At 43.6% G+C, this 72,089-nt stretch overlaps 1 protein-coding gene across 1 annotated transcript; it reads right to left on the minus strand.

Annotated features, from left to right (window-relative positions):
* Positions 1-21,809: 21,809 nt before the first annotated feature.
* Positions 21,810-58,976, minus strand: ERCC6 (ERCC excision repair 6, chromatin remodeling factor). Its single transcript, XM_088459777.1, has 21 exons — positions 58,884-58,976; positions 56,523-56,879; positions 55,672-55,792; positions 54,858-54,969; positions 53,961-54,648; positions 53,749-53,874; positions 53,165-53,323; positions 50,954-51,089; positions 45,165-45,335; positions 42,575-42,751; positions 40,688-40,804; positions 33,222-33,317; positions 32,511-32,729; positions 31,672-31,782; positions 31,377-31,496; positions 31,113-31,207; positions 28,666-28,811; positions 27,752-28,207; positions 27,201-27,399; positions 24,973-25,051; positions 21,810-23,950 (listed from the first exon to the last, which is right to left on the minus strand). Exons 2-21 carry the CDS (start codon positions 56,876-56,878, stop codon positions 23,531-23,533), a joined length of 4,104 nt encoding a protein of 1,367 aa, XP_088315903.1. The 5' UTR covers position 56,879; positions 58,884-58,976; the 3' UTR covers positions 21,810-23,530.
* Positions 58,977-72,089: the final 13,113 nt, after the last annotated feature.

Below are 72,089 nucleotides of genomic sequence, written 5' to 3' on the forward strand. Positions count from 1 at the left end.
CTGCTGAAGTGGTACTCCGGAGAGGTCAATATTGACGAACATGGGTGCAAGGTGTGTGGTGTGTACTGCACCAGTTATAGATATGCCACTGAGTCCCAAATATTGTGAGTCATTAGTACGGAATCGGTATGAAATACCAAAGGACGGGATGCCGGCTGTCAGTACACTGACAGCGGTATCCCGAAGGTTCAAATCCCGACAGGGGAACAGTGAGTACTGTTTCCTTGCCCTATTTACCCCCTGACCCTCCTTTCATGTACCCTAATACTAACCCTCCCTACCCTGCACCCTATCCCCCCCGGTAAGTGCCTAAACCTAACCCCCCCTCCCGCAGCCTAACGCTAACACCCCCCCCCCGGGGCACCTAAACCTATGCCCCCCCGCAGCTGATACCTTTCCATGGTGTCCTTACGATCGGGATGCCATCTGCCAGGCGCTGAAATCCCGAGTCATCTCGGGATATCAGCGCCGGTGTTGTCTCGGCATTCCAGATTCCGATGCAGGGGTTCCGGCACTTGTCGGGATGCTCACCGCATCCCATTAGTATTAGCTAGCATTATATATACAGTGTTTACAGTTATCATTGCATTCATTTGAATGCAGGATCATTCGAGGCCTGATGCTGAGGTGGGAGTAAAGGAAAATAGAGCAGGTATCTGTGCACTTGGACAAACCATGTTGCAATATAAGGGCTGTAAATACCTTTATTATGCATGCAGGGTAAATATTGGCAGCTTTTGCATAAAGCCCACAAATGCTGGACAGCTTTATCTTTACACTGAAATTTAGATCTCAGTTTGGACACCTCTCTCATATTGTCTGCCCCACCTGCAGTACAGCATGTGATGTCAGCATATAATGCCAGCTGTCGGGATGCCTCCTGTCAGACTACCGACAGCGGCATCCCAATGGTTGGTATCCTGACGGGTCAGGTAAGTATACTTACCCTCCCCCCCTTCTCCCTAACCTTCCCTTCTTGTAGCCTAACCCTCCCCATCAGTGCCTAAACCTAACCCTCCATCCTTAGTGCCTAACTCTTACCCCCTCCATCAGTGGTGCCTAACCCTAACCTAACCAAATCAGCCTCAATTCTATGAGTTGCAACAAGTAATTGACAAAATGGTTACAAGTACAGAAAGTCAGTCATGCTTTTCAGTTTCTGTGCAAGTGATCCGAGTTAAGAGTCTTTTGAGCCAGAGCAGCTAGTTGTGGGTGGTGGTGAAAGCAATTGCTGTTGAAAGCCTTAAGGTTGGTGATCCAGTCTGAAGCAATGGAAAAGGTGATATCTTATATATAAAATTCATTGATCTGTTTGTTTGTTTGTTTGTCTGTCTGGTTATGCATTCGTTCACTCCTGCACCATTCGGGATGAAACCAATGCGAGGTTGTCCGGGTGGATCCTGGCCAGGTTTTAGAAGGGTTCGGCTCCCTATTGGACCTCCTGTTGATATACACTTTGCAGAACTTTGATCCAGGGAGCCTGTTCTGTGCCCTTCACTGGATGGATTTGGACAACAACTTCACAGAGTGGTAACATTGGATCCCTGAAGACATACTAGGGGGTTGAGGTCCTAGTCGGACCTCCCGTTGGTGTACGAACTTTGACCCTGGGCAGAACTTTGACCTGGGGAACCTGTTCTGGGCCTTCCACTGGATGGATTTGGATGAAAACTTCCCAGAGGGGTGGCAATTGGTCTGGGATGCCTAATGGAGTGGTTGGGGTCCCAGTCGAACCTCATAACGAAGTGCGCTGGGCAGAACTTTGATGCAGGGAGCCTGTTCTGGGCCTTCCACTGGATGGATTTAGATGACATCACATAATAAAACTTAATAACTTGAAGATTTAAACGTGGACGATGTCAGGTACTTCAACTAGTGTGAAATATATGATTAATTCCTCAGCAAATTCATAGTTGGCCTATCGAAATGATCTGGATAAGGAGGTCGTACCAGCTTATTATGTTGTTATTTGAAACATCAATAAAAAAAGAGATTACACATAAAAATAAAATTATTTAAGGCCTGGGGGGAGTTTCGTACATAGAATTTGTGAGGAAAAAACAACAGCAAAAGTTTTTATTAAGTATACAGAACAAAATGAGTAATTAATAGTTTTTACTCGCAGGTTTTGTTAAACAATTGGGAAGATTTGCTTGTTCTGTGAATATAACTTAGGTACTGTGTTTTTATGTGTTTTTTATGTATGTGCGTTTTTCTGATGTGCAGTAACCGGAGCTAAATTCCGGGTATGCATTTTTGTATACTTGGCCAATAAAATACAATTCAATTCAATTATTGTCCATATAACCTGCAGCCTCTATTAGGAAGAAGATTAATGAATTTTAAATAAAATGCTATAATTTTCCATCTCAGGGTCTTCACTTGTCCCTCAATCAAACTTCCTCTTCTGAAGAACTTCCTGACTTTCATGACAATACAGACTGTGCCCAGTTTTGCAGATGATACCTTTTTATGTGGTATTTGAGAAGACTACAGTTGAAACAAGACTGTGTAGACATTACCCTATTCTACCGTACTTGCCTCTGACTTTTCTACTACAGTTCCAACATCCAGAAAGGGGAAGGGTTATGAGATCCTAGTTTTCCAGACTTGTTCTGAACCTCATCTGGCTTTCCATTAAAACAGAGGAGCCACTTTATTCCTAGAGAGAACACACATATTCATATTTTGCATGACAATTAGAAATATATCCTACTGGTCTTTATTTACCTTCTCATGAAATAGGGAAATTTCCTTTCACTAGTAAATTTGTTTCCACGGTCTGTTAAAAAATAACGTGGCAAGTATAATTTTTCCGTTTTTAATTGCATACAGGGAATAATAAGCATCAAGAAAAATACAAATTACATTAACCTCAGAAATTAACCCATTGATTTGGCCAGCTACCCTGAGTATAAGCATACTAAATGTTAGCACTTTAATGAGACAGACAAAAAAGTGTAATATATAAAATGCAAACATGCAAAGCAAATTTCCCCTGCTCACATGCCCATGTTTGTGTAGATGCATCTGTTCTTATAGAGGGCACGGGCTAAGGTGGCAGCATCTGCAGGGGAACAACATGTTGATGGAAGAAGCTGGCCGAATCAGAGATCAATTGTTAATATTGCTAGATGAGGGATGGGAGCATGAATAAATAATGATAATAATGGAACTGGTACCAAAAAGTATGGGATGGCTTCATCATATGGGTGTCCCAGTTTTCTGTTTCAGCATTATGACATCCCCAAGCATGCAGCAGGCATCAGTGTCATGCAGGATAGGAGATACATGCTGCAAATTGTAGTCTGCCATAAGTTTAGCATCATAAGATATTAGTACAGTACCAGTACAGGAAGTGGCCAGGTTTCAAAACATCTCTGCGTGATCAAGTGCCAAGATTAATCAAATCCATAGAATACTGTTAGCCAAGTGCACTAATGTAGCTCATTGTCACATATTACAGCCAATAACTGCAATAATAGCTTTTATTTTCCTTGTTTACCTACTCTCTCCACTCATCTGTCTCACCTCCCTACTATCCCTAAAGACACCCTTTATTTTGCCAATTTTAGATGCTCATGAAGTGAACAATCCAAATCAATTATCTCGGCACACACCAAGATCTAGCACAATTATCCATAGATAATTCATAGTTAGTAATTGGGCTACCTAGCAACTTACACTGCATCACATTTGCCTTGCCTTTGCCTCAGGAGGATTACTCCTTAGCAAAGGTCAGACTAGATTGGCCAAGAGGTTCTTATCTGCCATAACATTTTCTGTTTCTATGTAACCACACATGCAGCAAACTGAGAAATGCGGTCAAACCCCCAAAATGCGGGTTTGACCACATTTCTCATATGCGCCAAGCCCCAGAATGCGATGCACTGCGGTGGGTAATGCCATCTTCCTCATGGCATTACCCTATAGAAGTCTATGGGTTTCTATCGGAAGAGTGCTGAGGGAGGTATCCGATTGGCTCCCTCGCAGCACCCCCCGAAGGATGCCAGAGGGGCTTCTGTGTCACAGACCTGGAAGTCCCTCCATTGCAAAGGGCCACTCTTACCGAGAGAGTGGTCCTTTACAGTGTTCGTCATGCATACCAGTGCTACCAATCCCGAATGCAATGCATCCCATCCCTTGTTCATTGCTTTTAAAAAAAATGTGGTCCGGTGAGCTAGACACAGATTGAAAAAATTATAATAAAATAATAGCTGTGAAAAAATAATAAAGAAACAAATATATAGTGATAGTGCTGAAAAACCTAGTACTTCACACAACTCTTAACATCTGCAAGTAATTGTGCATATTATTATCCAATTGTTAGGTGCAATATATGGTAATGCTGGCTACACACTAGGTCCCGTGACCTTTTCTGACGATTGGTAAGTGCGTAAACATTTACCAATCGTCCACCCTATGTGTCGGGCCTGATGTCACAACTGGGCGGGCATTTAATTTTGCCCTTCCAGTTGAGCTGTGACTCACTGCTGGCTCCCTGCAGCATGTGTACAGGTGATCAGCTACACACCAGCAGATGCACCGATATAGCTTCAGATATATCAGCCATCTATTGTGCTACACAGCCCAAGCAATATGTCTGAGAACGACGTCATTCACTTACATATCGGGGGTACACACCCGCTGACGTGCTCTCAATATATTGCCCGTTCAATTGAACGCCGATATATCACTCAGTATGTACCCAGCTTAAGTTCAGCCTCCCCCACATGCCCTTGGTATATATGCAGTTTGTTGTCTATCATAAACGTGAGAAATAGGAGGTCAGTGATCTATGTGAAAGTGCAAGATTGAGGTCTCTGCAAAACTATCAGCTTTGCCTGAATACAATAAGATCATATCTCTCTGCACCAGGAATAGGATGTTAAGTCCAAGTGGGATAACTGATTATTAAGTGAATTAGCAGGATAAGTGATTATTAAGTGACAGAGGAGTATGCACTATAGAGCAAACAAGTAGTGATTTAATCCTATTGTTCCCAGAGTGATTTGAATGTTAGCAGATTTTAAGGTCATGGCGAGGAACAACTCCACCTTCAAAATGAGCTCAGTGGAAGCCTCAGAGCTCTTGCCCAGCTTCTGGTGGTAATAAAGCAACAAGTAATTGTTTAACAAGTCAACAAGTCATTACCATTTGTGCTGGGATGCAATGTGACCAGTGCATGGGCCAATTTGTATTTCCCCCTCTTAGCTGTGCTTGTTGTGAATGAAGTGAACTCCTCTTATCCTTATCATGTACTAATGTTTTATGATATATGTGCTGCAATATTATAAACTGCTGAGTGCATGCTATTTCAGTTATAGCACATTATAACCTGTACTAGATGTCCACAACAAACACTGTTAAATATCTTTCTTTATAATGTCATGATACAGTAATTGAGATATTTCCCTGTGTGTAGGATAAGTTGCATTTACATTTTAAAATCACTTCCACATACATAACAGTAGCCATTTAATCAGAGCAGGGACATAATTAGATATGTCTGGGACACATAGGAAAATGATCATGGGGCTCTCTATGCATCACCCCCACCTGATGTCTGCTCCATCTCCAATCAATATTTAATAGGGCAGAGTACTAATTACATTAGTAGCAGCCTGGCACATTAGTCTGAATTATAAATATACTGCCATTCTATCCTTATTATTTTCCAGATCATATAAATGCCTGGATACAGTACATGTGTTATGCCATATTAAGTTTTCACTCTAGGGCACACTCTTCTGGTTTAGGGCCCCTGTGATGCCAGGCCACATGCACTACCATGGCTTTAGTTGATTGAGAGGGATGTACATAATTGGTAATGCATACTTGCAGACAATTAATACTTGTCCTCTGTGAGATTTCGGATGGGAAGGCCCATATGGGAAGAGCGTGAATTGTGGTACCGCGATTCATGTAATCGCACCCCACCGCCTGCTGCTCAGTGCCACTTTGAGCAGCTGGTGGAAGGCAAGGCCATGATGATGCGCTTCACAGTCAAATGCATCATCGAGCCCCGGGACCAGCCATTTCACTGGGATGTGAGCGGGATCAAGGAAACTGGTCTACTTTCCCTTGATTCCAGGAGAACTGGCCAAAATTCATGTGCCTCCTGGACATTCCAAGTGTAGGCAAGTATGAGGTAATGCCAGACATATGCGATGCTTCACGGTTTTTTATAATAAACATTATTATGTTGGCTAGTGTTATTATACTATAATTCATCAAATATCCCATAACTATGTAAAGACACACAGAACAGTGGAACATCACGACTGCAACATCGCTAATTTTACCCATAGTGGTGCAGAGTATAATAAACAATATTGCTCATGTTGAGGTACCATAAGTATCGGTGATGTGACAGCTGCGCATTGTGTCCCAACATCTCATTTAATTAAATTGCCCCCATAGATTTAAGATGTATTTTTTTACATTGTGAGGATTTTGAAGACCGTTCTAATGTTCTGGTTAATTATAATGTTGATGTACCGTAATCACAAGCATACATTCTAATATTCCTTACTTCTTAAAAGCAGTTCAATAGTAATTGACATCTTATTATTCTTCTAAGAGGAGAAGACTAAAAAGCGTAGATACTGAAAATGTAAATTGAGGATGAACCCCTTTATACCAGAGAAGTTCACAATGCTAATGGATGGACGAGGCCTTCAGGGGATTACATACTGATAGAATGTTGCTTACATATATACATCAATGTTAATTGATTACCTGTCAGATAAACACTGTTGAAAGCTAGTGTCACTCCCAACACTGTTGTGGCCATATCTGTTTATCTTACTTGGGGGTAAAAACAAATATATATACAAATAGTACAAGTAACACCATGAACCCCATGCTCATATTGAGTAATACAGTAAATAAAATAAAAAAGCAATTAGGTAGAAGCACCAAGGAGGAAGTTACCCTCAGCATTCATACAACAATAAAGTTTACAGTTAGGGACAAAATTTACTGAAAACCGGTAAATCTTATCAAATAAGTACTTTATAAACATTTTAAAACTTTAAGCAAACCTTATTTTTGTTTGTAAACTATTGTTTTGCAAAAGTTGTTGCATTTCAGTTATTTATGTTGTGGAGAACCCTTTTTCCTGTACTATACAAAGAACCATGCATTATTTTTTTGTTCCATTGTAAGAGGTGGGAGAAAGTGTGGAGCCAGGCAAACTATGTATAGAATTGGGCAATGTATAACAGCTAAAAAAAAACAACCAATTCATTATGCAAGTGTAAAATTTTACAGCTTCTTATATTCATCCCTCATTAAATGCATTGTTCATTATATGGTGTTAGTTTATAGTCCGTAATAGGTGTCAAGCACATACTGACACTAATTCTAAAGCCAAGTGTTAAGGTGTGCCAACTCTTTTCACTAAGAAAAGAAAGTCAGTGTAAAACACAATGAAGCTGCCACAAAGGAAATCCTTAGTAATTACAGTCAGAAAAAGAGAGGTAACAAATGAATGTGGCTTATTTGTCTAAGATATTTACTAAAATGGTAACAATATGTAAAATTAACAACTTTAAGCTTTCAAATAGGTTATTCAAGAAAAATGAATAATGGCTGCACAGGAAAATAATGAGAAAATAGTACAGGGATTAGTTGTTTCTGGTGCAACATACACAATATAACCATTTATGCGCTTTGCGACTTTCATACAGATCCAACCACTTTAATGTTATGCTACATAGCTGAAATTATTCTATCATTAACTGTACTAGGTTATGATGAATGAAAATACGAGACTGTATAGTAATGAAAATATGGAGGATAGAGCACAGATTTCCATTCTTTCCTCCTTATTTGCCTCTTTTTGGGGTGGATCTAGTGCGCACATGGTAACAAGATTAGCCATTAACATCGCAGCGTATGTGCCACTCTTTACCCTCCTTCCTTTACCAAAATCCACCACCACCTCTATGGCACTAGGAGGCAGTCTAGGAATGATGAAGGTAGGTTTACTGCTCAAAACAATACATTTGTTTAATCAAAGTCACACACAGGCCCCAATGTGAATGGGTGAACAGTCTTTATGAACGTGTGTGTGTGTGTAACATTTTTATGTTTAACCAGTGCTTGTAGTTATTGCTGTCATAATACATGTATTCATATATTTATAGTCATAGTTATTTCAGTCTACGGGGGCGATTCAATTCAGCGGGAATTGAATAGCACCTGGAGGGAGATCCCAGAGCTATTCAATTCAACGTGCTGTTTAGTCCAACTAATGATTTCTCCTCAAACCCTCCTGAGGGTGCTAGGAGAAATCCGACTAAAGTGCCAGCCGTGAGGCTGTTTTCCAGTTTAGTGCGCTGCTAACAGCCTCACGACCGACACTTCACTCGCGAGAACCATCATTCTCCGACTTGACACCCAGGTTAAGTCATGAAAACCAGCGTTTCCCCGACTTAACTGCTTCCCGTTGGAGTAAATATCGCAGTGAATTTAATACCTCCGGAAACTCCCACCCAGTGATATTCAACTCCCGGTGAATTAAATTGCCCCCTTTGACTCTTACTTAGTCACTGACTCTTCAGCTAGAATAAACTAAGAAACAGAAACAGTGGAATAACACTGAAGACAATAAAAACTAAGCTAAATATTGAAAGTGATTAAAGATGGTAAATTTGCTTTAACTGGTTGAACAATGGCTTAAACCCTACATTCTGAGGATGAGTGTCAGGCACTTCATTACAAGCTTCTAAAAGGAAAGGAAAGGAAAAGACTGAAGAGTATAATATAATTTTAATCACAAATTGGAGTTTGAAGTTTTATAAAAGGAAATCACAGCCTTATACCGGCCCCGGGCCTGAGGTTCCCCATCCCCGCCTTACGCAGTGTGAGTGAATATTTATTATCAGTCATTTATATAGCACATACATATTAACGCTTTGCAGAGAATAATGGCTATTCACAACAATCCCTGCCCCAGTGGAGCTTACAATCTATATTCCCTACCACATGCGCACACACATACACACTAGGGTTCATTTTTGGTGGCAGACAATTGACCTACCAGTATATTTTTGGAGTGTGGGAAGAAACGGGAGCACCCTGAGGAACCCCACACAGCACAGGGAGAATATACAAACTCTGCACAGTTAAGGCGGGTATCCACTACCCCACTAAAGAGCGATTTAACGATAACAACATCGATAATGTTCAATCGGGCACATAAATCGGGCAGCTTAATGTCAAAAACGACCAGCGATGCGCACTCCCGGCTGGTCATTTTTGACATCATCGCCTGAACATGCTGGTCAATCTGCCGATAACGACAGATTGGCCATGTTCGGGATGAGGGAGGGTGCCTGCACTGAACGACTAATCAATCGGTGTAGGCACAGCACAGACTGTCAAACGACTGCACGATTACAATGTCGTAATCGTTCAATCGTTTCGCAGTCTGCTAGTAGATACGCACCTTTAGGGCAGTTGGGAATTTAACTAAATACAAGTCAAGTCATCGCTCCACCTTTAGTTTGAGCTTTAGCAATGAGGATAATTAATAGACATTGCTCAAAGGTAAAAAGGGAAACCAATCCTTTTCTTTTTTTTATCTGATTAGGACAGATCCAGGGGTATTTAACGTGGCCCTCCAACCACTGTGGAACTACACGTCCCAGCATGCCCTCACAGAGTTTTGCTATTAAGGTATACCTAAACTGTGGCAGGGCATGCTGGGATGTGTACAGTAAATTCACAGCAGCTGCAGGGCTTCTTGAATACCCTTATACTGAAAGCAATAATCTGATTAATGGTTTGGCTTTAGTGCAGAGTTTTAAATTAAGTTACATTTTTCCAAATACAATCAATTAGCAAGAAAAACAACAAAAATGACAAATAATCTATAATTGTCTATATATCATAGGTCATCATGATCAATAAGGTGAAGGAGTGAAATGTAACTCCAGTGAAAATAAACGGCTACACATAAAAGGGGCTTATTCTGACTTGGGTGCAGGATGGCTGTATGTGCGGGTAGCTGCAGAAGACTTATTTACTACTTTATGCTAATGTAAGATTTTGTGCATCTGCCGGAGAAACCTGTGTCGCCCAACCGCCGCAAATGTTAGGATTAGTAATGGCACTAGCACCAGCCCAGTGCTAGGTGCAAGAAATCCATCAGAAACAGGCTTCGCTTACCCATATGCATGACTCAGGATAGCACGGAGCTTCAGATACATGCCCACAACACTCCCACAACTAAGGGCTGTTTCCTGCGTCGCATTGTCGCCGCCCAGTTCCAGACCCAAAAATCCCAATTTCAAGGAAAGACAGATCCATCCAACTCAGAACAGGATGTCAATAGGCAAAAATGTGTAAATTCACATCTGTGCATGCGCTGTTTGCGAAAACTCGCCATGATCAGACTGCGGCACAGTCTCACATTACTATCCTCAGCGTCCAAGATCTCAAGGAAAGCACCTATGGCAAAGGGAAATTCCAGCCATTTAGACCATAGATGGTCAAATAGGTCTATAGATTTTTTGGGATTTCATCCAGTATAAACTATTTTTCATAGCTAAAAGTGGAATTAGCAAGATATATCCAGTCAGCAAAGTATGGATCCATACCCTGGGAAATGCAGACCTTGGCCAGCATCAGAGCATTAAACACGTATAGTATTGTGTACTTGTCTCTTCATCAAGAATACCTTCTAGGCATACTCTAGGAGCTGAAGGTGAAAAAGACACATCTGTAAAATATATGGACTCCAGCAACTCTGCCAAAATACTTTTTTAGGACACAACCAAAGGTGATAGAAGGTCATAACTAGAGTTAAACATTTGGTACATTCAGATCCATTCCTCCCTCCATATTAACAAAATCTTACAGGGGTAAGATATGTTCTGTGAAGTATAAAATAATAATTCATAGAGCCCAAGGAGTTCAGAAACTTTGTTAGGGGAGTCCTGTAATATAGGGGAACCCTTGGAAAACTGAGCATGTAGGGAATGTACTATAAAAAGAGGGAATGGGGAATTTTTGGGGAAGATTCCGCACAGGAATTAGAAAAAGAACTGTAATAACCAACTGTATGAAAATTATTGGGAATTTAATTACCGTGCAGTATATGTTGTTGGTAGTGGTAACCAAGAGTCAGAAATATGGACAGATTTATACTCGGCTTCTAGTGAGGGCAAGAGTAGAATACTCTTAGTTGGGGCACACTTTATATATAAAAAGAGTGCCCCAACTAAGAGTCTTCTTCTCATGCAGGGCATGTCTAAGTTACATATAAAGAAAAAAGTGTTGCCTTGGGATAGCAAACTCAGAACATAATAAAGAATTTAAAAACACCCATCTCATAACTGATGTCGCCCCCATTTTCTGGGTGTGCTGAAGCAAGTGGCTGTGGACGCAGCTTCACTGGCTTCAGCAGCGTGAAATCCCCGGTCATCCTGAGTAATTTGAGTTACTTAGATGACCGATGTTCACGCAGATTATTCGTTTATGCATCTTCAGACGCAGTGGCGGATGAGAAGCCAGCAGGAGTCATCTCTTTACACAAGATGCCTTCTGTGGCATTAGCATATTATTGCACAGCAGTTTAGTACAGAAACACAGTGGCTGTATGATTAGGGTACATCTCTGAATTAGGCAGATAGTTTACAGGCGGGCCAGCTCTGCTGCTAAAATAATACAATATAATGTTCGGCAATGCCAAACCCCTTGAAGCCCTAGACCTAGTAAGCATGGCGAAATAATTAAAGGGGCAACAATTCATCCAGACTAGAGAGAACACATAACTGTAAATTTTCCAAAAAACATGAAAGGGAAGCCCGGTATTGTGGGAAAACCTGCAGTAAAGTAGTATGGTTGAACCACAATTTTAACCATATTAATCCTCCCCGTCATCAATAGAGGTAGCTTACACCAAATATGCATTTTGGATTTACTGTATTCCATTTGTGGGGAGATATTTAAGCAAAGAAACTCAGATGTTTTACTAATAATCTAAATGCCCAAATATTTAAAGCTATTAACCCAGCATAAAGGAATTTCAGGAGACAAGACTGTAGGACAGCCACCTCTCAGAGGAAGTGGGATGCAGTCAGGAAGCCGATGGTCCGAGGAAGTATATGAGACTTGTCCCAATTAATTTGAAGACTTGCGAGAAGACCAAAGAAATCCTTTATCTGAAGTAATGTTGTCGGAGAGGTTTCTGAATTGGCCAGCAGAAGCAGTAAGTTATCAGCAAACAAAGTGACTTAATCTACCCTAGAACACAAACGAATCGCTTTAATATCCAGATGGGTTCATAATCTATCCCAATAGCAAAAAGAGAAAGGGACAAGCGACATCCCTGCCGAATGACCCAGAATAAATTAAAGTGAGCAGAATACAAAAGCTTAACCCAATTAAGAACAATAGGACCTATACCAGTCTGGTACATGGTATCCCACTATACAGAATGCAACGCTTTGGAGCATCTTAGGAAACCAGAACCACAGTGACCTCTTCCACATGCAACATGTGGGAGGGGGGAATATAGCCTCCTAAGGCTAATTAATACACATTAACTGGCCAGGCATGAAGCTCTTATGGTTTGGATTGATTATAGATGTAATGACCTGATTAAGGCATGTCGCTAGAATCCTTTACCATAATGTCAGTGGGCAGCAAAGATATAGGATCCTTCCCAGGCTTTGACAACAATATAAATCAGTGCTTTCGACAATGACTGAGTCAGAGTGACTAACTCCCGCAAAACATTAAACAACGCAGCAGCTAGACTAGTTTTGCATAGCGGAAGTGTCGCCATGAAGTTTTGATCTATAAAGTACCATTCTCAGTACTGGAGATACTATCCTGTTTATATTGACAGCTGACATGTATTCTGAGTTATGGGGAAGTCTGGTTTATTGTTTAATGCAGTGCATCCTAATGGAGACCAAAACACTGTACATTTATGGATAGGAAAAAGTGGGGTACTTTAAAATGGCCATGTGATACCCAATACAGCCAAAGATAACACCCTGGTCCTAGCTGAAAAATTTCATTTTGGTTCTTACCCGTAAAATCCTATTCTCAGAATCCATGGGGGGGAACACTGGAAAATGCTGGGTATAGGGTGGTGCTGGAGGATTCTGGGCACCAAAAGGTTAAAGTCTAGACCAGCACAGGCTCCTCCTCCCCTATACCCCACCCCCTGCCTTCAGCCTTCAATCATTACTAAAAAAGCGGACAGAGTAGGAGAAGAGGAGAACCAGGATCACAGAACACACACCCACTGAAGGGAGTGCAGTGGTCTGGACCGCCAACGCCCTGGTAACAACCTCAAGCAAAGCCAGGAGCATATTGGCGGGCATCCAGTGTCCCCCATGGACTCAGAGAAAAGGAGTTTACAGGTAAGAACCAAAATCCTGTTTTCTCATTCATCCATGGGGGACACTGGAATACACTTGGATGGCCCAAAGCTGTAGTAGGACCCCTCGTCTGAACTAGCGGAATCAGAGGCAAAGATGTCACTTGCTAGAAAACAGAAAAACGTTTGCCATCGGTTAGTCACATTTCTGGCATTAATATTGCCATGCTGCTGGTACCATGTATGATAGGGGTAAAACCGAGCGCGGGCATATTTCTTTTCTGTTTCAAAATTTTGCCTTGTGCTGTCATGGCAGCTTTCAATTAATGCTATAAAAGGCCTAGTTGGGTGTGGCTAACAGCCAGCCCTGTATAGATGTGTCCCTCTGTATCTAGGAGGTGAGTACATGTAACTGCAATGTAATGATGTGCTGGGCATATATGCTAGTGTTAGGGACCTGCAGAAAAATGGGGTCCCTTGATGCTGGGCTGCCGGCTTAAATGCTTTTGATCAAATCATAACAAACTCCCCTTTGTTTTATTTGCTGCACACACATAAATTTGTAGTATATTATTGTTAGCGCCAATAGCAAAAGTTTTTCTGTTTTGTATACATTTATGGCATTAATATTGCCATGCTGCTGGTACCATGTATGATATGGGTAAAACCGGGTGCGGGCATATTCCTTTTCTGTTTTGCTTCATCACTTGCTAGAAGTGAATAAAACAAACGGTGGACCCTGAAGAACCAAGAGAGCAGGACTAGCGGGTCCCTTGGTAGTTCAGTACATGCCTGTCAGAAAAACAAGAGATATGGTAAAAACTTACCTTTGTTATCTCTGTTTCTACGAAGTCCATAGGGTCCACAGGGTTGACCTTGGGGTTATAGCTGGAACAGGATCCATGGGCACCACCCAGTTAAGCTTTTAGCTCCCAGGATGCACTTGGGTCCTCCTCTATACCCCGCCCCCGAGCCACAGGCACCTCAGTTGGTAAGCAGCCTAGGCCGGAGGAGAATATGGAACAGAGAGAAGGAAGACTGGAACACACAAGAAACCATACTCACAGCAATAGGAGACGGAAAACCGGTGACCAGCCACACAGCCCATTTGAAGCCAGGTGCTTCAGGGCGGGCGCCCTGTGGACCCTATGGACTTCGTAGAAACAGAGATAACAAAGGTAAGTTCTTACCATATCTCTTGTTTTCTACTTCAGGGTCCATAGGGGGTCCACAGGGTTGACCTTGGGGATGTCCCAAAGCAGTACAACTAAGGGCGGGGATGCTCCTGTGCTGAAAGGAGTACCCGGCGCCCAAAGGATGCATCCTGAGAGGCAAAGGTGTCAAACGCATAGAACCTCAAAAACGTTTGAATTGAAGACCAAGTGGCCGCCCTACACAGCTGAACAGCAGAAGCGCCACGTCTAGCAGCCCAAGAGGGACCCACAGAACGAGTGGAATGAGCCTTAACAGAGGCTGGCACAGGTAAGCCCTCCTGTGCATAAGCCTCACAAATAACGGAACGAAGCCAACGGGCTAACGTTTGTTTGTTGGCAGGCCAACCCCTCTTGTGAAAACCAAAGAGGATAAACAAGGAATCAGACTTCCTAACCGAAGCCGTCCGGTCTACATAAATTCTAAGCGCCCGGACCACATCTAAGGAAGTCTCACCAGCTGAAAGATCAGGGGACTGAAAAGCTGGCACAACAAGTTCCTGATTAATATTGAACTTCGAGACCACTTTGGGCAAAAACTCTGGACGAGTGCGAAGCACCGCTCTGTCCTGGTGAAAAATCAGTAAAGGAGGGCGACAGGAAAGCACCCCCAATTCAGACACCCTCCTGGCCGAAGCAATTGCCAGGAGAAAAACCGTCTTAAATGTCAGCCACTTGAGCTCCACCGCCTCAAGAGGCTCAAACGGAGGACCCTGCAGGACCCGTAGCACCACCGCCAAGTCCCAAGGAGCCACAGGAGGCACAAAGGGAGGCTGGATCCTGAGAACACCTTGGAAAAAGGTGTGAACGTCTGGTAGTATTGCAATCCGCCGTTGAAACCACACGGACAAGGCGGACACATGAACCTTCAGAGATGCAAGGCGTAAGCCGAGATCCAATCCTGACTGAAGAAATTCCAAGATCCTAGAAACTCGGAACACCTGAGGATCATAAAGTCTGGACTCACACCACTGAAAGTAAGTGTGCCACACTCTGTGATAAATCCGTGCTGAAGCAGGTTTGCGTGCCCTGAGCATCGTACCAATAACCGAACTGGAGAAGCCCCGAGACCTCAAGACGGCTGTCTCAAGAGCCACGCCGTCAAAGACAGCCGACCCAGATCCGGGTAAAGGCAGGGCCCCTGAGACAACAGGTCCCGACGTTGAGGAAGAAGGTACGGAGCGTCGATGGAGAGGCTCCTCAGATCGGAGTACCAAGGACGTCTGGGCCACGCCGGAGCTACCAGCACGAGCATGCCGCCGTCCTGCTTGAATTTCCACAGAACCCGAGGAAGCAGGGATATCGGAGGAAACAGATACGCCAGGTGAAACGTCCATGTCACCGACAGCGCGTCCACCAGACTTGCACCTGCGTCTCTTGTCCTTGACCCGTAAACGGGCAACTTGTGATTGTGACGGGAGGCCATCAAGTCCAGCTCCGGCAGTCCCCACCAGTCCACGAGTAGCTGAAACACCTCTGGGTGAAGCGACCATTCCCCGGGATGCACGTCGTGACGGCTGAGGAAGTCCGCCTCCCAATTGAGGACTCCGGGGATGAAGACCGCCGAGATCGCTGGAATGTGACCCTCCTCCCAAGACAGGATACGAGACACCTCCGACATCGCTGCCTGACTGCGAGTTCCGCCTTGGTGATTGATATACGCCACCGTGGTGGCGTTGTCGGACTGCACCTGTACCGCCCTTCCGTGAAGAGCGGGGCCGGACGACTGCAGGGCCTTGTATACTGCCCGCAGTTCCAGGATGTTGATGGGGAGAAGTGCTTCTTCCGCTGACCAACGACCCTGAAGCGACAAAGAGCCGGTCACTGCCCCCAACCCCGGAGACTGGCATCCGTCGTGAGCAGGACCCAGTCCGGGATCCAAAATGGGCGCCCCTCGACCAGATGAGCTGTCTGAAGCCACCAAGCTAAAGATAGCCGAACGTCCGGAGACAACACCAGCACCTGAGAGCGGATCCGGTGAGGTAACCCGTTCCATTCTGATAGAATCAGCCCCTGCAGGGGCCGGGAATGGAACTGGGCAAATTCCACCATGTCGAATGTCGACACCATGGACCCCAGAACTCTCATAGCCGAATGGACCGACAGGCGGCAACGGCTCAGGCAACTGCGTATCCGCAGCTGTAGTGAGGCGACCTTCTCCGGAGTCAGGAAGATCCTTTGCTGACGCGAATCCAGCAGGGCTCCCAAATGAACCATCCGCTGTGATGGAATCAGAGAGGACTTTTTCCAATTTATCAACCACCCGTGTGCTTGCAGGCAAGCAATCGTCAGGTGGAGATGTTGAAGCAGTACCTCCGGGGAGCTCGCCAGCAACAGGAGGTCGTCCAGGTACGGCAGCAGCCGTACATTCTGGTTCCGAAGATGTGCGGCCATGACCGCCATAATCTTCGTGAACACCCTCGGTGCCGTGGAGAGACCAAAGGGTAGCGCCCGGAACTGATAGTGGTGTTGAAGGATAGCGAACCTCAGATACCGCTGGTGTGAAGATGCTATCGGAACATGGAGGTAGGCGTCCTGGATGTCCAGGGACACCATGTAATCCCCCGGTTCCATCGCCAGAATGATGGAACGTAACGTTTCCATCCTGAACTTGGGAACTCTGAGGAATTTGTTCAGAGACTTCAAGTTGAGGATAGGGCGATGAGAACCATTGGGTTTCTGCACCAGAAACAGAGACGAATAATACCCCGTCCCTCGTTGTGATAGAGGAACGGGAACAATGACCCCTGCTTTCAGCAAGGACTCTATAGCCTCCTGAACCTGTAACGCCTTGGTCTTGTTCTGAGAAGGACTTGTGCAGAAAAACTGGTGGGGTGGTCTGTGCCGAAAAGACAGGTCGTACCCCTGGGAGACCACTTCTCGAACCCAGGCATCCGTGGTGGTATTGTGCCAGCACTGGGCAAATAGAAGAAGTCGGCCTCCCACTCTGAGGTCCCCCAGAGGGAGGCCCGTCCCATCAGGCCGCAGGTTTATCTTCCTGCTTGGAAGAAGGGCGCCGAGCACTCCAGGCTTGCTTCTTGGGTTTAGAGGCCGTCTTACTTGCAGACTGTCTCGGGAAGGACTGACCTTTCGCCTTACCCTGAACCCGAAAGGAACGAAAAGCCGAACTCCGAACCTTAGCAGGCAGTGCCGCCGAAGGGAGGAAGGCCGACTTGGATTTAGCCAGGGTGTCCACTATTTTGTCCAAGTCCGGACCAAATAGTAATTCCCCATTGAAAGGTAAGGCCTCCAGACCTTTCTTTGAATCAGAGTCCGCTCTCCAGGACCGCAACCATAAGGATTGGCGGGCAGACACCGCTGCAGCCGATACCCGCGAGGTCAGCAGACTAGCATCTAAAGAAGCTTCTCCAATGTAAGAAGCGGCGTCCCTCATTTGTCCCAACAGCGCCCGCTGGACATCCGGAGCGTCGTCCGGGAAGGTATCTTCCAATGCATTGGCCCACCCCTCAATGGCCTTGGCCACCCAGGAAATGGCCATAGACGGTCGGGCCACCGCCCCGGAGAGGGAGTAAATAGACTTTAAGCAAGTCTCAACTTTCCTGTCCGTGGGATCCTTCAGCGAGGATATCGACGGTAATGGTAAGGTGGCGCCCCGAGTTAAACGGGTGACATGGGAATCCACCGCCGGTGGAGTTTCCCATTTTTTACAATGTGCCTCAGGGAAGGGGTAATTAGAAGCCAACCGCTTCTGAGGAAGGAATCTCTTACTGGGCGCCTGCCAAGCTACCGCCATATGATCCGTCAACTGATCCGACAGGGGAAACACCGCAGAAGCCACCTTAGTTTTTTTGAAACTAGGAAACTTCGACCTAGGAACCGGTGCCTCATCCTCTATAAGAAGAATAGCTCGCACCGCCCTAACTAGTGCTCGCACATTAATGGACGACTTGGTATCCATTTCCTGGACCGAGGCGTCCGAGTCAGTGTCATCAGGGACCTCCCCATCATCTGAGGAACCCTCTGAGTCCGATACCTGAGCAGCCCGTGTCATGAGTGGGCGTTTAGAAATCCTAGAAGGCCCGTCAGTCTGCAACATTGACTGAAAAGCCGAGGAAGCGGCCGCCAAATTTTGCACGGAGTTGGAGAGCACATCCACCCATGGTGGAGGCGTCGCCATAGGGGCCTGAAAAGGTACCACAGGCTGCTGCGGCACAGGGGAAGCCTGTATATACATAGGCAACCCCGCATAGGGACCAACCGATTGAGACCCAGGAGGACTCCGCAATAACTGCGGGACACCCGGGGAATGGGGGATGGTCGGCTGGGGCACCGCCCTAGTAGGGAGAGCAGTCGGGACCGACAGACGGTCCGCAATAGACACCAGCACTTGAGAAAACATCGCCCACGGTGGTTCCTGCGCCAGAGAAGGTCTGGATGGGCCAGGAGCCACCTGGCATCGACTACACAGGCCATCCTGTGACAAATCCTCCCTATCTACTCCTGCAGAACAGCGTCCGCAGGAGGCCAACACCGGAGCCACTGAGCGCTCAACCTCCTCGTCTGACATGACAGAATATATTATATATCTGGCACCAGGGTAGAAGTAAAACGCACTCACCGGTGTGCTGAACAACAGCCCACAATATGGCACTGAGTAGCACACAACTGTATGTGACGGACCTCACAAATATGTGATCTATATTAGTGAGGTCAGTAGAAACGCCCCTCCCCCACACACCTGTAGGGCTTGTAGGAGAAGTAAAGGGATAGGTATAAGCTGACAGTAAGCGGAAAATAAGCACAGACAGGCAGCACTAGCAAAAAGTCACATACCATGCAGGAAGATATACTCACTGCACCTTTACACTACAATCAACCTGCCCAGATTCAGTGTCTGGGAGGGCTATAGTGCTGTGTACGCTGTCCTTAATCAGGGGAGAGGTACACAGGGGGACCGGTCCGCGTGCTCCCTGAGATCTGCGCTGCCACTGTGAGAAAATGGCCGCTGGAGACCTCAGAGGAGGAGTGGCCGAAGAGTCTGCAGCTCAGCGACGCCAGACTACGTGCTGAAAGGCGCGCTGAGCTGAGGGGAGGAGCCGCCGACAGGGAAGGCTTCCTCCCCTGGCTGGCCATAACCCCAGGGATGCTGGCTTCCCGCTTGCCGGTTATCCCTGGTGGTCTAGTGGTCCCACGGGTTATGGGGGGGCCCGCCGCCACTGCCAGCAGCCTCCGGTCTGTCCCCAGGACCGGAGGCTAAAGGACTGCATTTAAGGCATTCCGCGCGCCGCCGCTAGCCAGCGCCGCGCGGCTTACCTGCATCCCCGGCGACTCCGGCAGCAGTCCTGGGAGGTAGACAGAGTCCGGCTAGTATGGACTCTGTCCTCCCGCCGTGATCCCCAGATCAGTACTGGCGTCGCGGCGCCAGTCGGGGATCAGAGCGGCAGCGTGGGCGTCTGTCTGTACAGACAGCCCTTCGCTGCCGTCTGTAGTAAAAAGATTAAAAATAAATAAAATTTAACTTAAAATAAAAAGCTTCTGGGGGCTGCTCCTGCAGCCCCCCTGCGCGGTGACCGACTCCGGCCGGGCACCAGCTTACACTGAGGTGCCTGTGGCTCGGGGGCGGGGTATAGAGGAGGACCCAAGTGCATCCTGGGAGCTAAAAGCTTAACTGTGTGGTGCCCATGGATCCTGTTCCAGCTATAACCCCAAGGTCAACCCTGTGGACCCCCTATGGACCCTGAAGTAGAAATAGACATTACCTTTAGCCAATTTAAGGGGAGGGCGGGGGGGCGCATCAGGACCGGCCACTCAAAGAATTTTTAACCCAACACCGGCATCCCTCACTCCAAATGTATGAAAGTGGTAACACTGCTCAGAAGAGCAAACCCCTGTTGTACAGACCATGAAAGAAGTTAGAGTCTTGTAAAGATGTAAAGTACTCTCACAAAGTTTCCAACACCCCAACTGAACTCAGGGTTGCCTCGTAGAGATTGTGGAAAAACTCGAACCCAGGGAGGCCCCACAGCAATAGACTGAGGTATAAACAGTTGGTTAAGACCTATCAGAAGATATCATATGTGTCGGAATTTAATGGGATTTGCTTACTTAACTAAAGTACTGCATAAGCCACACTGACCAGTTGAGAGTAAGGAGCTAAGTCAAACTGGCTCAGACCCTAGCCTGGTCGAAAACCCTGAGGCCGTACATGGTCAGTCAGCAGGACATATTAGGCTGTAGTGTTCCCTTGGATAGAAATGTCAGAGGGAGAAGTCCCAAATTTAGACACAGTAAATGTATACAAAAAGGTACATATCTTAATGGAGATATAGCTATTCAATCACCGTACTCTGTAGAAGAAGCGTCCAAGGTCACACGACATTACTAACCTTCTTTATCAAAGTTACAGGTTGGTTATGTAAAAAAAATAATAAAAAAAAAAACAGTATAAAAATCCACCAAGTATATAGCATAGGCAGAGTAGCCGTACTGCGTAAATTTGCACCCGAGCAATTAAAACTATATGTGAGGGCTGCAGGCAGGGGGTGGGGTATAGGGGAGGAGGAGCCTGTGGTGTTAAAAAATGTACTTTTCGGGTCCCAGACTACAACAGTGTCCACAATAGATTGAAAAAAAGAACCTGTGGAGGAGAAGACCCAGACCTATAGCAGCCATTTTTCCATTCCCGGGATGATTGTGGACGAAAAGAGTCCGATCACTTCAATAGTTAATACAAATTAGTGTCACAATTGAAAATTTATACAGATAATGCCCCCTTCTAAGACAAATGAAATTAATATGGGCTTGAACTTTTACATATATAACTGCCTTTCTGAAAAACGTTGCATTATGGTTTTTAGCACTACATACTGTACATGTAACTACTTTTATTACAGAATTAAAACGATTGTGTAAGTCCATGCATCCAAATAAGCTTCAATATATGTATTAGTTGGCAAATATATCCTGAACTGATTGGGTGAAAATTCGTAATCAGGTGCTGAGCATCTAATTCTATAGTGACATACACAGTCATCATAGGAGATCACAGACCTCAGACATCAGCACTTTCCACCAGTCCCAGTCATCGGAAAGGTCCTGATAAGACGTTGATAGGAGCAGTGCTCATTTCTAGCTCATAAGCTGTCAAATTAATTGCCTATTGTGATTGCTGGTGTATAATGTCCATCAACACATGATGCTTTATTCCAGGCCAAATACATAATAATAATATATTTATTTTTTTAAACAGCTTTGAAGATTCATCAGCCGCCATACAAACATAAAGAGTCATATTACTACAAATTGTTTATTGCAATATTCCAATGTATACACAGACTGCTTTTGATGAAACCAGGACTCAGGAGATGGTGAGGTGGAATATCACAGTTTTTGTCCAAAGATCTCCATAGCATCTCCTCATTCTCTGATCTTATTGTGGTATATATGGTATAGCAGCATAGAGGTCATGTAACTTTTTCACCACTGTTCTCATTCAGGTTTATATAGATGTATAAATTACTGCATATGAAAAAAACACATTCGGCATTACAAAATGGCCCCTCTAGATTCTACCGGCAGTGAGGTAGATAAGTTAATCAACCACCTTGTGACTCATCACATGTCACAGAGTACATGGCTTGTATTATTATCACCAAGTATTACTTCCAGAATGTGGCAAAAGGTTACAGCGGGGTACAGTACATTTGATAGGATCATTAAACCTGTAGTGTTTCTCTATTCCGCACCAATTTAACTTAGATATATAAAGGAGTTAAGTGTAAGTACATGCCAAGCCACCTGATGAGCAAACACAGAGTAGTCCGTAAGCTGGGTACACACTGGAGCTATTGGCATATGCTCCGACATCGGAACAAATGCCCTTGAACAGTGATTGCCCGTCCACACTTGCACGAGTTAATGAACGACAAAACGATTACTGTTCAGTCCTTCATTAACTTACCACAGGTCGCTAGCGATATTGCTAGGATTGATTTGCAGCACATCAAACCTAGCGACCGTCACTAGCTACCGCGGAAGCGTGCAGTCTCCGTTACTCTCTGAGCGATGTAGATGAGTTATCGTTACAGAACGGCCCAACATCACTCCAATGTGTACCCAGCTTTAGACTGTTACAGGAGGCCAATGGGTATTCAATTCAATTAACTGTTCAAGTGTGAGGAATAAAGGTATCAGCAACTGTACCGGGTACAGTCACTTAACTTTTATTCTTCTTATGACTGCTCACAGGTTGGAGTAGCTCAGTCATTTGTCTTAGTTTTTTTAGTCAGCTTGTTAATTCATGTATAAAATACCGTTGTACAGTAATAAATCCTGTATGCAGAGATGGCATACTCGTTCATACATGGGAAAATAAAACGCATGAAAACTGATGAGAGCATTAGACATGTTTTAGTGATGCATTTATGATGTGTTTAATGCGCTTTGCACACATACTTAATATATAATATTAGGCACCTCCCAGCAACCAACATCAGACTTCCCTTGGACACCCCATAGAGGTGCGTATGAAAATTAGAGATGTTGGGCCACTTGTGGCAGATAACTGAATACCTCCCTTAATGGGGGGTGGGACAAGCATGCACTTTTTAGGCATTAATTACTGACTGAAGTGCACTAACAGTACAGAGGTGTGACTGAGCCCATACACAATAATTGTGTAGATGATCAAGTTACAAACCAAAGTATGCTATGAAGCGATCACTGAAGGTGAATGGTAGATGACATCACACTACGTATTTTTTTTGTAGCCTTCTGTTCATAAAAATGTTACATGGCCAACACTATCATATAAAACGATGGAACAATAAAAAAAAGTGTTGGGGATAACACCCCCAGCCCCAGGAAAAATAAATAAATTAACCCGTCCATGGGTTGGGTTTGTCCTGAGACAGGCATGTCTTGGCGTCATGTAATGTTCAAATCCTCCTCTGATCACTAATACTTGGCATGGTTATCAATGGCACTATACCAATTTCTCTGCACTGGGGAAAGCTCAGCAGAATTCAGGTTTCAGTCTCCAGACTCCGGCACCATTGCTCTTTCTGTGAAAGGTGCACAACCTACGCAGAAGTTCCCGGAAGACACATGACTGTGAGGGAGATAGTTTGTTCTCAAACTCCCGGAGCACCTCCTGTGTACTGGCTTCACCATCCTCCTGCGCTTGGAATGCTATGAAATTCCTCATATCTGTCAGTAGCTCATCATGTTCAGTGGGGTCTGCCGTGGGAGTTCCAGCTCCTGTCTCATTGTGATCTCTGGGAGGAAGCAGTAAATTATTTCTTGCCTTCATACGAGCAAGCAAAGAGGACGAGGACAATGGAGAGTTACTCGTGTCAGTGGCTGGGAGTTCTCCGCTGAAATAGGAGGGGGCTTCAGTCTTACATCGGTCTTGCTGCTTAATGATCTTGAAGTCCTGGAAGAAAAAATGTAGCAGTCACAGAGCACAATGGACAACCTGGAAAAGTTAAAAAGCAAATGCGTTGTGCAACAATAATAAGCAATATTAGATAGGGAAATATATCCTGTTTCTAAGCATTATCCACAAAGCTAATTTGAAACAAAGCATTCTTCATTTGCACAGGCAACTACATCTGCCTACATATTTATATTTATTACAGAGTGTGAGTGCTGCCATGCTGCTTATCAGGAAAAGGTTACATATCACATCTCAAAGGAAGATAGTGGAATATTGATATTTGATTTTTCACCAAAACATAATTTAACAATTTAACAGTAGTAATTAAACTTTGTTTTAACATGTTAATCCCAAGATTATGACCACCAATCACAAATTTACTGCTCCTGATCCCACCCCTCACTGCACAGCCCCTCTCTCCCATCTACACCTACTCCTGCCCGGACCAAGCTATCTCACTCAGAATCCAGATGACGAAAGCACACTTGAATAGAAGATTGCCCAGAGCATCACACTGCCTGTCGGCTTGCCTGCTTCCCATAGTTCATCCTAGTGCCATATCTTCCCCAGGTAAATGATGCCCGTGGCTGTCCACATGGTGTAAAAGAAAACGTGATGCATCAGACCAGGCCACCTCCGTCCATGGTCCACATGCCCATTGTAGGCGTTTAGCAGTGGACAGGGGTCACACCTTTATATCATAGCAGTATTAGCTATTTCAGCAATGTGTGCTACAATAGCTCTTCTGTGGGAGCGGACCAGACGGGTGTCCTTCCTTGGACCACTTGCTGCCTAATATATTAATGTTATTCACTTGACCCGTCAGTGGTTTTTATGGCATTGTGTTATCCTTATTACTGTAAGGCAATTCCCATTCATGTGACTATTACTGCAGTACATTGCAACTTTGTCAGACATTTGCACTGCAGGGCAGTTAGGAATTCAACAGGTAGAAATCCAGTTTTAGAGAATTTAGTATTACAATGATAAAGCCAGGAGCCATACGTATGTGTTATTACCTTGCATTTGTCCTGGAGGAGCTTGGTTTCTGGGGGATCAGGGCGGAGCAAGAGAGGGTTCTTTTTCTGACCAAATCGCCTACAAGGAAACACAATAAGTAAGCGTCTCACATATAGGAGAAAAATATATGTAATAAACTACAGAATAAAGTTGCATTACCAAACACCACATAAATATTAAATAGAAAGGTGTGGTGGCCAATTTGCTTAATCATGGTGTAGTCTGCCACATCCCCAGGCGGGATTTGTAGGGCGGCCTGAGAAGGAGAACATAACTCTTACACAGTACAAGCAGAAAGCGAGCACCCTTGGCACCACCTACAGGTTAGTACAAGGAATTGTACATTCATATAATTACATGTTTCACTCAAGAAAGAGGTTATTCTATTTCCAAAGATAAAAATTAAAATGTATTTATTGAAAGTCAGCATATTCCCCAGGACATAACAAGTCAGGACAATTGTTTTGTGGGAGTTAGATCAGGAATTTAGGCTGTAAGCTCCAATGGAGCAGGGACTGATCTGAATGATCACACATTCTCTGCAAAGCACTGCATAATATACATAAATAATACATTTACAAACCATGATTAGTTTGGAAACAAGAGAGGTTCTGACTTTTTCACTCACTGTCAATATGTAGTTACTGTAAACATGTCTGGATTACTGCAGTGCTGTATATAGTCCTTCCCTTCCCTATCCCAGACTGCCATAAACACACCTTCACGTTTTTCACATCATGTGTTGTTACCTGTCAAATTGCTTCCTCGTGGCAGAATCCTCTTTCCCCAGTGTCCTTGGTCTGTGTACCAGGGTAAGGTGCACAAATCAAATGGAGTATAAAACTACATCCTGAGGAACGCCTCTGCTTCCTTCCAAAAAGTGTGCCCCCCTTGGACCTCTAGGTATAACAAAACTCTCCTTAATCTTTAACCTGCCGGACTTTAATGATACTGACCAGAATGAGCTCTTTCTACACCTTATATATCTATTGCCAGCTTACCTATTCAATATGGACCCCCCCTTCCATTTAATCTCCTCCCTCTTCTCCTTTTACTATAGGCTAATTACAACCATCTCTTTCTTTATGATAACTGCACTGTAGTTTTCTTCTAATTCAAAAGTTTATTAGCAGTAATTATACACTGCCTTTCTGTTTGACTGACATACTGTATTGCTTAGATTTACTATGTGGTCATATTACTGAATCTGTCATTTCTTTAGTCCTATCAAAAAATAAAATTCTAACAATTACTCTGTCTTTAGCTGCTATGTATAAATGGGAAGTCCAGCCCTCAACTTCTAGATGCTGGTCCAGGTGTATTGCTGATTGTAATGTATGTGTACAGTGTGTTGTGCATGTATGATGTGCAGATAAAGGGAGGAAATCAACAGAATAATGCTGTGTATCCACTAGACGATATAATGAATGATATTGTTATCTTTCAATCGTTCATTATAGCGTCCAGTGGATATGCAGTCAACGAACAGTGATGCGCGCTCCCGCTGGTCGTGGACGACGTCGCTCATCGCTCGTACTTGCAGGGCAACCTGACGATATTGTCAGGTTCTGCAATTACGGGGATGTATTATGTGCAGGTATGCCACTAAATGCTAAGGACACTGCTGCAATACACAGAGGTCTGTGTGACCAATCAGGTAATGAGTTACAGGAGAAAAACCCTGTAGATGTATTTGGTATAATCACTCCTGCAGTGACTAATCCTGTAGTAACTGTTCATACACCGAGATGCTGAAATGCAGTCTAAAATATCTAATAGTGGCAAAGTTAATACGTGCAGGTAAATATAAAGTTATTATTGTGTCACATAACTGTCATTAATTCCAATGTTGCCAGAAAGTGTAATACACTAGAGTAGTAATTGCAGTACTAATAATATTAATGCACTACATATGGAGTGGATATGAGAGCCAGTAGCTTACCATGTGCATATGGCTCAGTCAATAGTTACCGTGATTTGGCATCTCTCAAGCATCTCATTAGTTAAGGAACCATCTTGTAAGGAAACACTCAGTAACACAAAAGAATTTAATAGAGCTCAATATAAAATAGTAAGTTTACGTGTTTATTATGTCTATTATATCTATTTTGTGCAGTTAATACACTATCTATCCTAAATTGTAGGAAAAGTGACTAAATGTAGTGCATTATCTCTCCCTGCTACAGTGTACAGCTTTCCATGTCATACCCCATAGCTTCCCTCTCACCTAGTCCCTGTAGGACCACCTCCATGTGTCCCAGTCCATGTTGGGATCCCAGAGGAGGCGGTGGCACGGCAACGCTGACGGGAGACTTTTAAAGCTCGCAAAGCCTCCTGGGCTACTCTGCTTGCTTCTTCTTCCACCAGCACATAATCTGGGTTAGAGGCATCCATAATAACGTCATGCTTCAGCACACTGTGAATACCTGTGGAAAACAGGGACTGGGTTAGCACGTGCATACAACTCTGCATCAGACTATAATAGACAAATAGTACTAAGCTTTCACAACATTTTGTTAATAGGAAAGCAATAACATATGTGATGGATTACATTTAACACAGCACAGCTCTTTTACTGGGATCAGACAGAGAAACTAAATGGCTCTATTGAATAGAAATGGCTCTCAAAGTGTCATTATGGTTATAATGTTGTTTCTCCTTCACCCACTCTGGGGACAATCCTACCATGGGGATGTAAAGAGGGCACAAAAGCTGGGCACTTAAAAGGTCATATATCCTTTGAGGGCTGAAGTTCCCCTCAGCCGTGGTATCACCTACCAGACTTTTTAAAAAGTTTCTCCAGAACATAATCATCACTTGTCTTTCGGCTTTCCTCCACCGCCTTTGTGAATGGCTTTTGCTTCACTAAATGGGGAATCCTTTTCCCCTCAAACTTGGCGTCTTTCTTTCTCCTCTTCTCCCGGCCCTGGTGTTTCGTTTTAGCTTTGTGCTTGCAATGGCTGCCTTCAGGTGCTGTAGACAAGGTATGTCCACTTTCTTTGTTGACTCCCAAGTTGGTTCCAAGACCGTCTCCTAAACTAGAGTTCGGCTGTAATGCATCTCGATCTGAGGTCTCATTGTAACGAGGAAGGTTGCCATTGCCAGATGGTGAGGGCATACGTGGCACATCTGGCGCACTTATAATGCTAAGTGAGTCCCTTCCAGGCGCACCATTCACATCTATTACTGAATGTTTCTTAGGATGCTTTGAAAGTTTAACATCAGAAAAAGTTCCTGCAAGAGACAAGAGTTTTTACTTACATTTTTGATTTATGTATACTTCCAATACAAATATATAAGACACTGCCTGCAGTTACCATAATCAGGGAGTAGAGAAGTGATACGACTGCATAATCTATTTTTATGTATATATAGATAAAGCTATACATGTTGTATAACACATATGGATGTTGTAAATATAACTGCAGTGATCCCCATTCTGTATCAAGTTACTGCCTATTTCTGTGCTTTATATATAGAAGAGAGGCAGTACAGAGAATGGTGCACAGGTTCATCAGCAAGTAACCGTCTACTGAATAACGTTCATGGTGTTAGACCAAATTAAGGAAGGATTGTGGACATGTACTTATTGGAATAAACATTAGCCTAATAAATGCAGGCAGAAAAATAAAATATATGAAAGTATTTTTGTTGTCTTACTCCATAGAGTATTCGTTCTGCTTAATCAGTACCTGCGAAGATAGCACTGGTTTCTGTCCCTTGATTTGCATCTGGACTGCACAGGGTAAACAGCTCGTACAGGTCATTGGATTTGAAGAAACGTCTCTGCTTTGGGTCTTTCAAAACGCGGTTTGTTAAGAATTGTTTAAAAATTTGCCTAAGAACAAAGAAAAATGTCACTAGCACGTTTATTCAAGTTACGCCTGCGCATAAATATTGCCAATATAAACTGTGCTCTAAACAAAATCCAAACATTTAATGAAAAAATTATTAGTGAAATCTGAAAGATTAGTGTAATGTAGTATGAACACTCAGGGATACAATCATTTATTTAGTGGCTTAAGTAAATACAAACAATAAATAGAGCCCTATACACATCTATACTGTGTAGGGGACGTGATGTGTCATTTAGCCAGTTGTTATCTGTAATATAATATATATATATATATATATATATATATATATATATATGAATGTTTTCTAACGGATATTAAACTGGGAAATATCTTTTAGCGTTCCGTATCGCCGAACAAGGGGATAACACTGACAACAAAAATGTAGGTACAGACTGTATGTAAATCCACAAAAATAAATAAAGTAAGCATTTAGCATAATTATGCGGAGAATACAACAGGGGTGAGGGTCCTGCTCATAAAAGCTAATCATAGACGGGGATCCAAGTCATTAAACGGTTAAGGCAGGATGCTGTGCTCTTTAGTAGAAACACAGGTGGTTTATGAAGTTTTCCTAAAATGGAACGCCATACTGTTATCCTATCCTCCAAATCATAAAAACTGATTGGCAGATAAAAAAAAAAAAAAAAAAGAAACATAATATAACTGCTCTGGATTAATTTAGCTTGTACTGTTTAGTTACTGTAGCCACAGAATGTACATGGGATTTACAAGATAGATGGTTCATTTACTTTGACATCCATTGAGCGTTTGGTGCAAAAAGGTTATTTTAGATTTTTCATCATGCATCTTTATTAGAACGAGGCAAAACGTCATCTTACATGGACGAACATCATCATTCCTGGACAAAAGTCCAGGAATGATGATGTTCATCCATGTAAGATGACGTTTTGCCTCGTTCTGAGTTCCGTTTTTTTGGAGGGAAAAATCCGAACTCCACGTGCAAACTCGAACCTATCCGAGCCTGCACATCCCTAATCTTTATACATATATATATGCTCTGTGGTGTTGTTCTGTCCACACTGGATTGGGTTGTCCTGATGACGGTCCCTGGGAGGATCGAAACGTCGACATTATGGTGATAATTTTAAAGATGTTCCTAATAAAGATGTGATTTTATCTTTATTCTCTACCTGGTGAGTGCCCTTTTTTCTATTTTTGTAATTTTTGATTCTGCCGGATCTCTGAGGAGCACCGCCTACATATGTGACTCACAGTTAAAGCCTTGAGTGCGGACTTACATTATTATATATATATATATATATATATATAAAAATCACAGCGGCTCTGCACTCACCATAATAACTAACAATAATGATAATAAACAGTGGGGTTTTGGTTCATGAATTGATCAATGCATTTAAGCTTGCAGCCCCCTTTGCAACAGGTGTGCTTGGTGACTGTCTCACATTTAAAAGCAAAGTTGTTGTGAGCTTTAAACCTTGATAGCATACCCTGAGTTTAAAACTAATGTGATGGCTATGTCTATGTTATCATTCTGAGCAATAGAGTAGAGACTTGCAGTAAAGTGAGGTCCCGTGACGGGGTCTGCAAGCTTAAATGCATTGATCAATTCATGAACCAAAACCCCACTGTTTATTATGTTTATTATGATTATTGTTAGTTATTATGGTGAGTGCAGAGCCCCTGTGATTTCTATGTAAACAATGTGGTCACATACCATGTTGCACCCCACTCTCCCGACACTCAGTTATACGGCTATGAGAAGTCGCTGAGTATTCCGAGACCATAAGAAACACACAGCTGTAGATGGAATTTTATACAATTCACAGAAATCAGAGAAGACTTCAAATAGTTGAGGGATTGTATTATTCCATATAATCCATAATGAACGCAGAAATTATGACATCCAAAATTATGATTTGTACGATATTATTTACAGGTATCTATACAAATATTATCACTTGTGTATTGTGCGGATGCTAAAACGCTAAGAGACAATTAAACTATGTACCGTGGATGGGATAGGATAAATTAATTACTATTTTAAAGAGCTAAATCAGCCATCCCATACTTTCCCTCCCTGCGATACCATAAGGCAGGGGTCTTCAAACTTTGGCCCTCCAGCTGCTGTGGAACTACACATCCCAGCATACCCTGCCACCGTTTTGATAAAACAACATACTAAAACTGTGGCAGGACATCCTGTGATCTGTAGTTCCACAGCAGCTGGAGGGCCAAAGGTTGAAGACCACTTCCATAAGGGTTGTATGTTTAGAGCATGACTACTGTGCTTGGTGTACCTGTGGTATATCTTTTCTTCTATGGCTCCAGCCGTCACCAACCTGTAGACAGTAACTTGCTTCTTTTGGCCAATTCTCCATGCCCTCTCCCGAGCCTGGTAATAAAATAGCTTAAGGTCTCAATCATAAGAACTAAATACAAATACAACTTCAACACACAAAGGCTAATGTGTCAGGATATTGATCATTTTGTATACAGAAAACAGGTAAGGTTTTTTTTTTATGCGAGTTCCTCAATACCTTCCTTATACAAACACAACTTACTTGGGTGTCTGTGCTGGGATTCCAGTCGGGATCATAGATAATTACTCGGTTTGCTCCAGTCAGATTGACACCCAGCCCTCCAACTCTGGTGGTAAGAAGGAAGACAAAGATCGAGGTGTCCTGAAACACACACAGTCAGGCTGACAACAACAAATCAACAGCTATTTAAGTGGAGCCACACTAAGTGAGGAGCAGTTAAGGTCTGACAACTTCAGAGCACATGCAGTGCACTATAAATAATTACAGCCCATCATTTCCATAAGAAAAGCAAACACTTTATACTTCTGCTCTGTACCTGATTATACCTTGCGATGAGAGGCTGTCGTGACGCAACTGTTGTGGTACCATCCATCTTCAAGTAGGCATAACCCATGCTCATTAGAAACACTTCCAGGATCTGTAGCATCTGACAACAAGAGGGGCTTCACACACAAGAATACATTTACACAACGCTCCTCAAAACAAAGGACTAGGAATTTCCATTGTTTCCACAAAATAATACACTTTACCTGAAAAGGGTAGTACATATAGATTGCTTATTGTGCTGGCACTACCCTACCAGGATATACAGGGCACTACCCTACGAGGAAATTGTAGAAAATGGAGGGCTTGTGATAAAGTTTATAAAAATTAGCTTAGTTTACTTTGAAAAAAAATACAAGTTGAAACTTCAATCATGACCTACTAAGTCAATATCTTGATCTATGTAAAGAGCGTCTATTTCACCATGATCACAAAATGGTGTTGTTCCAAAAAAAAAATTCTGGTTATGGTGGTCAGACTATGGCATTCACTACCACGGGAGTTGGTAACGGAAGATTCATAAACTGGATTTAAAAACTGGCTTTTTTGTGCCTATATAAACCAAATTTGCTGCTAATTAGATCTATAACTGCCTAAATAGCAATATAAATCACAAACTGTAATGAGACCTGCATAAGAAGAATTCTCTGTAGCTATACTTAGAAGATGGCAGCATGTCTCACTGTGAGGGTGTTGTTCTACCTCTCTATAGATAAAAGGAATTAGAATTTACCATATAGTGATAGACTGGAGTCTTTTTTCTAACCCATGTCAGTATAAGTACTCCTAGAAAAAAACATATAATACATGTTCAAGTGAGCTCATTCTAACCTGCCGTGACTGGGTGAATAGAAGAACTCTGTGTCCTTGCCGATGCCAGATTTTCAGAAGTGCCTCCACTACTATCAATTTCCCTGAGCGCTTCCAGTAACCAAACTGGTCACCCTCCTCCAGATCCTCATCTTTGGTCCCTTTCAGGATCTTAGGGCCTCCAGAGAACAGATCTGGGTGATTACAAATCTTTCTCAAGGCAATGAGACCAGGGAAAACCTGTGGGATGCAAATGAGTGAGCTGCTTGCAATCCTACATTGCCAGATATAATATAGGGCTATTAAACTTGGTGAAATGTGAAACATTTTATTGTTTGTATAATGAACACAACACCTAGTAAAATATTTTCAGACATTTTAAATATTAATGATCCCTATAAATATCATACAATTCACACTATATTCTAATCTGCCACTGTAATACTAAAATGTCAAAAAAGATCTTTACCGACCTATGTATCTTTACTGTGTTCATCTACTGTATAATCGTTTACTGTGTCTGTCTAGCACAGTACCCCCCCACCACACTGCTCTCACTGGCTACCCGATGCCCAGTTTCCTTGGTTCACTGTGTATTAAATCACAATAATATAACTTCTGTAACTAAATTTTATATAATCTCATGAAAGTTAGATTGACAGAGACCACTTGAATGATTTTCTCATGCCATTAGGATCGGTCTCTTCTCCTCTATTTGCCCGCTATCCTCACCTGCATGTCTCCATTCAGTATGCCATACACCTCCTTGGAGTCTATGAAGGTTTGGTACACCTCTCTCTGTTCTTCTGTCAGACGGCAGAACAGGACCTATATGAACCGGGGTAAAATGTAGTATTAATAGGACAAATCTTGACCCAATACATAAAATCTGGATTTTTATATTAACATTAAATCCTTTCCTCTGAATTCATTGGGGAACACTGGACATGTGGTTATAGGAGCCTCCATTAGGACCTTGGCACATAAAATATTGTCCAATTATTCAGGCTCCACCTTCTTCTATATCCCCATCCTACAGGGAACTCACTGTTGTCCTAACTAAGTCCCACAGAGCAGCATCAGAGAGAACCAAAGCTTAGAGGGGTATTCAATATGGGAGCGAAAAGTCCGTGCTGGACTTTTCGCTCCACATCGGAGATTTTCCTGGGATAAAGTATCGGGCGCGCGCCCGCTTTATCCCCGTATTCAATATAAAACCTACGAAAACGGGAAGCTGCGAAGTGGGATCTGCGTAAAAAAACAAAATTTTCCTTGAATAAATTGTAGGACCCCCCTAAAGTTGTAAAAACATGGGGGATCACTATGGGTACCCCCGTTTTAGCCTGCAAATGAAAGTCGGGGATTTAAATAGCCGCAGCAGGTGTTTTTTCCCGACATTGAAGAAGTGATGCAGAAGAGCACTTATGTTTTTTTTTTTCGTTTTTTTAAGTGGTCCCATCAAATTTGGGGTACATGAAAATGGGTACTAGCATAATTTTATGTCCCTAAAGTAAGTTTTTAAAAATTCTGCAACTATGCACCTGCCGCTAATAGCCTATTCTATAATACACCTGCCGCTAATAGCCTATTCTATAATACACCTGCCGCTAATAGCCTATTCTAGAATACACCTGCCGCATACTTGCAGAATAGCCCTGAACATATTTCCCTAGTTTTAAACACTTTTTTCCCAATTTTTTTTTTTTTTCACCCCAATTTTTAAATCAATTTTTTGGGGTGTCCCTATTTTTTTTTTTAACACAGGCTATTTTTTTTTAAGCCTGCACCCCTAAACTCCAATTCTGCACTTTTTTTCGCCACCTATTCAGTGGTGAAAAGTTATCCCCGTTTTTTTTCAAAGACTTTTCGAACCTGCGAAAAGTCTTTGAAATTGAATAGGTGTAAAACCAAAACCTCCGAAAATGACGTCATTGGTGCGAAAACATCGCAAAAAACAAGAGATATGGTAAGAACTTACCTTTGTTATCTCTGTTTCTACGAAGTCCATAGGGTCCACAGGGTTGACCTTGGGGTATAGGTTGGGAACCAAATCCGGGCACCACGCAGTTAAAGCTTTTAGCTCCCAGGATGCACTGGGTCCACTCTCCCTATAACCCCACCCCCAAGCCAGAGGCACCTCAGTTTGTAAGTAGCCAAAGGCCGGAGGAGGAGAGAAAAAGAGAGAGAAAACTGGAACACTCAATAACCATACTCACCGAAATGGGAGACGGAAAACCGGTGACCAGCCACACAGCCCATATGAAGCCAGGTGCGTCAGGGCGGGCGCCCTGTGGACCCTATGGACTTCGTAGAAACAGAGATAACAAAGGTAAGTTCTTACCATATCTCTTGTTTTCTACTTCAGGGTCCATAGGGGGTCCACAGGGTTGACCTTGGGGATGTCCCAAAGCAGTTCAACCAAGGGTGGGGACGCTCCTGTGCTGAGAGGAGAATCCGTCGCCAAAAAGGAAGCATCCTGAGAGGCAAAGGAAACCAATGCCTAGAACCTTAAAAAGGTGTGGACAGAAGACCACGTGGCCACCTAGTAAGGTAAAACAGCCGAGGCGCCACAGCGAGCCGCACACATGGCCCGAGAAAAAACAAGCATCAACAACAGGAAGGCCTACCCATGGGTAGGCCCCTGAGGAAGACCTACGAGGCCATCCAGCCAACATTTGGTTATAGGCCGGCCATCCTTTCCTGTGAAAACCAGAAATCTCAGACCACCAATAAGGAGTCCGATTTCCGTAAGGAACCTGAACGGATCACAAAAATCCAAAGAGGCCAGACCACAGTCAATGAGGCCACACCAGCCGAGAGGACTGGGGACAGAATGGCCGTACCATAAGTTCCAGAATAATATGGAACCTGAAAACCACTAAGAAGCAACACAGGGCGAGAGCAACTCCCACCCTGACATGATGCCCTCCAGAAGAGGGAGCCACATGAGAACGCTCCCAATTCAGACACTCTCCTGGTTGATATAAACACCCTGAGAGAAAGAGAGAGCCTAAGCAATAGACCATGTAATGGCTATCACAACCAGCGGTTCCATTGACTGTCCCCGGAGGTAACGAAGAACCACTACTTACTCCCCAGGAGTCCCTAGGGAGGACAAATGGAGGCATAATCAAGAAAACACTCCAAAGGATGAACTGGATACCAGAGTGGAGCAATTCCATATCTTAACCATACTGACAGTGTAGAGATCCGCACTGTCAGGAAGACCAGGCCAAGTGTGAAACCCAAGCCAGCCGGAAGGAATGCCAGAATATCTGGAAATCCTGGACACCGGAGGATTATATCGACAGGTACATTACCATAAGATTTATGGCTGCCACAGTTTGTGGTAGGTCCCAGCAAAAGCTGATCCATGTGCTCTAATCATTCCAACGATGACAAAGCCAGGGAAGCCGTAAGACCACTGTAAGGACACAGTCAAAGACAAACGACCCAGGTCCAAGGCAAAACCAAAGACCCTGAGACAACAGGTCCGGGCAGTGAAGCATCAGGGATGGAGTATCGATGTAGAGACTCCGAAGATCCAAGTACCCCTGACATCTGGGGCAATCAGGAGCCACCAGCAGGAAAGCATCTCCGTCTCGATTGAAAACACTTCCAAAGACCTTGAGGAAGAAGGGAGACCGGAGAACACAGGTACACAAAGTGGAAGGACCACTTCACCGACAAAGAGTCGCTGAAGGTTGCTTCAGAATCCCCAAAGCTGAACTGTAACACCATAGTGTGATAAAGTCAGAAGGCCATGAGGGTCACCTCAGGGGGGCCCCCCCTGCTCACCAGGAGATGAAACCTCTCTTGGGGAAGAGACTAGTCCCCGGGATGCACGTCGTGACGGCTGAGGACTCCCGCTTCCCAATGGAGAGCTCCTGAAATGAACGCTGCCGAGATGGTCGGGAGGAGACCCTCGGACTATGTCCGAATATGTGACATACCTGTCATTGCCACCCAACGAACAGTGTTGCTAAAAAGGAAGCCACTGTCCTGACCCTGTCGGACTGAACCTTTTCAGGTTCACCGGGAAACAAGAGTTATGCCAGAGTAAGTTAATTGACAGGGTGGAATCGACAGACGTCCAACTGCACTGAAAAGGATTCGATCCAGACACTGTCCATAGCAAAGAAAACCCTGGACGAGATGGCCATAGCCACCCGGACAGGGACCGACTTGCCTCCGGAGAGAGCATCATCGTTTGAACAGTTATCCGACAGAAAAAACTCATTCCATCTGGAGATGAGCCAATTATGGAAAGGCCTGGAATGGAACTGAGCCCATTCCACCATGCATCCCAGAGTGTAAAGACATCTGTCGACTGCGCAGACAACCATGTACTCCTAATGGAAGAGAGGAGATTCCGTCTTACGCCAGAAGAATTCTCAGATTCTGAGAATCCAGCAGGGATCCTAGATGAAGAATACCCAGAGAGGGATGCAGGGAGGACTTTTTCCCCGTTGATTAAACGTCTGCACCCTGAAGAAGCCACAGTCATCCTGACCTGGCCGTAAAGTACCCCGGTGATCCCGCTAAGAGCAGGAGGCCGTCCAGGTACAGGAGCATTGGGATATACTGAACAGAAGAACTGTCAGAAAATCCAAAACGCTGGTAAACCCCTGTGGGGCTGAGGACAGTCCCAACAGGCAGAGCCCGAAAAATTGTAAGTGTTGCTGTGATACAGCAAACCTCAGCCCATGCTGAGGAAAGGTCTCTAAGTACCCGTAGGCACGCGTCCTGTATATCCAGTGATACCATAAAGTCCCCAGGTTCCAAACATCGTATGATGGAGCATAGGGATTTCCTCCTGAGCCCAGGTAGCTTTAGGAACTGGTTCAGGGAATTGAGACAGAGAATAGGCCAAAGAGGACCATTCAGCCACCGCACCAGAAAGAAAGCAGAACAACCAGTCCCTCACTGAGATAGTGGGGATGGCCTAATTAGCTCCGCTTACCGCAACAACTGCATAGCTTTCTGGATCTGTAAGGCCCTTGTAAAGAGGGCGTACCCTCCTACCCACGTAGCCGCGGCAACTTGACACTAATACCGGGCGAACTGAGAAAATCGGTATCTCCCAGTTGTAGGCCTGTCCCGTCAGGCTGAAGAGATATCCGTAGGTTCAGAAGCAGGATCGGCTGGCAGTCCAGGCCTGCTCGGTACTGGATATGTCGGCCCTTGTAGATGCCGACAGTCTACGAAGAAACAGACCTTTAGGCTGACCCAGAGGACAAAAAAGACTTAACAGACTTAGTCTGAGGCCTTGTAGTGGGCATAGCTGAAAGCGGTAAACTTGTCGTTAGTAATACTGCCAATGTTACTACAATCTTGTCAAGGTCAGGACCAAACAATATCAACCCTAAAGATGGTATCTGCACCTCTGCATTCCCAGAGCGCAGCCATAGGGTATTACGGAGGATACAGTCGCAGCCGGAACTCTGAAAGTTAGGAGACTGGTATCCAATATAGGCATTTCCACCTATGACAACAGCATATATTACGTGAGCGACCAAATACATTTGAACCCCCGACGTGTTGGAGGGGAAAAAACGTTACAAATGCATCAACCCAATATGCAATAGTATTAACCAACCATGCTATAGCCATGGTAGGATGGGTAACAACTCCTGAAAGCAAGTATACTGATTTCAGGCAGAGTTACCACCTACGGATCCGAAGAATCCGACCACGCAGGAATGGGAGGCGTAGTAACGTCTGTAATCAGACGAGTAACACGCCCATCCCCCCCAGGAGGGGCTCGTGATGACCCTCAGGGAATTTGGGACAGGAGGCCAAACACTGTTGTAACACCTCCTATCTGGCAACAGCCAGAGTCCCGCTATGCGATCCACCCGCTAGTCAGCAACAGGGAACCCGAAGGCACGCAATACTGAGGGTGTATGATACAGGTGCAGGTCAACATTCACTCTAACCAGAATGGACCTGCTACCAGCCCTAAAGCAGGGATAATAATACCTGAAATAGGCTTCCCCCCGTGTAAGAGGGAAAGAGCCCCGAACAGTACCCAGTTCACGGCAGAGCCAACTGGGAAGTAACCACAGGGCGTCAACCACGCCGATTAGCGTTTCGTAGAAAACGACATCCACCCAGGGTGGCTGTTGTGGTAATCCCTGCAAGGGGAATGACAGACTATTGTGGCACCAGGGGGAATTCATATACTGCGAAAAAACCCTGCAGGGAGCGGTAGTCTGTGTCACAGGGGAAGAGTGCAAGAAGCTGCGAGATACCCTGAGATGAAAAGGGCAGTATGGTGAAGTAACCCCAAGTGAGGTACAACAATGGGGCCCGCCCGGCGATCCGCAATTGAGAGGATCCCGAGAAAACAAACCGCCCAAGGGGGTCGTGAAAGAGGCCAGCACCAGATGACGCCACATACAGAACCCTTTATGAGTCAAATCCTCCGCACTAACACCTGCAGCACATGACTTGCAGGATAGTAAAAATGGGTGCAGTATAACGCTCTATCTCCTGGTCAGACATATCTGACCAATCTTGGCGGAAATATTAAGCAGCGCTATACTGGTCCTGACTGATGCCAAAAATTAGCTGCAGGGACCCATTTTCAGCGTATGCAACACACAGTTCCATCTAAAATATGGCAACGTGCAGCACGCAACAGTATGTGACAAACCACACAAATATTAACAAGTATATAAATGTGAGGTCTCAGAACCACCCTAAGTACAGCTGTATTAGGGCAGATAAAGAAAAGGGATAGATATACACTGACAGGTGAGAGAATAAAGTACAGTCAGCACTAGCATAAGTCACATACAATGCAGATATATACATATATACATAAACATGTCATATAATATACTGCACTATTACACTGCATTCAACTGCCCAGATTCAGTGTCTGGGAAGGCTACAGTGCTGTGTACACTGACCTGATGGTGAGGTACGCAGGGGGACTGGACTCACTGCCATCTCCAGAGATTTCTGCTGCACCACAGAGATAAAATGGCCGCTGGAGACCTCAGAAGAAGCGTGGCCCGCGGAGGAAGCAGCTCAGCGACGCCAGACTATGGATACTGAAAGGCGCGCTGAGCTGAGGGGAGGAGCCGCTGTAACAGGGAAGGCTGCCTCCCCTGGCCGGCTATTAACCCCCGGGACGCCGGCTCCCTGCACCGATCGTTAAGTCCCAGGTGGTCTAGTGGACACACGGGGTATGGGGGGCCCGCCGCCACTGCCGGCGCCTCTGGTCTGTCCCCTGAGACCGGAGGCACAGGACTGCATTTGAATGCGCGGATCACCGCAAGCGGTGATCCGCGACCTTACCTGCTCCCCGTGGATCCGGCAGCAGTCCTGGGCGCCCACAGAGTCCGGCTAGTACAGACTCTGGGGTCCCGCTGAGATCCCCAGATCTGTACTGGCGTCTCAGCGCCAGCGGGGTGACGGAGCGGCAGCTTAGACGTCCTATGGACAGTCCGACGCTGCCGCTCTGAAGAGTCCAAAGTCCATGGAAAAAACTTTGTCCCTAAAAAAATAAAATAAGCTTAGGGGCTGCTAATCAGCTCCCCCTGCGCTAACGGTGACCCGACTCCGGCCGGGCACCAACTTAAACTGAGGTGCCTCTGGCTTGGGGGTGGGGTTATAGGGAGAGTGGACCCAGTGCATCCTGGGAGCTAAAAGCTTTAACTGCGTGGTGCCCGGATTTGGTTCCCAACCTATACCCCAAGGTCAACCCTGTGGACCCCCTATGGACCCTGAAGTAGAAACGAAGTTTTCGCTCCATATTGAATACCCCTATTAGAGAGAGAAGCAACAACAACTCTCCCGGGAAACTTGGGTATAAAAGGGCTGAGTGCTCAGTGTTCCCTATTCATACAGAACGTGCAGGATGGCGATGTATAAGAGGAGCGAGCTTAAACAGTTTGAAGATATATACTGTAAAGCACCAAAGTACTAATTGAGGTTCTATTGGGTAGATGTATTAAACCTCCTAAAGAGTAGAGAAGTGAGAAGGTGCCCGTAGCAACCAATCAGCATTTACCTATCATTCTATAGATTGTACTTGATAAATGCTAGCTAGAAGTTGATTGGGTGCTATGTATAACTTCTCCACTCTACAGAAGGTTTGGTACATCTCCCTTATATGTTCATGGTCCAATATCCCCCAAATGGATGAATGGGGAAAAATAAAAAAATACATGCACAAGACAGGTTACCTGTTCATTCTTGTCAGGGAGAGAGAGGCTCATCTTTACATCTGCCTTCATACGTCTCAGGAGATAAGGATTTATGGTGTCACGAAGAACACAAGCACATTTGTAGGAGGTCTTCACCTAGAACATGAAGCATTTATTACTACAAATCCATAAAGATGTGTCCTCATTCGTCTTTGCTTCAGTCGCACCAAACATCCCCTCTTGGCACAGCTGGTCTAGTCAGACTCTGATAGCACCGGGTGTCTTTTTTGCCAAAAATACATCTAAGTGTGCGACTTAGTCTCTCAGCATGCGAAGTGCTACGATACAGCGGTCGCAGCTTTTTTCCACACCAAGCTCCGTTTTACAGTCTCAGCCCTATACAGATAAAATTAATCAGCACTTCTGGTGCGTCCTAGTCGCATTGCGAAAGACATTTTTGGCAAAAAAATAACCCAAAGCTAGCAGAGTTGCACAGAACCCGGCGGCTCACTCACGCCAGGCATATTGCGCTGCATGGGGATGAGAAAGGACACATTTGTGTGTATATCTGTGTGTGTGTATATAATTTGATTTTTTTCAATCCTTGATTTTAATGACATAATAGATGCTTACCGCGTTCTTGCTACTGTAAAGCTAAATGCCCACATTTCTTTCCTACCCAGAAATGACTGGTTATTATTTACACACAGCTTTTGAGCAGCCTTTCCTTAATGTTCACAAACGTGGTCGCTAATATAAGGTCTCCATGGCTTCCGAGTGCTTCAGGCATTTGCCTAAAGTGCTAATTATCCATAATTGTATCCAATGTTTAAGCTGCAATTTGTTTATTGCACTGCAAGCCCAAATCCTTCCAACAGCTGTCCGACTAGGTTCATTTTTCCGTTACCACTAACCCTATTCTTCTAGGGAGTTCTTAAATGAATAAATGTTTAATGGACCCTGGAGGAGAATCCCTGCACCAACGGCTCATGGATGAGGCAGATCATTGAGTCTCTGCTGCTAATCCTGAGATCAGAGGAGAGAGTGTGATCTGTATGACACTGTGGAATAAAACCCAACGTCACATTATATTAAACAAATAATCTGTCACTCCAAACAACAAACACCACGTTTCACATTGTCCCTACTGACACTCCTGGCCTGACAGATATGTCCTGTGATCCCCTTGCTGGCCCTTGGTAAAGGAACAACAAGAAACAAACAAGAAAACTACTTAAATTACTTATCAAAATACATTTTCTACTAAGGCAAGGGAACTTAGAAAAAATAACAATCACTGCTTTCTTTATTCTGAGTGTGCAATTCTAAGACCTATCCACCAATGTTGGCATTGTGTAGTGTAACTAGCTTCCGGAAACAAACCCTGCCACCTGTCTTCTGTAGGGTAAATGAGTACAAAGACTATCTAAGCATTTAGTGCAGGTGTACGGTGAAGCCAGAAGTGTACAGCACCACCAATGGCGCCAAATTGGGGGTGGTATGACATGACAACATTCAGTATGGCAACATTTGACATGTGAAAATTCACAATGTCAACACTGACAATGTCAACCTGTTTATTATGTAAACATTCTGAATGTTGACAGTCATGTCGGCACTCCTATTTTAGTCTAACCCTAATTTCAAAATGTCAACATAATGAACGCGTCTTTATGTAAGGTAACTTTCACAGACAGTATATGATGGTATATGCAAAGGTGGCTGAGCTTCACTCCCTACCGGAAAGGAAAGAGGGAGACAATGTAGTAAATAATTGCTGCTGTTTAGCAATAAGCTCAAATATACTGACCACAGAGTATTATAGGAAGCACTGCTCAATAACTTAGACAAGTGTTAAATTCCTTATCCTATATTTGTACAGGTAAAACATTCTTGTACATGATTTGAAACTGGTAAAAGGTGTACCTGCACAGGAGATGCATTGGAGTACCCTCCCATGGTGATGGGTACAGAGAATTGCTCCATAAAAACAGGCAGAGTACCGAGCTTTCCCGGGAAGACAAAGTCAAACAAAGACCACAGTTCCCGCAAATTGTTTTGCACTGGAGATCCAGACAGGATTATACGATGAGGGGTACGAAACTGGCAAGAGTGAAAAGGATGTTTAAAAAAAAAACAAAAAAAACCTATGCATTTTATAATATATTAATGTATCTAGGTATTCAGGTGCTCTCATACAACACAGTCTCTTATAACATCCCTGCCAATACCATGCACATAAAGGGCCTGATGCAGACCATGAATGTCTTCCAACAAGACTAAGGCCCTCATTCAGAGCCGCTCGCTAGTGGCCGTACGCTCGTTCCGAGCGATGTTCGCACATCTGCGCATGCGTACGGTTTTTAGTACGCATGCGCGAACCAGTCAGTGCGGGCGAAAATCGTTTGTACGCTATATAGCGAGTGCCTGCTATTTTGAGTGACAGAATGAGGCGTATGTGGGTGGTAACAGGGGAAGGTGCTTGTAAACGGGGGAGTGGAATTCGAACGCAGGCGTGCTTAAAGGTCAAAACGGGCGTTTTAAGGGAGTGCATAATTAATACAGCAGCGTCATTGACCACGTCACTTGGTTTTTTTTAACTCAGAACTGCTCGCAAAATAGCGGTTGAAAAAAACAACCACAAGAATAGCGAGCAGTTCATACGCTGGTCGATGTACTCGATTAATCTAATAAATAGCGGACATGACGTATGGTGCGAGCGGCCAGGGGGCGTTTTTAACAAATAAACGAGCGTATGCTTTGCACGCTCGTTCAGACTTAGAGGTGTGAACAGACTGCAATTTGCGAACGGATCATTTGAATAGCCACCCCTTGTTTTTGAACGAACGACCGCAAATAGCGAACGGCTCTGAATCAGGCCCTAAAGCTGGCCACACACTAGACCAGCCAATTAGTTGATTGGTTGGAATGAAAATCTGGTAAAGGTATGAAAGCAAATGACAATCAGCAATTTGCCACCAAACACTGGAAAAAAAGAACAAATACTGTTTGAACAAATTGTTTAGATCAAACATTAAACAAACTCGTCTGAACGACCATTTTCATCTGTTTTCTGGCATTTAGGAGCAAATTGCTGATCATCATTTACTCCCATACCTTACCAGATTTTCATTCCAACCAATCAACTAGTTGGATGAAAGTTGGTCTAGTGTGTGGCCAGCTTAAGTCTGGTGCGCCGATAAGGACGATGGCTATGAAGCCAAGCGTATGGATGGGGGCGGTGTGGTTACATAATGCATAAACCTTTGTATAAGGACAAATATCCACATTTAGTTCCACGGACACAATGAGGCTGAATCTGAGTCGCTCACAAAGTGGATGTAGTTGCGGGCAGCCACGGAAGCCTGATATACTACCAAATGCTAATGCGAGAATTCAGGGGTTTGTACATGTGCAAGCAGAAAGCTGCGCAGCCCACTGGTTTAATACAAACCACCGCAACCATCATTAGTGTCTGCAATTGCACAAGCCCCATGCTAGGTGCTAGATATCCATCAGAAACAGACTTCCCTTCCCTGTACACATTAGTGTCCCCTGCCCTTATGGCAGCGCAGCACTGGGAAAGCAGGGGAAAAGTTCAGGTGATCAATCACCGGCGAGTGAATAGATGCTGTGCGTATGCACACGGCATCTATTCACACTGCGGGGATAGCTTGTGGGCAGACCAGCATCTTCGTGAGTGCAGCACATGAATCCTACAGTGATTTAAGGGGGCTCATCACAAGGCTACACCCATAATTCAAGTAACCACGCCCCTTTTCGGGTGCGCGCAAGAGTGCCTTAATTAGATAGCCGCCCTGCCCGGCCCCTTAGAATGAACTCTATGCATGACACGCAAGAAGCTTTAGATACACGTCCACAACACGCCCTATTTCATGGAAGGACAGATCTCGCCAAGTACCATCTGACTCCAAATAGAACGGAGTTATGCAAAAAAGTGAGTTTGTATCTGTGCATGCGCTTTATATAAAAAAATAAATACATAATAAAAAAAAATATATCACTATTTATGCCCGTGAATCTGTACGGCTTGGAATCAGGGCAAATGTGAGTGTAATTGTGGCAATCTTGCGTACAACTCGGATTAGGGCACAAAACTCTGCCGCCGTCAATGCCATGCTACAGAATTCGCTTTTGCTCTAGCAGCCCAACAGTAACAACCAAGCTAGCCTGCATTGTAAGGTCTTTCACACTCACCGGTTTGCATGCCAAAGTGACGGCTGCACTGTAAGGTCTTTCACACTCACCGGTTTGCATGCCAAAGCTAGCCTGCATTGTAAGGTCTTTCACACTCACCGGTTTGCATGCCAAAGCTAGCCTGCATTGTAAGGTCTTTCACACTCACCGGTTTGCATGCCAAAGTGACGGCTGCATTGTAAGGTCTTTCACACTCACCGGTTTGCATGCCAAAGTGACGGCTGCATTGTAAGGTCTTTCACACTCACCGGTTTGCATGCCAAAGTGACGGCTGCATTGTAAGGTCTGTCACACTCACCTGTTTGCATGCCAAAGTGACGGCTGCATTGGGATTGCGGATCTTGTGTCCTTCATCCAGGATAATGTAGTGCCAGTGATATTTCTGCAGTTCTTCTTGTATTAGGCGTACATTGGAGTAGGAGGTAATAAGGACACCACGACCATTTCCAATTTCCCCAATCAGCTTTATCTGCGGAACATCAAAGAGAAAGACAAAAGACAAGGGTGACCATTTAGGGTTATGCAATAGGCAGCAGTTTTACACTGGGAAAAAGAACATTATAACTAGATGCAGAGGAAACAGAATGGGGTGCTGAATGTATGAAGGGGACAGTTTTCATCCCTTTTCTTTTATGACTGGGTTTGATTAAATTTATGTGAGTAGAGAAAATGCAAAGTTGATTAGATTTGATGTAGTTATGATGCTTGTCTTCAGTATATAATTAGAAGGATTTTATTATTACAGTGTAATGCAAATGCTTATTTCCTTTAAGGCAGAACAAGTTAGGAGAAGTAATACATTTACATTTCCCTTCTTGCCCTCTTTTTCATACCTGAGTCATAATAGTAGAAACCACATAAAAAGTAAATAATGCCACCATTATGGTACATATGTTTTTTTACCCCCAGCATTTCTTTTCATTATTATCAGCACAATAGGAACTTAAAGTGGACCATGACCAGCATGAGAGGGCTTACATCTGTTGTACCTTTCTTCTTCTTGTTATGGAGGGTTATTCAACCGAGTTTGGCAACCCTGTGTTTTTACTCTCTCACTTTCAAATACTTATGTATAATAGACAGGGCTTTTATATTCCTCTTGTCCAATAAACAAAGTTACATTAGCCATCTGTTCTATAAGAATGTAGCCCTCATGTGACCAGGACAACCATTTGCCAATCCGATTTTCAGAATGTTCAAAGCAGTAAAGATTATCTCAGGAAACGTGGGCAATGAGTGTCATGTGGGAGGGTGTCACCTGCTCATTTGGTGACTTTGGTAGTGAGCAGTGTGACATAATGTAAGCAAGGCAAGTGAGCACTCACAGAGTTTCATAGTGGAAGAAAGACAGGGTCACCCAATAGCACAGAGCAGTGTTGTGGAGCACAGGTATGGGAATATGGTTGTGTCAATCAAAGCTCCATATAAAATGAAATTCAAACATCCAATATGTTGATCTAGTGTTCATTCTAGGACCCTGCACCTGTCACAACCCGTGCAGCTCCTCTTTCCTATCTAGGGTGTCACGCACTGCTCTGGTGCTTCTAGCCCACTCTGGTCTGTATCTCAGCAGTTTGTTGAATCAGCTGAGTGTGCTGGAAGTACCAGAGCAGAGAGCGACACCCCAGGCAGGAGAGATGAACTGCACGGGTTGTCACAGGTGCTAGAATGAACACTGTAATTAATTTCATACTGTTTTTCCAGGAACATATTAAGCTTTCTTTTGTATAAATGATTTGATTGGTCATACATTAAAGAGAGGAAATGACTAGCACAGCTTACGGCTGTGACGTCGTGTAGGCTGCACACTTACTGGAAACTTAAAGCTGGAAGTCAAAGGATTATCTGACACCTTTGGTTTATTTTTATTACTCTGAGTCCCAAAACTCAAGTCAATTATCTATAATATGAGTGGGATGCATTCTAATTGAATAGTTGCCAGCCTCCAGCTGAATTAGTGAGGAAAAATGAGATCGAAAGATACTCCATTTGCCATGTGTATTATTAAATTATTATTTTTTTTTAAAGGCTCTGATTGCACAATATGCTGTCTATTTGAATAAACTGGATTATCCAATGCTAATAAATTCTGACAAGGTTACTGCAGAGTTATGTGGATCCCCTATATAATTACATATGGCGAGCATATTCTCTTTTGTCCTGTAGGCAGTTCTCCTCATGACAATGGTCGCCCATTCCACTTATTAATTTAGATGTCAAGCTCTGGGGTTTCTCCATTTACAGGATGTCCTTATAAACTGGTGTCCAGGACTGCAGAGTATAAATTATATTTTACTACAATTTGTCTGCTCTGCTTGTATAGAACACTCCCCACAGCAGCACAGAAATGACACAGAAAGTACAAAAGCCAACAATTAAAACAGTTTAAAGGCTTCATCAGGAACAGATAACACGACAAACTGGAAACAGAGGTAATGAACAACTACAATATACCATTCAAAACATTAGACACAATGTTCAAACTGTAATAAGTAGTACAGTTAATAAAATCTGTACTCTAGCCCTTAATAAACATCTCTCCACAGATTGCAGGCACAACAGTAAGACAAGGCTCGTCCGTCTCCCTTCTCGTTAGATTAACTGGCCTGTGCCGGTAATTAGCCTGATGTAGCATGCCTTTGCTTTACAGGAGAGCCTCATCGCTCCTTCCTGCACTCCAGGGACTATTTTGAGCTCCCAGAGAAGTCAGGAGAGATAAATCCGCCTGTCAGTATCATAAAGATTAGATCCATGGAACAACTGACCCTTAATTATACCTTCAGCAGCGAATAAACAAGTCTCAGAGCAGCACATGTAGTGGGACATCAAACTGGACCAGAGTCAGAGCATTAGCATGTATAATGCAGCGTTGTACTGGGACACTCATAAACGTATGTGTTATTCACAGGAAAACTGCTAAGCCAATTATTTGCTTTGCAATCAATTCTGGATCGTTGGTAAATTCACTTGAAGACATAAGAACCATTTTTCATGCCCAAAAAAATCTGATTATTCATTGATAGTGTGCCTGCATGGAAGGAACATTTTTTATGTTAATGCTAGTGCATTTTTATATAATATTCTTTTTTGTAATTTATTTACTATTATATACATTCAACCTTTTAGCCTTTTTCTCTCACACTACATTAAAATGTGTCAGTTTTCAGTCTGCAGTGACATATCAAGTTGAGAGGTCTTCTAGCCCCCTCTGCTGGCAACTCCTCTCTCTCTTATTAGATAGACAGTGCAGGGAGTAAGACATAGGGCGGTATGCAATTAGCCGCGAAAAGTGGCGCTTGGAGAAAAGTTTGCGGCGATTTGGACTTTTCACCTATTTTCAAAGTATCTCCATATCCAATTCCAGGACGAGTTCACCTAAGCGGAAACTCTATGCATTGTAATAGGCGGAAAAGTCTCTCCAATGAATAGCTGGTGAAAAAAGTGCAAAATCTTTATTTTGGGGTGCAAATGTGAGGAAACAACTCAGAACCCTTAGGACAACCCCCCAAAGGTCAAATCAAGCTAAATTAATTATAAAAAAAAAACCTAAGAACACCGCCAAAGAGTCATGTAATTTTTGGGGCAAAAAAGTAAAAAGTGGGTGGACAAGCATAAAAACTAGCAAAATAGGGTTCTTGGGGGGCTGCAAGTATGGGTCATGTGTTTTTAGGATTGTAGGTGCATGTAGCAGGAGGAGTTTTCACGTTTTTAAAAAGTTCTCTTTAGAGACATAAAAATATGCTAGCACCCATTTTCAAGTTCCCCAAATTTGACAGGACTACTTATTTTCACAAAAAATACAGCTTTATGCCATTCTTCACCACTTTTACAAAGACGCTAATAGCAAGCAATTTACACAACTTAAGTACCCAAAAGAGTTACAATATTAGGGCTATTAGTACACATCTATGTGTTAGTGCATGTTTTTTTGTGGTACAGACTGATTTCCCCTATTCTTTCATTACTTTCGCCTTTTCCGCATTCGCCGCTTTCCGTTTTCTTTTGCTTTGGAATTGGATTAGGCGAATAGCGGGGACGAGCACGGAAAGATTTCGCCTCTAAAACAGGCGATTGAGGCAGAAAGTCGGCCAGATTAAACATTTCCGACATTTCGCGGCTGATTGGATAAGGCCCATAATCTAAACAACTACATGATGTATTCCACATACATCTATCCTCTGTGCGCTACAAGTCGCATTACATATAACACGTGAGCGCCGTGTGACTCGGTAGCACAGAGCTTCATTTCATGCAATTTTTTCCTTTCAAATGCGTAATATTCGCACAGCGATGTGAATAGAACACACGAGCAGCTTCTGCGGATTAAAATGATATGCAACATGCTTATCTTCTGTGTCCAACTGCAGGTGTATCTGCTTGCAAAATGCTACATTACAGTGTCAGCGGCTGTGACACCGTAACGTAGCATTTAGCATGCAGATACAGCCGCAGTCGCAGAAGCTGCTTGTGTGTTCTATTCACATCACTGTGCGAATAAAACGCGTTTGAGGGGAAAATGACGCTCTGCACTACCGAGTCACACGGCATGGCACGACTAGAAGAGCTGTTTAACGCGCAAGGAGGCTAAATGTATGAGGACACATCTGTACAACCATCTGATAAATATAAAGTGCCAGAGATAATGTCATACTTTTTTCTATCTCTGGCACAGCGATGACAATACCTTATTGTGGTTAATGGCGTACAATGTGGATAGTATCAATACATTATATGAGGTCATTTAGGCAGTGACCTTTTTTGCATCTAATATATAAAATTCATTGGTCTGTTTAGTTGTCTGTCCAATTATGCAGTTGGACACCCCTGCACCGATTGGGATCAAACAAACACGTGGTGGTCCAGTTGGATCCTGGCAAGGTTTTAGAGGGGTTATGGTCTCGGTTGGACCTCCCGCTGGTGTATGCTGGGCAGAACTTTGACCCAGGGAGCCTGTTCTGGGCCTTCCACTGGATGGATTTGGATGACATCACATAATAAAACTTAATAACTGGAGGATTTAAACCGAGGCAACGTCGGGTACTTCACCTAGTAGTCTATATGCCTGATTATTGTACTGATATCTCAAAGTGAATGTTGAGACAGTCCCGCCGCAGAGCCAAAGAAATGGAGAGAACATGCTGAGAGGGCGAGATGTTTTGAAATACTCGTAACCATTTTTATAATGTAAGTCCTCCCTCCTCGTGGTATCTGGATGACAGATAGAAAGTAAAAGGTCGACACGAACCAAAGTCAACAGTGCAAAATGCAGACAGGTTCAAGTGGTCGACACAAAAAAGCCTGACAGAAACAGTAAACACAAAATGGCTGACATATTGTTTTATGTTTTGTCAAAATTTTTAAGGTTAGGTTTAGGAATTAGGGGGAGGGATAGGCTACGGTTAGGTTTAGGCACTTGTGGGAGGGTTAGGCACTAGGGGGAGGTTTAGGCTTAAGATTACAAAAAACATAGGTCGACCATTTTTATGTCTACAGTATGTGTGTCAATCTTTTGTCCCGGTCAACCTTTAGGTATCGATATACATTGTCACCTATTACCTCTCGATCTCTTATACTACACCCCCTCCTCGCTTCATCCATTCCCACTACATATTTTAGAAGTATGCAATCTATAAAAACATGCTATAATGTGTCCACTTGTAGCTATGTATATAAATGCTGGCTACCTTGTAACTTGTCTACCCAGTCTGTATCACTGCTATGTACAGCACTGCCGAAGTTTGAGGCAACCTATAAACAATTTAATTTAATTACGAGCTCAGCACGTGCCTACAACATGCAACTGCTCATAGCTATTGTTTGATATTTTCTGGAAATCCAACATCAGTATAAAAATATCAGCTGGCAGGATTTCACAACTTGACCTATGATACCTAAATACTCAAGTCATCCCCAAGAAGGTGTGCTGGCCACAATATACAATAAATAGGTCAATTTCAATTAATTTCTTATACAGGATGGATTAAATCATCAATTTATTGATTTTGTCAAAAGGCCTTCAAACTAGTAAATGTTAGAAGATCAAACGACATTGCATTCAGATAGACTGAAGAAGTTAGTATTAATTACCTTTTTCCCAGGAAAGCTTCCAGTCTCATGAAGGACAGCTATACGAAATTGAGGCCACCATGTATGGAACTCCTTCACCCACTGATACATTACAGTGGCTGGACAAACAATGATACTGGGACCCAGTCCTTCATACCTGCAAAGTAAAATGAGCATTTCTCTAAGCACAAGGATGATTATTAGTATCACTAAATCAAGAATGGCTCATTGTTAAATCTATAATTTTATTTGTAAATTAAGAAAATCAACCATTCTAAAATGAGTCACTGGTGCATGGTGGACACATGGGGGACCTGGACACAAGCCGCAGTAACCTCCAACGGCTCCCACATGCATGCAGTCTGCCTGCTGTAGCCTTGATTGATGTTCAAAGCAAAATAAAATTAAATGAAAAGTAAAAAGGCTGGAGACATACCTAATATGCACCTGGCCCCCTCGTGCACTAATTTAAGGCCAGTGGAATATAGAGGGGGAGGAATCAACTACATTTCTAAAGAAATTTAAAGTCCCAGGCTCCACTCATCACCAGTGTATACTCCAGTGTATACTCCAGTGTCTCCCAGTGGATGAAGGAGAAAATGGTGTATTAAGTGAGATAAATAATACTGAAGTAGATGACTTTGGTGAAAAAGTCAGGGTTTGGGTTAGCCTTCCTAGGGGCAGAACATAGAGCTATAAAGCTTTAATCTTCTAAGTGAGAGAAAATGCAATGTATTGATTAATGGATTTAAACCAACTGACATGATCAGCGTTACGGCAGAAAATTAAGAGAAATATCATAAATGTTCACTTTTCCATTTAAACATACTGGGTCTGTGCTAGTTGTTAAGGCTGTGGGAGAAAATATTCTATTCTTTTACCAGTACTGCAGTGACATAGAAGCTCCTCCACGGTTAGCGAATCTCGTGCTAGATTCCCTTTTAATTAATTTTTTAGCTAATAGTGTACCAAATACTGTAGTTAGGATTAGCATTGTTTTGTCGCAAAGGAATTGGTATAAAGTAGGTGAAAAGTCTAATGACCCGAGGCATGCATCTTTATGCTTAATCTGCTACTTTGCACCAATTTTACAGTAAAAAATATTAATACCTCGCACATTTAAGACACGAAGCACAAAAAGTTCTACCTATCGTTACTGGATACAAAAGCCAAAGACAGATTTCCTATACTGTAGGAACGTCTTTTGCCATTTTACCCAGATTATGTACTTTTCCCTACATTTTGTACTTTAATTATCTAAATAGTGCACTAAGCATTTAGGATTATTACAGAACATTAAGAAGCGCATTTTAAGAAAAAAGCTGCAAAGTCTGCGGCCCATCAATGGGGTTATTTGGCGCAATGTAAGGATAGGAATATGTGGGCACATCTGTAACTGTATATAACACTGCATTCTACCTTCCTGACTCATTCCCCCTAAATGGCTTGTATAACTTAGTGCAAGCAATGTTCAGAGTTGTACGGAGCATCAAATATAAGTTTAAACAGAGTAGGGCCACTCATGTCAGCAACAGTTTTAGAGAACAACAACATAAAAAAGGATAAACTACAAAACTGACAGCAAATAGGCGTCATATTGAAATAGTTAAATATGCACTAATGGTTCTTATGAAAAATTAAGTCTGTTTATTTAAGAACAACGTTGATGCCAAGAGATGCTCATGAAAATGTTATGCATCGTTATATGTTTGCAGTCCTTTTATGTGACAGTAGAAAGCACAAGAGGAGAAAACTGGCATCAAGTACAAAATGATTCCATAAAACCATCAACACCACTGATGATCAGGAAAAGGAGGCTTAATATAGCGTATACAGTGCACACAGCTGTATATTTTCTTCTATACTTTCAGCCAGAACATTAATATTCTCAATAGCCTCCAAGCCTCTGTGTGCCCATGATATGTCCATATCCCTGTTACCAGAGACTGAGTATCAAGCAGTCAATGGTAAGACACAAGCTGAATCAAATACACAGATGCACAAGCCAAGAATTCATTACTAGTGTTAGCTCTTTAATAAACGGTGCCCTGCAACTCCCCTCCCTGTCATAAGATGACTTTATCCCCCTCCCCTACCCCCTCACTAAGCGAATTAAAGGAACTATCTAATTGAAATGCGGTGAATAATTCAGCAGGTCCGCCCTCTCTGTAATAATGCTGATGAAATATTCATGGGAGGCTTAGACTGGCAGTCTGCAGGGCAGTCACTTGCCTGTAATCAGAGCCTCGTGTCCTTATCCGGCTGTAGCTCAGACCTGCCAGGAAGGCAATTATCTGGATGGTTTTGCCCAATCCCATCTCATCTCCCAGAATGCCTCCTGCCTGTTGGCAATGCAGCTCCCACAACCACCGAACACCTGTCTGCTGGTACCTGTAGGGAAAGAGAGAATGAGCGCACAATTGCTGCAGCAAAGGGTAAAACAAAACAATAGAAACACAAGAGTAATGTAGACATCCAAGCAGAATGAAATAGTATAATGTGCAATATGAATATTAAAAATGTATTACGAATAGAAAATAAACATAGTATTTATTAATGATTGCTTATTGAATAGTAATTATTTGTGTGTGGAGCACAGGTGATCCCATCTAATGCATAGAAGAGAAAGTCACAAAACAAATTTAATAAAAGCTACTACAATACTATGGTAATAAAATAAATTGCAGGGTTTATTAATACTGTTTTTAAGGTCTCATTTCTCATTTAACCCTTTTACAAAAGTTAGTCTATCACATATTATTATTATTGTTTATTTATCACATCATTTTTGCTGTGAGAATGTTTAAGATCAGTACTTGTACAGCCTTTTCCACAGAGCCCCAGACACACGGAACCCCTCATCAAACTCCACATCGCTGTCCTCTGACTCCTCAGCCACTATGCGCTGGTGCTCCTCTTTAAGTCGCTGCTTTTGCCATAATCTGAGGGGAAAAATATAAATAAATTCAAGTGGAAACCAGAACACTGAGTTTCAATATACAGTGCAACACACTACAGGGAAACATACCGTAACCTTTGCTTATACAACTTGGCATTTCCATCATCTCTGCATCGTTTAACCTTTGCTGAGTTGGGTACCTCTCCTTCGTCTTCATCAGAGCTCGGGAGAAACTCCGGGTCCAGATCCTGATGCTGGGTCATTTTTTTAAGTGATTTCTGGGGAAGTGGTTTTAACTCATAGTCAGATCCTGGGCTGTCAAGCACCCATCCGTCATCCTCCTCTTCCATATTTTCTCTTTCTTCAGGTATGTAAGTAGATCCGTCACTATCATCCTTTGCTTGGCTGTCTTGTTGGCAGAAAGCATATTTTTTACGTGGGACTCCTACTGTGTACTGATTCTGGAAAGCTTTGTTCTGTAATTTTCTCATTCTCTTACTCATCTTTTTCACAGCAGATGTAACTGTGGCCATTGTATTTCCCTTTGGTACATCTCTGGCGTCCTCCTGGCCTTCTGATTTCTTTTTAACTTTTTTGGGAGTGAACTTTCGCTTCCTCTGCGCTGCCATTTGTGCTTGATCAGTGAGATACTTCTCAAAATCTGAGGAATCATTTAACATCAGCTTTCTGGGTTTGCGCTCTTGTTTTGGGGAGATCTTCGTTCCAAATGGAGTCATTTGTCCTGTGCGAATAAGATCTTCCCACTCACTTTCTTGGGATGGCATCAGCATACTACCCAAAGATGTGGGCATCACATCTGATAAATAAAACAATCAGGATATAGGTAAACATATGCTTTAGAACTGGTCATCAGATGCTGTTAAAAAAACAACAACAATTTCAAACGAAAATAACAAAAATAATTAAGGCAAAAGGAATTGAAAAGCACAATTATTCACTTGGCCTGAGCCTATCACTTCACTGGGAATCCTTGTCATGCCCAGTCACAAACCCCTGAAGGCTCACCATCTTCAAGATCACCCAACTGCTCCTGATCATCATCAATGTCCTCCTGGCTGCCACCCAATATTGTCCTTAGGCGTCTCTGTTTAGCTTTAAGTTTCTTTAGTTGCTGCTCCTGACATAGAAAGAAAAAGAAAGCAGGAAAAGTATCAGACGTGTAGGGATTGTGAGGTGTGTCTTATATTGTATTTATTGCTGCTATTTTGTTATTATTTTACAATAGAGATTTTAATGTACTTTGCTAAGGATTTTGAAGTGGTTTTAGTGAGCGTAACCTGTACATGTCCAACTCTCTCCAGCTACTGGCATTTATGCTGAACTGAAGCTATGTTAGATTACGGTATGAACGTTGCCTTTCACTCTTGGAAACTGCTGGGGCATACAGACACAGACATTACTCATTTGGTTTGCTTTAGGCATCAAATCACAATAAGTGTAAGCTGAAAGGTAGGTGGGGATCATGATGAGGTTTAAATCACAATGGAATATGCTGGAGCTATATAAATAAATGTTAATACTAATACGGTAAGTAAGTAGAATCTGTATCAAGGTCCCAAATGCAAAGTTATATTAAAGTATGTGAGAATAAATGGGCTTGCACCCTGGTAAGGGGTCCTACTACATGCATATGACACAGGTCCCCTTTCGAATCACATGGCAAAGGCAGAGGATTCCTTGTCAACATAAATGTGACTGATCTCTCTTCTTGAAATGCTACAAAGTATTATGCAATAAAAAGCAGCACTAGCTGGGTTCCCCTCTCTCTTCCATTCAAACACTTCATAATGAGACATAATGCATATAAACTGGCACTAACTTTGTTATGTTTCTGCCGTTTCACGGAGTCCAGTTTCCGATCAATCTCTTTGCAGGTTGCAGCTTGCGGAGCGAGTTGGTCAATAATTTTGTTGATTTGCCTTAAGGAGGTGACACATGAGCTGTGAAGAGAAAGATTATTATACCACTGCTGTGTTTAATGATGAGAGATCTGTACATACAGCTCTGCAAATATTATAAGTAACACAATCTTTACTAGTTCTGCTAGAAAATATTGTTACTAGTATATATGTTAAATATATTTGTTATAACTCTACACTGGCTAAGACCAAACTTATTGGTTGTGTTAGATGAGGACAGACATAAAGGCTTTCAAAATGTACCTAGTAAGAGAGAGCAAGGCCAAATCATTTAGCTAAATGTGTTCAAGAATATATTGTTCTAATTCTCTTTATTGACATAGTCCTTCAATTGAATAATAGATGTGCGATAAAAAATACTGATGTTTGTTTTCCCTATTATCCAAAGTATTAGGTTGTTATCAATTAAAAAATTTAATCACTCAGAATAATTATTCATTTAAAAAAGTAATCTTATTAGATCAGTGAGTACAGTGTTAAGAAGAATTTCCTAACTCAGAATTATTTAGTTACATTTCTGGATTGCACTATTATCTTCCTATACTGAGTTATACTTCAGCAAGAATAAATGCATGGTCACTCATAAAAAGTCATGTTCTGACAAAAAAAAGCCAATATCAAAGACATTTAGTGAAATTCTGACAAATAAAATTAGCAACTCACATTATTTTCTATGGAATAACTTTAAATATATTGACAAATAAGTTTGGATATTACCATCTTCTGCCTAATGGATTAGTTCTTCTCTTACCGTAACTCATCCAAGAGCTCTTGCTGTTCCTTTTCTGCTTCAACAACACGTGCCGCTCGACTGGCCTCATTAATGGCATTATCCACTTGCGCAAGGACTCCAAGTTCCAACACCTCCTGATCGTACACTGCCAATCCCAGTCCCTGCAGTTCCAGAGCTTGGTTGGCCTCTTCCACAGCCTGGATTTGCTGACGATTAATCTGCAACACGGACTGCGATTTCCACGGTGGTGCTTCACCAGTGTGAGCGGGGAAGAGACAGGAAGAGGATGGTCCTGGAGAGTCATGGCTGCCTTGCTGCACTGATACGTCTGATGTATCTTGGTGTTCTGTGGCTGGGGGAGTTTCCTCTGCCATTCTGTGTACAGGAAAAGATGCAAGAAACATTATTGTATCACAGGGCTTTTACTGAACTGGAGTCAGTATGTGTGAATGTACAATATGATTCCACAAGAGTCTATCACAGCAGTGCAATCTCATTTGGTGACATTTTACTAGATTTACCCAGCTCAGACTACCTGTGCTGCAGGCAATCAATACAACTATCTAATATGTGTAGCAAAGTGAAAAGTCACGGATGGCTGGATTAAAAAATATGAAATTTACACATATTTAATCTTCACTTTGTGTGAACATTTATTCTAAAATTAAACAAAATAGGATTCGGATTATCCAAGTTTAATATTCCATTAAATAATGTGTTTGGAAACTTAAACTCTGCACATCCCGATAAAATAGGAAGCAGGGGCTAATGCAGAATGCGTCGGTCGCAGTGGCTCCCAGATTGCATGCACAGGAAAATGTGGGTAATTGCACATATGAACTATAAGAATCTCTGTAATCAGACGCCAAATACGTACACAAGGATTTATAGCAGTTATCATCAGTGCGCACTTGCAACAGCCTTATCCCGGGTGGAAAAAATAATCTTGTGACAGGTGTAATTAAACCGTAACTGGTTAGGCAGGTAAAAATCACGTAAATACGTAGGTGGGGTGCTCACAACAACCCCCCCCCCCCGCAAAAAAAGGAAATATATATGTAGAATAGTGGCACGTGATGCGTCTGAAAATAGATTAACTGTATATCATCTATAGATTCACCAGACCTTTACCAACAGGAAAACAATGTTAGCATAATCAATTTAGTGAAATAAAGTCTTTATTCTAAAGTCTGTAGAATTACAACATTTTTGAAATTAGAAATCACTCAACATAACTAGCTCTTGTTCGTATGACATCTTACTCTGTAAAGCAAAAATAACACATTACACCGAATTATGATAATCAGAACACTGAAACACCAAAAAAGGATAACGTAACTACGTACCTGGTCCTGCTCCTAATTTCTCTGCACAGAGATAAGACTATAGCCTGTGGAATGGCTTTGGGTACAATAACAAACTATAACCTCTAACTGAAAATAGACTAACATGGCAGTGTTGCCAAGCACATGTCAGAATTATGTACAATTCAAGGCCGTGGGGTGCTATGAGCACCCTGCACACCCAGTCAAAGGTTAAGCATATGTACAACACTGCAAAGCCTTCTATTCCATTGACACATTCGCAGTGAGCTTTGCCTGAGAACGAACACTCAGCTATGCAGTTTCAGCAGAAAATGGAGACATTGAGTTGAGTACAACTCAACATCACTTGTGCTTGTAAACTCGGCACCAGAGAATACTACGTCTTCAAACACACAATAGTTGTTCACAAAACCAATTTGTGTCCAACTCTGCATCAGCCCAACAGTGACCTTGTTCCTGAGAGCTACACTAACCTGGGAGAATTAGGGTCGTCCATCAATGGTCTATAGCAACGGTTGGAAAACCATTGATGGTCACCTGCACTTATGTGTAGACTGTCATCGGATATATCTATTGCTGAAGTACACCTATCTATGTTGGTCCCACCACCGATGGCAAAACTATTCACCAACAATGGTTGAGGCCCATTCCAAGTCAGAAACAACCTTTGCAATAGCACTTGATTAGCTTAGCAGTCATCACTGGTTAAAATAAGTTTATTATGATTATTGTATTATTCTTAGTTTTGCGCACTTATAAAATAATAATAAACCATACAGGGCTTCTGTTCTGTCACATATCTTTCTTACGTATAGCACATCTGTCGCCTCTGCCCTATACCAGTCACCATCTAAAACACTATAATATTTCTAGAATCAGAGCAGAGGCAGAAAACCAATGGATCTCTATCCACTGTGGAAATACAAGTCACAGCTATTAATGGAAGGACATGTATTCCCCCAGCAATAGGGAAACCATACAGTGACCATTCATCTAATTAATGGCGACCCTGATGGTCACAAGCACAGTAAGGATGGATAGCCACTCGGGTCACCTTTGGACTCTTGCAGGTGAGGCCGGTTGTTATGTGGCCCCGGCACAGCTGCTCACTCCGGTGTCCTGTCCACTCTGCTGCTTACACAATCAATGATTTCCGGCAGTGACGTCAGTTACACGCGTCGCACAGTTCTACGCAAGAAGACCGTCACATGCCGGAAGCAGAGTGAGAAACAGCAGCAGCCATTACTGTGACTGGCAGGGACTAGTGGCACGGAATGAGATAGATCCCCTTCCGTTTCTGTACGATGACGTCTTCCCTAGTGGCACCGGCTATTGGGTAGCAGGATGGTATTAGGGAATAAGCATAATGTGGTATATACAGTTTTAGATTTTGTATGAATTAATATTCCTGTGAGTTTGGTATAATCAAACCCGGTTGGTGTCAGCTGTCTGTGTCAAGTGAAGAACAGCAGATATATATCTACTACGTTTGGTATTATGCTTATGAATGTTACATGAAGTATTCTCACCCAGTGAATGTGCTTTTGAGCTTAACAATTTTGTGCTGCTTACAATCTATCTAAATAAACTAAACTAAATAAAAAGCAATTCAGTGAGATGTATTATTATTTTTGTAACTGCTAAGTAAGAGTCTGCTTTTATGCACTATATAGCTTGTGTGTGTGGTGAGCTGCTCAGGGGTTCTAGGCTGGGTGTACCTGCACCCCTTGGGGGTATGAGACACTCCACCAGGTGCAGTTATAAAACGCTAACATTTTTACTTATGCAGTCATACTTGCTGACCTTTGGCCTGCCCCCCTGGGAGGCTGGTACTACGGGGTAGGGCACAATTGTATTATCATGGTCCCTTCCCCCACAATTACCAGCATCGTGAAACGGGACGGGGCCACGATGATGTGAACCAAATTGCAACATCGGACGCCCACTTCACTCATGCTGGGCATACATTCTACAATTATCTGTCCAATCTGGCTGGTTGGAATGAAAACCTGGTAATGTATGGGAGCAAATGACAATCGTCCTTTCGCTCACAAACACTGGAAAATAGCCAAAAATGGTCGTTCAGACAAATTGGTTAAAACAAAAGAATTTAACCAATTTCAACAATTGTTTTTGTCCATTTTCAAGTGTCTATGACCATATGATCTACTGTCATTTGCTCCCATACATTACCAGGTTTTCATTCCAACCAGCCAGATTGGACAGATATCTGACAGATAATTGTATAGTGTATGCCCAGCATTTGGAAGTGGGCGGCTGCAGACAGCCAACAACTTGCCCACTCTCCAGGACCACCACCTGAGATTCCAGAGCCTTCCGGATGATCCAGGAGAGTAGGCTAGTATGGTAAATGCGTGTTCCGTTCCAGCACTAGCACCAGTGTTGTGTCCCAAGGACGTTTACTTAGTCGCGATTTGAATACTGTGTAACAGGTTCATATTGTAGTGTGATGTTTGTATGATAAAACCTATATTTACTTTGGTGTTGCATTGTGATAAATATGTTTTATTGTAAAGAAGGTTGAGTGAAACAAGGAATTGCAGTGTGAATACGTGGTGTTAATAGTTCTATATTGAGGCACAGATACAGTGTGACATGTGGTGTTACAGTGTAATGTGACGAATGTAGTGTTGGGAAGTTTTCTGCTACAGATGTGTCCTCAGAACAAGCATCAATATACAGTACCATGTGACGCAAGACGCCTGGAGCGAGAGAGCCGCACCGTTCGGTTTAGTGTAGTGTAGGGACTTTTTCTTTAAAATTGCATATTATCTGCATTGCAGACGGAGCAAAGATACCACTCAATCTGTACCAGAGACACTGAGCTGCAACTTTAACCACACAGGAATTAGAGGGGAGATTTATCAAAGCTTGCAGAGAGATAACATTAAGATAGATAAAGTACCAACCAATCAGCTCCTAACACAGACTGTAAAATGACAGAAACTGATTGGTTGGTACCTTATCTCTCTCCACTTTATCTCTCTCCAAGTTTTGAGAAATCTCCCTCTTAGTTTTAAATATGTACAAAGACGCAGATGAAGTACAACGGAACTTGGCGTGAAAAAAAGCCACAGCCACTGCTTCGTAGCACTTCGTGTACAGATTCAGACTCATTTGCACACAGATGTACAAGTTTTGCATATCCAGGGTCGGCGCTTCCATTAGGCAGCTTTAGGCTGCTGCCTAGAGCACAGGGACCTGGGGGACTCCGTTGAAGCCACTTAGGATAAAATTATGCATGTCCCTGACATCCTTATCCTGCTACAGCCGCCCCTGCACTTCTTTCTTCTCACAGTTATGCCCTTGGCGTCTGGCTGACTGTGAGTTGTTGCTACCATCCCTGCTGCAGACAACGGAGCAACGCCCGGCATGTCCCCCTTCACTCTCCTTCCCTTAGAGCAGGGATGGGGAACCTCAGGCCCGGGGGCCGTATAAGGCCCGTGGAATCATTTGGTCTGGCACTCTGAGCTTTTTTCTGCTAGTCTCATTTGCCTAGCAGGGTACCTAGAATGGCACCCTGAAGCCAGAATCTATGCAGCAGTGCTGTCTGGAGCGTCCTTAGGACGCTTCGGCCGGACACACCGCTGTTCTTACAGCTCCCTGGAGCATCTTCAGGATGCTCCGGGCATTGATGTAATCACCGATGATTGTGGCCTGTCCCCCATGTGACATCACATGGAAGGGGTGTGGCCTGCACTGGGCCCGCAAATAATGTTATATATCTTAAAATGGCCCTCGGCAGAAAAAAGGTTCCCCACCCCTGCCTTAGAGACAGCCAGGCAAGCTCCACCTCCAAGATGGAGCTGAATGGAGCCTGGCTGCTGGCAAGTGCAATATTTATAAATGGCTTCCTGGTGTTAAGGGAAGTAGGCCTTTTTATATCTTCTTACTTAACTAAAGACAAGATTATTATTTTGTTATAAACAATATCTTGTGCTTATTACAGTTTCAAAATATAATTGGGTTATGAGCAAAGAATGAGTCTATGCAGAGAGTGCCAGTCAGTGCTAAGCCTGTATGTTCATGTGTCATCTAGAAATTATTTTTGTCCTTCTTTCTCATTGTTCTATGAGGATTAGGCAAATGTGGTAGGCAAAACTGCAGTAATGATTGTTATAATGTAAATAGATTAATACATGAACATGTTTTATGTACTGTGTATGGGCAACATGGTGGCATAGGGGTTAGCATTATTGTCTCAGGTCATGAGTTATATTTCCAGTCATAGCCCATATGTGTGGAGTTTTATGTTCTCCCATGTTTGTGTCAGGTGTTTCTGTTTCTTCCTGGACTCAAAAACATACTGGTAGGTTAATTCATTCTGGAGCGTACACACGGTCAGATTTGTCAGACTTGTCAGATTTGTCAGATGAACGATTGAACGATTAAACGATTTGACCGATTTGAACGATTTTACCAAAGTTTTGAACGATTTGAACGATTGAACGATTTTTGACTGCATTAAAATGAATGGAATCGTCCAAGTCTGACTGCAAATACATCAGATATCAGAAATCGTTATCTGACCATCGGGAACGCGCATCGTTGATCGTCCATCGTTCAGGCTTGTCAGATATGAACGATTTTCCTTCAGATATGAACGACTGAACGATTTTTAAATCGTTATCGTTCATATCTGAAGGAAAAATCTGATCGTGTGTATGCACCATAAGTCTGACTAAACTAATACTAGTGTGTATGTGCGTGCGTTGTATTATAGGAAATTTAGGGCCTGATTCAGAGATTGACATTAGTGGCACCACCGCTGTGTCTTTGTATTCAGAGGCTGTGCTAAAGTATGAAAAAGACACCCAATGCCTGCCATCTTTTGTGATCCAATTGCTGCGTCCACAGACGCAGCATCGAATCCTCTGCGTAAACATTGGACATCTGAGTAACTCCTTAAGTTACTCAGGATGTCCGGTGAAATCACGCTGCCAGGGCCAGTGATGCGACTACCAAGGATACAGCCACTAGCTTCAGCTTATCCCAGGAAACGGGGACCAATGCCCCTTTTCCCCTTCGCCACCCCCAAATGTCAGCAGCATGTCAATCATGCTGCAGCTTTTAGGGCACTGAGTAGAGTGAAGATTTGCCTAGGGCACCTAGAATCCTTGCCCCGGGCCGAATCCTTGCATATCAAATTAATCAGTGCAGTCTCATTAAGAGGTTTTGTTGCATCTGTTTAACTAATCATCTGATTGTGTGACTAATGGCCTCCGTATGCTAGCGATGTATTGTCTTGATTCTGCGATCCACAGATGTCGGGTTGGAAGATTGGTGAAATCCAACATGTTGTATTTCACTGATTGCCGATCATGATCAAAATATGATGATATTTGTGTGATATGTATGTGATTTGCAAATCGGTAAAATTTAACATGCATAATTTCACTATTTCTCCTAACGATCGGGGAACATCGATGGCCGTCGGTTGGCATTTCCGACGGGTGGAACGCCGTTTCCAATGTGATCGCAAAATCGGACAATACATCGGTAGATGTATTAAGACGCAGTTTCCAGCAAAAAACACCCTCAGTGTAAGCCGAGTCGCACGGGACTTTGGGCCTGCATCAGAGATGATCATAATGGAATGGGGATTATGGGCCTGATTCAGACCCACTCGCAAGCGGCTGTCCGCTCGCAAGTGGGTCGATGATGTGCTCTACGCATGCGCACGACGGCGGGAGCTCCGTCATGCGCATGCGCCAGACGCGACGAGCGAAGGACTTTCCTTCGCTCGTTGTGTCTGATCAAAGGGGGCGTGCTGTCGATGTTGATTGACAGCACGCCCCCTTTGGTGGGCGTGCCTGGGGCGTGCCTCCCTGGCGTGCCTCCCTAGTGATGTCAGTGGGAGTGATTTTGGCTCTGATAGAGCCAAAATCACTCCGGGGCTTGCGGTTGAAAACCTCAACCGCAGGCTCTGGCTCGCAGTTTCGATGGTCGCGATGGTCACGACCATTGCGACCATCAAACTGCACGCTCGTATAGGCTGTGGGTGGTGACCCACAGCTATACGAGCGTCCAGGAGGACGCTCCATTTTTATGGAGGGCGGCCCTCATTCAGAGCGTGCGCTCTGCTCAGAGCGTACGGCTCTGAATGAGGGCCTATGTACGCAGATTGAGCGATCATTTGTCATTGCGCATGTGTATAAGCCGCACTGTGCGTGCACAGTGATCGCACTGTGATTAAGGACACAGAGGAATACAATCCAAAGTGAGTGACAGGTTGTCAGCGTTTGGGGGTGGTAACGGGGAGTGGTCATAAAAAAAACGCAGACGTCTGAATGCCATTACATGGGCGTGCATACATTAGCCCTTACTATCTCCTACGCAGCTCTGCGTGTTAGGAGAGCTGCCAAATGTGCGGCAAGTCAGACCTGCCACAAGGGCAAGATGGCCACTTGATGTGCGTCGATGTTACCGATATTTATGCAGGTAAGCGATGCTGTAAGCATGCGAGAAGACAGAAGTGGGCATCGGGTGCTCTTTGGAGTCGTTCGCATAATTTCGCAGCTGTGTTCCGTGTGGAGTAGCAGCTGCGATCGCATTAGCGGCCATCTCTGAGTCAGGCCCCTTATGTGCTGAGAAGGGCTGTTTGGCGAGTCTGTGGCAATAGTGTATGAGGACACATCTGTAAATTGGTCAATGAACTTGGGATGAATTTTTCTCATACTGGGTTTTAGGATTGTCGGGGTGAGGCTCACGTCCTATGGACCTATTTAATTTATTTTCTACTACATAAATATCATACATAATGCATTTGTTGTAACATGTCATATACAAGTGAAAAACTACTGAAGTAGAAAAGTAATGTTTTCCTTATTGATATTAACCTTGACAATAGTTTGCACAGTTTAATATCTCTAAAATGTACATGAGCAAATTATGGTTAATTTAGTCAGATACCAATTAACCTACAAGTGTATTTTTGTGCTGTGGGAGGAAGCCAGAGCACCTGCAGGAAACCCATACACACAGGGCGAGAACATTGACATTCTGCACAGATGGTGCCCTTATTATAATGGAGCCACCCATTGAACACTGGGCCTGATTCAGAGCCGCTCGTAAGCGGCCGCTCGTTCGCTCTGAGCGATGTTCGCACAACTGCGCATGCGTATGGGTCGTAATGCGCATGCGCAAACCAGTCATTGCGGTCGGAAATCAAGCGCTCGCAAAACAACGAGGGGCTGCTAATTTGATTGACAGAATGTACCGTTTCTGGGTGGTAACAGGGGAAGGTGCTTGAAAACGGGGGAGTGGAGATCCGAACGCAGGCGTCCCTAACGGTAAAAAGGGCGTTTAATGGGAGTGCATAATTAGTAAAGGAGCACCATCGACCACATCACTTGGTTGTCTTTTAGCCTGAACTGCTCACAGTGATTGTGGTAGGAAAAACCTACCACAAGCACTGCGAGCAGTTCAGATGCCTTTCGATGTACCCGATTAATCAAATAAATACCGGAGCTGACGTAATGCGAACGGCAAAGGGGCGTCTTTACAAAATAGCGAGCGCATTTATTGTTCGCTCGCTCAGACATAGAGGTGTCAACACACCGCAATGAGCGAGCGCATAATTTAAATATCCGGCCCCTTTTTAAGAACGATCGTCCGCAAATAGCGTCCGGGTCTGAATCAGGCCCACTGTGTTTAACCAAATAATTATTTGCAGATTAAAAAACTAACTAACTGCACTGGAATATAAATGAATAAAAGTAATATTGAGAGACCCCTGTCAATTAAAATTATACTATTAACTGAGATATTGTAGCTATCCTACAAAGATATTTATAAAGAACTGGGGGTGTTACTATGGACAGCCAAAAGTACAAAGAATGCAGAAGTAAAATAAGCATTGACATTTTATGGTGCACTTAAAAAAAAAAAAAAAGACGACAACATAAAATGTAACCATTTATTAGCTATACATTCTAAAAGGTATCCGTATGTAATACCGGCGTTCAAATCCCGACACGAGAAGCTTGACAGCTTCTCGTGTCAGGATCCCGGCGCCAGCTGGTAAGTACCCCAACCCTCTCTTAGAGGTGCCTAACCCTAAAACTCCCGGGGTGGTGCCTAACCCTAAGTCCCCCCCCTGGGGGTGCCTAAACCTAACCCTCCCGGGGGGTGCCTAACCATGACCTACCCCCGGGGGTGCCTAACCCTCCCCTCTAGGGGTGCCTAATCCTAACCTTCCCCCCCAAAACCTAACCCCGCTACACTCCCTAAAACTGACCCTCTCCCCTGCGGCCATCGCTAAGGACGCCCCGGACTTACCTCGTTCGGGCTGTCGTCCTTTGGGGCATTCCGGCGTTGGGATTCAGATAGGCGTCAGTATTTTGACGCCTATCTGAAGTCCCCCATCGCGCTTCTCGTGTCGGGATATAGACCGGCGGCATTTAGTCTGCCGGTCTATAAACTGCATCCCATTCTAAACATCATTACCAGTTAAATATTGTTAAAACAAATAGATCAGTGCATAAAGATAACAAAAATTGTGTTATGAAAAACTTTATATGCAGCTGTGGCTGCTCTTAACTATATCTTTACACTGCACTTTTCTTACTATGGCGGTGCCCTGGGGCGGCTTAGCTGGGCTAGTTTGGGGGGGTCCTGCGCTCAGGATTTGAACCCTAGTAAGTTAGGGACCTACCCTACAGAGGTTACGTGGATATGGTGGGTAGGCATGTCATCTTGTGGGGATGTAGTCAGCATACCGGCGTGCGGGATGCTGACGGTTGAAATACCGGCGCCGAAATCCTGACAGCGTCGGGCTTCAGAATCCCGACCGTCGGTATCCAGAGGGTAAGTATCGAGGGTAAGGGGAGGGTTAGTCACTAGGCGTAGGGTTAGGCACTAAGGGGGGAGGGTTAGGGTGCAGGGAGGGGGAGGTTAGGTTTAGGCATCGGGATGGAGGTTTAGGGTAGGGAGAGGGGGAGGGTTAGGGTACTTACCCTAAGAGAGTCAGGATTCTCACTGTCAAGATGCTGTGGTCGGTATTCTGACCAGCGGCATCCCGACTGCCGGGATCTCATACCCAACCCATCTTGAGTGTCCTCTTGGGAAACTAAGAGAGAGAATTGGTTATGTATGTATCTTCATTTAAAAGAAACATGTTTATACATGTACATTACTATTTACTACTTTTTTACGTTGTTGAAGGAACTAAACAACTGTCATTGTAGGCCACCAAAATTGGCCTTTTTGCCTTAATATTAATTTATGGGTCTATATCCCTTATTTATGTACAATATTGATGTAATACCGACGCCTATCTTAATCCCGATACCGGAGTCCAGGAGGACGCGTGCCCAAATGAAGGTAAGCCAGGGTGCCCTTAATGTTAGCTTAGGGATAGGCCACAAGAAGGGAGGGTTAGGGAGAGAAGGGGGGAGGGTAAGTATACTTACCCGATACCTGTCGGGATACCAACCATTGGGATGCCGCTGTCAGTAATGTGACAGGAGGCATCCCGACAGCAGGCATTACATACCCATTCTGCTAAGTACTAATGTGTGTTGGGTTGCACTAGTATGTCTGGATACATGCTATAAAATCCCTTTATACATTAATTTTAGTTAGGTTTCCAGTCATATTTTGTGCAAAACAAATTAGTACAGTCAAAACGTTGTAGATAAAGTGTGTGTGCTGCAATGCTATCGTGTTTTGTTTTCTGCCAACAGACTCACCCAGAAGAAGCGGAGAATGTAATGGTTTCCGGAATCATGGGGCTTTGGGGCCTGGATGGTGCCACTGTTTAAAAATTGTGTGTTCCTCTCTAAAAAACTGACATTCGTCACTACTTGCCTGGTGTCTCCCCATCATATACATTTTGTTGGAGTTGAGTAGGCCTATGGACAGACTTCCTTTTTACTGTAATCAGAATTTTTATTTTTCAGAATATTTGTAAAAAAATCCAGGAGACCATGTTTGATTCTGACTTTAAAAATTAACTAAAGCAAATGAAACCAAAGACCATTGAGTATTGTGTGCAAGATGTCCTTGGTGGCCTGTTTTTCAAGGTTTTTCAAAGTTTAAATATGGAACACAATTACGTGGATGCACTTACCGTAGTATGAATATGTGGAAATCATTTATGAAATATATTGATACAGATATTCATGGATTTAGACAATGATTTAACATATTTTATTATGTTTTAAATGAAGTTTCTGCAGATAGATGGCCATTTGTGTTAGGTACCAATACCACATTACATTTTGGTTGATAAAAAGGAGTAGTGGAAAGACATTTTGCAACACAAAAATGGTTTCTGAAGTGCAGTCAGTTTGCATGCTATACAGACATTTTTACTGAATGTAAAATCTAATCTTCTTAAGCAGTGCCTCTTCAGCTGTTGTGGAACAACAAGTGCCACCATGCCTTTCAACAATTATTTTTGGTTATTTGGTCTTGTTCAAAATGATTACACTGTGGACCTCATTCAGAGTCGGTTGTTGCGGCCGCACGGTCGTACGCCACCGATGTTCGCTAAACTGCGCATGCGTAAAATTCGCAATGTGCGTGCGCAAACTACCTGTTACGATCGGAAATATCTCTCTCCTTGAACTTGGCCATGTCGTTAGTTTGAGTGACAGGATGAGGCGTTTGTGGGTGGTAACAGGGGAAGGTGCTTGTGAACGGTGGAGTGGAGATCCGAACGCAGGCGTGCCTGACTATGCAAACAGCGTTTTATGGGAGTGCATAATTAACAAAGTAGTGTCATAGCACACGTGACATGGGAGGATTTTACACTGACTTGATCGTAGAGCTTAAGAGAGGGTATGGTCAACCTTAAGCTCTACGACTAGTTCCGATGGTCTCGATTAATCCTTATATGCCCGGAGATGACGTGTAATGCGAACGAGAAGGGGGCGTATTTTTTGTCTTACGGCCGCATCCTCCCCTTGGTCGGCCAGCTAACGATCCCATCTTAACGACGCAACTTGCGAGTGCATCATTTGCATATCCGGCCCCTTTTCCCTTACAACCGTGCGGCCGCAACGACCGACTCTGAATGAGGTCCTGTGTCTGGCAAACCTGGACTTGTTGTGAAACAGCACCCGAATAAGCATTTGTTTCCATTCCCTATACAACACAATGCATATGACTAAATGTACATTTTTTGCTGATTGTATCAAAAATTATACAAAAATTGTATGCAACTGGCCACTAGCAGAAATTTCTACATACACACACATACATACACACACATACATACATACATACATACATACATACACACACATACATACATACATACATACATACATACATACATACATGTAAAGTAATTACGGCTAAAGAATCAATTCCTGGAACTTAACTAGTTGGTTTAGCACGTAGGCCACAAAGCAAGGCTAATTTTTGTCAGTGGCGTCACAAGGGGGGTGCGGTGGGTGCGGGCGGCACCGGGTGTCACCTTCCAAGGGGGTGACACCAAAATCTGCACAGTCAGGCCCGCCCCACACCCCCCATCCAGCCGCGTCGCCACATTCCTGCCCGCACCCCACGCACGTGCTGCCGCCACTGCCTGCATCTGTCAACCCACTCCCTGCTATCACCCCCACCGCAGGTGGGGGGGGTTTGCGGTCAGACCCTGCCGGCGCCGGGTGAAAGTAGGGGGAGCGGTCCGGGTTAGCCGGGCATTCGGCTGGTGACTGGTCACGTGCGCGTCGTGTTGTGATGATGTCATGGCACGCACGCTCTATGTGTGACTGTAGTGAAGAGCTGGAGTACTGATACAGAGCACCGAGGGGGAGCGCCACTCACTATCAGCAGGATGCCTCTGTGACGGACACTGAAAGATCAGCTGTGACACAGGCTGACAGCTGCCTACCGCTGATGAAGAGGACAGCTGAAAGGATCAGTCAGCTTTAAGAACTGCTTAAAGCTATAAGGTAAGCTTTTGCAGCTGCAGTAGAGGACAATGATGGGAACTTATATTCATTAGCTGCAAGTTTCAGTGAACTTATTTGTTTGCTGTTTGCTTCAAAGGTATATATATATATATATATATATATATATAATTGCGGCACTCCGGCAGTTCCTCAGTAATTTTTTTAAGAAGTCTGTATCGAGTGCCGCTATTTTCTGTATACATTACTTCCATGAGACTGGCACCACGGCTGCTTTTTAATGTGATTTGGAGTGCCGGCTTACATGCATATTTTATTTATATATATATATCCACACAAAAAAGTCTGGCACTCTGCTGGTCCCTGGGGACCTTTACCTTGCTCCGGGTGCCCTCCTCCGGGAGTATGCGACCCCAATGTATAGGTACCAATGAATAGCGACACTCTGGAATCTTTGCTCAGTTTAGTGAAACAACATTGGGTTTATTAGCATCAACGTTTTGGGGTGTGGCAACCCCTTCCTCAGCATTTTGATTGTGTATCCTGAGGAAGGGGTTGCCGCATCCCGAAATGTTGATGCTAATAAACCCAATGTTGTTTCACTAAACTGAGCAAAGACTTCGGATTGCCGCTACTCATTGGTACAAGATATATATATATATATATTAGGGGTGTGCACCGGCCACTTTTCGTGTTTTGTGTTTTGGTTTTGGATCTGGATCTTTCTTCGTGTTTTGGATCTGGATTGGTTTTGCCAAAACCACCCTTCCGTGTTTTGGGTTCTGGGTTTTGTGTTTTGGATCTGTATTTTTTTTTAAAAAAAGCATAAAAACAGCTAAAATCACAGAATTTGTGTGTTTTTCTGCTCCTATGCTATTATTAACCTCAATAACCTTAATTTCCACTCATTTCCAGTCTATTCTGAACACCTCACACCTCACAATAGTGTTTTTATATCCAAAAGGTTGCACCGCGGTAGCTGGATGACTATGCTAAGAGATACGAGTGGGCGGCACAAACACGTGGTCCATCTAGGAGTGACACTGCAGTGGCAGACAGGATGGCAGTTTGAAAAACTAGGCCCCAAACAGTACATAATGCAAAGAAAAAAAAGAGGTGCAAGATGGAATTGTCCTTGGGCCCTCCCACCCACCCTTATGTTGTATAAACAGGACATGCACACTTTAACAAACCAAACATTTCAGCGCCAGGGTCTGCCACACGACTGTGGCTGAAATGATTGGTTCGTTTGGGCCCCCACAAAACAAGCTGGCAATTAATCTGTCTCTGCACAAACTGGCTCTACGGAGGCAAGATGTCGTCCTCATCCTCCTCATCCACCGATTCCTCACCCTCTTCAGTGTTGAGTACATCCTCATCCTCACAGAGTATTAATTCGTCCCTGCTGGAATCCACAACCACAGGTCCCTCTGTACGTTCTGGAGGCTGGTCTCCCTGGAAGAGTTGATAATTCATTTTATGAACATCATCTTCTCCACATTTTGTGGAAGCAACCTCCTACGCCTTTCGCTGACAAGGTTCCCGGCTGCACTAAACACTCTTTCGGAGTACACAATGGAGGGGGTCAACTCAGATAAAATAGAGCCAGTTTGTACAGGGACCTCCAAATTGCTTCTTTTTCCTGCCAGTACAGGTACGGACTGTCTGACATGCCTACTTGGATGCTGTCACCGATGTAATCCTTTAACAGACAGACGCATGCTTGTCGCTGCTGCTTTAAGGATGCACGTGCGGCTACAGCCCACACATTTCACAAAGACAAAAAAAAAAGAAGAATATTTTTATTGTTTGTGGAGCGCACTTTGAGGGTTACACCACCCTTTAACAGACAGACGCACGCTTGTCGCTGCTGCTTTGAGGATGCAAGTGCGGCTACAGCCCACACAATTCACAAAGACAAAAAAAAAAGAAGAATATTTTTATTGTTTGTGGAGCGCACTTTGAGGGTTACACCACCCTTTAACAGACAGACGCACGCTTGTCGCTGCTGCTTTAAGGATACAGGTGTGGCTACAGCCCACACATTTCACAAAGACAGAAAAAAAAAGAATATTTTTATTGTTTGTGGAGCGCACTTTGAGGGTTACACCACCTTTAACAGACAGACGCACGCTTGTCGCTGCTGCTTTAAGGATGCAGGTGTGGTTACAGCCCACACATTTCACAAAGACAGAAAAAAAAAGAAGAATTTTTTTATTGTTTGTGGAGCGCACTTTGAGGGTTACACCACCCTTTAACAGACAGACGCACGCTTGTCGCTGCTTTGACGATGCAAGTGCGGCTACAGCCCACACAATTCACAAAGATAGAAAAAAAAAGAAGAATATTTTTATTGTTTGTGGAGCGCACTTTGAGGG

This window comes from Taudactylus pleione, unplaced genomic scaffold (assembly GCF_031769625.1).
Source record: "Taudactylus pleione unplaced genomic scaffold, aTauple2 ptg000935l, whole genome shotgun sequence".
NCBI classification, from domain to species: domain Eukaryota; kingdom Metazoa; phylum Chordata; class Amphibia; order Anura; family Myobatrachidae; genus Taudactylus; species Taudactylus pleione.

Bases quoted from the DNA above. Each gene is read 5' to 3' on its own strand.
- ERCC6 (XM_088459777.1), bottom strand. From the start codon at position 56,878: ATGGCAGAGGAAACTCCCCCAGCCACAGAACACCAAGATACATCAGAC. The intron at 42,752-45,164 runs GTGAGTGTGACA...CACTCTTGCCAG, and splicing joins TCACTTTGGCATGCAAACAG to TTTCGTACCCCTCATCGTAT. The intron at 28,812-31,112 runs GTACACCAAGCA...CTTTGTTCTTAG, and splicing joins GAAGAAAAGATATACCACAG to GCAAATTTTTAAACAATTCT.